This window comes from Phyllostomus discolor, chromosome 11 (assembly GCF_004126475.2).
Source record: "Phyllostomus discolor isolate MPI-MPIP mPhyDis1 chromosome 11, mPhyDis1.pri.v3, whole genome shotgun sequence".
Classification (NCBI taxonomy): Eukaryota; Metazoa; Chordata; class Mammalia; order Chiroptera; family Phyllostomidae; genus Phyllostomus; species Phyllostomus discolor.
In genome coordinates, this window is record NC_040913.2 from 79,404,449 (window position 1) to 79,475,818 (window position 71,370).

The 71,370-nt window shown below is 46.2% G+C and overlaps 1 protein-coding gene, 2 long non-coding RNA genes and 1 pseudogene across 4 annotated transcripts; 2 read left to right on the forward strand and 2 right to left on the reverse strand.

The window, feature by feature from the left end:
* Nucleotides 1–6,555: 6,555 nt before the first annotated feature.
* Nucleotides 6,556–17,468, forward strand: PPP1R3B (protein phosphatase 1 regulatory subunit 3B). Of its 2 annotated transcripts, none has more exons than XM_028527045.2 (2): nt 6,556–6,836; nt 12,794–17,468. In XM_028527045.2, exons 1-2 carry the CDS (start codon nt 6,700–6,702, stop codon nt 13,674–13,676), a joined length of 1,020 nt encoding a protein of 339 aa, XP_028382846.2. In that variant the 5' UTR covers nt 6,556–6,699; the 3' UTR covers nt 13,677–17,468. The 2 variants fall into 2 exon arrangements, with proteins under 2 accessions (XP_028382846.2, XP_028382845.1); XM_028527044.2 differs by lacking the exon at nt 6,556–6,836 and adding an exon at nt 6,858–7,566.
* Nucleotides 17,469–24,123: 6,655 nt separating this feature from the next.
* Nucleotides 24,124–42,655, reverse strand: LOC118497440. Its single transcript, XR_004899969.1, has 3 exons — nt 42,396–42,655; nt 26,817–28,888; nt 24,124–26,562 (listed from the first exon to the last, which is right to left on the reverse strand). It is a non-coding gene; the product is annotated as an uncharacterized LOC118497440 (long non-coding RNA).
* Nucleotides 42,656–42,843: 188 nt separating this feature from the next.
* On the forward strand, nt 42,844–44,885 carry LOC114508392 (annotated as a pseudogene).
* Nucleotides 44,886–53,309: 8,424 nt separating this feature from the next.
* Nucleotides 53,310–57,624, reverse strand: LOC118497441. The gene is made up of 3 exons (XR_004899970.1): nt 57,433–57,624; nt 54,178–54,183; nt 53,310–53,320 (listed from the first exon to the last, which is right to left on the reverse strand). It is a non-coding gene; the product is annotated as an uncharacterized LOC118497441 (long non-coding RNA).
* Nucleotides 57,625–71,370: the final 13,746 nt, after the last annotated feature.

Consider the following 71,370-nt stretch of genomic DNA (forward strand, 5'->3'; position numbering starts at 1 on the left):
CTTCAGTTTATATATTGTTTCCTATAGCACATGTGTTTCAGACATCTGCTCCTTTTCAGAGTCTTCAGAGATATTCTTTTCTCTCTTTTTATAAATTACATCTTAGTTGTTATTTCTGTTCATATACCCTCAAATGAGAGGGTATTTAGCACACTAGTAATACCCTTGGGATATTTACCATGTGCTCAGCAGTTTACAAATATGTCGGCCTTTAAATTTGTGCTTTTTTTCTCACACACCCCAGCACCTTACACCCGAGAGAAAGGTAGGTCTTTTTTCTAAGTACTGGCTCTTTTAGCCCGAATGAAGTACAAATAGCTCCTTCCTGTTTCAGGAGCATCTGAAGAACTTGCCCCATATAAGCTTTTGTTAGGGAATGTGGGGTCTTTCTAGTAAGAGACCAGAATGGTGCAAGATTGGGAGGGGACAGAAAATGGTGTTTCTATAGGTTTGTGGGAAGATCTACCCCAGAGAGTGGGTGAATTCCCAGAGCATGTGAGCTGCAGGATCTGCAGTTCCTACAGGTGATGGAAAAGCAGACACCCTGCTCAATGGAAGGGGCTCAGACCTGGGACTGCCTGAACTTCGCAACAGGCCTACTAAGGAGGCATCACCTTGACCCCTGCTTGAGCAGCAGCAGCGTGGTGGGGGCACCTGAGCTCCGCAGAGGATGGGCTGGAGAAGTAGCAGCATTAGAAACAGGTATCACAGAGACCCAGAACAAGGGGCCTGTCCCCAATATTGAGGGCCTGTGTGAGCCGGCTGATATTTAGCTTCTTCCTGACCTTCCAGATTTTGACTGTATTTAGAATAATCCAGAAATGTGACTTCCGTTGCACTTGGGTTTTGTAGAGTGCGTCATCCCGGCTACACATAAAATATTCCAGGAAATCTTCCGAGTACGTGCCGGGCAGGCATTAGTGTTGTCATTCCACAGACAAGAAAACAAGGCACAATGCCGGGAAGTCATTTTCCCGAGGCCCACAGCTCACAGTGGCAGTCGGTCTCCAAACCGGGCACCGCCAGATGACCGGGCCCTTCAGCGCTGCCTTTCCCTGTCTCTGGGCCTTGAGGGTCGGTTATGCCAGCCTTCACCGTTTTGTGTCTTCCCAGCAACTTTAGCAGGAAATTAAACCAGAGATCTCTTCCGTTTTGTAATGCTTCTATTTTCTCATAACCTATGACTTGGGATTGTCCCTTAAAGTTGATGATTAATGCTGATTTATAAGAAAGAGAATTGCTTATTTACTAATCTTTGGAACGACCAAAGAATTAACACAGGAAAACAGGGATGATGCCAAATATCTTTGCTAAGGCTTAATATATGGTTATGTCCACCTCCAAGGCTTAAATGAAAACAATGTCAAAGTTTGGTTTTGTGTATTTTATAGTTCTGGCTACCTACCAAATAAGACTCATACTAATAGCTAGTTACCAGGCTGTTGTTTTTGGTGAAGTGTAATTTCAGAACAAACTGGAGCAGCCTTTGTAACAAATGCACTATTGTCCTCTGCATTTTGTTATGCAGCAGATGAAATAACGACACGACACGAGGCGACGGCCCCCTCGCTGCTCCCGAGGTTTGTGCCTCCTCGGAAACGTGAGCGAGGCAAGGCACAGAGAAGGAACATTCTCAACACGCGGTGACTCCCAGCCTGACCTGCTCGGTTTCCAGCTCCAGGACAGCCCGCGGCTCTGTGTGGAGGAGCCGTTGCCATGAGTTTTGAGAAGGAAGAATGCAGGCTTTAAGTCGTAATTCTCTAGAGGATATCGAATGATCATAGGGAAAACCATGAAGTCAGTTCAGCTTCTGACTCTAAATTTCAAAGAAAACGGGGAGTGATAGGACATTAAAGCTTGCTGGAAAATACAGTGGTGCACATTTTAAAATCACGGTGCATAAATACTTATTTTTTTTTTTGCCTCATTTCTCAAGTGAGTCATTGTTTTCTTAATACGAGTTATATCATCGCCTGTTTCTAAGAGTAGGAACCAGGCAGTATTGTAAACACAGGATGGAACCGGCTGAAATACAATTGCTTACACAAACCCCCGAAGTCCTGGCTGTATCCGAGGCATCTGACTCCAGGCATGCAGCACAAACCGCCCAGAGCTCAGGTACAAGGCATGTGGCTGCCAAGTGGTCTGTCCCAATCCTAAAAGCAGCTCGACATGTTCTTTTGCACAAAAAGCCATGCCACTTGTTGTGAAATTCTGGATGCTATACATTGCATCATATGTATACAGTTACATGTTTAAATATAATTTATGACCACACCAGTCACGAATCGGGATTGAGTGAGCAGAGAAGATAAATACATACTAGGTTCTGCTTTTTAAGCCTGTGGCAGAGCGGTAGTGCCTCATTCCCAACCTCTCCATCTTCTCTCTGACCAGACACCACTTAATACCATTTAAGTCAATAATATGGTTTATGAAGTCCCCATTCATGACCCAAATTGGACATGTACTTTGAGATTCAAAGCTACAGCAAAAAAATGAAGAAATGTATTTATTTTCACCCAGTTACAGAGTATATGACTAATTTGTCAAAATTCCCATATAGCTAGGTGGGTTTTTTTTTTTTTTTGTCAGATGAGGTTTCTAATTTGCCCAAAGTCCACAAACCAAGACCCTATTAGGATTATTTAACTCTTTTCTCCAGTAGTGGGAATAAAAAGTCAATACTGATCTTTCTAAAAACAATTTGGCAATATAAATCAAGAGTCTGAGGAATGTCTGTATTCTGTGGGAAATGGGTTTTAAGAAATAATCAGGGATGTGGACACAGATACCATATAAAGATGCTTATCAAAATGTATTTACAATAGAGAAAATCTGGAAAAAAACCTAAGTGCTCCGCAATAAGAAAATAGTTAAAATATAATTTCTCTATATGAAAGAATATTACACAGCTATTAAAAAGTATGTCTGAAAAATTATAATAATGTTAATACACTAAAAAACGAGAAGTAGTCAGAAGTACATAATTATGATAATCTAACTTTTATGTGTAGAGTACTTGTAAATACTGAATGCAAAGACAGTGAATTATATTGGTAGTTATTTCTAGGTGGTGCTGATTCTATTTTCTTCTTTACGTTTTCCTGTATTTTCCACAATGTCTACAATGATCTTATATTAGTTTTATGGTAATAAAGGTAATAAACAACACAGATGAAAGATATTATACCAGGTTTGTACAAAGCACGGCACAAGGTATGAAGCTATGGAATAAAAGCTGCTCTGTACACATAGCCCTTAAAAGAGTCATCCCCACATCAGATTCACCCAGGAACCCAAAAGCCCTCAACAGTGAGGAAAATACCCTGATGGGCTCTGAGAGTTTTGACATGTAAACCAGTCAAGATCTCCCACGCCTAGGATGCATCCTCCATAGATAGAGGCTTACAGAATCCCTCGGTTAAAGTATTCATCTGCCTATCCCATAAAACATGACCTAGCAAGTCACTTGCAGTCAAATCTGCAAGAGGGGCAGAGGGCCCCGGGTAACCTGATGCGCCCAGAACATGTCTGTAGCTTTAACAGGTGCAAACAACTTCACTCGTCTAAATATAAACCGACTCAGGCAGTTTGGAACGTCTCTCCCTCTTTCTATTCTCATCAGGCACAAGAATGTTCTCTTCTTTAGTTCCGACTCTTGGTGCTGGGTATTTTTATTTAGATTTGCTCTGCCATATTTTTTTTTGTTCAAAGAGAGGCAATATTATAACTCTAAGAAGGAAAAAACTTTTCTTCTAAAATCTTGGATGAAGATAGGACCTCAGTTGGGGCTGTCTTTGAAATGCATTAAGTTGAAAAGGAGATAAGACGACAATATGTTTGAAGACCTTCTGGGTGAGCATGGAGCTAATGGTAACACATGCACAGAGAAACATTGCTTTAATCAGCACAGTGGGAATCCTTTGGGGGAACCTGGAGAGCCCTGCACCGTTGCTGATTCCTAGCACGGCCTCTCCCATGACCCCTACACTCCAACTCCCCCTTCAGGATGCTGCCCCGTGGTCACTCCTTCAGGAACATTCTCTGACCTCCCCTACTTCCCACACTTACCTCCACTGCCACACGTGCCCAGCCTTCCGGTTAGCTCCCAAAACACAGAGATTCACCTTCCATACATTCATCCCACTTCATTATTTAATCTAAAAGAATAAGATATGTTTCATTTTTCCATATCTAGCACCCAGCTTTACAGTAGTTCCTCGCTAATGTGCTGTTGAGTGAATGGGCAAGTATGTAAGCGAGGACTAAAGGAGTCATTGATGAGCCCACGTTTAAGGAATAAAAAAAGACAGCACTACCAGTAATAGACACAAAAAGAGAGTTTATGGGAATATGATAATTAGCTATGATTAGCCACTGCTAGTCTTTTTGGTTTATTTGAGGAAGGGACGGTTGGTTTACTGAATGAAATTGAAACTAAAATGCCAAATGTTATCAATGAACTTGGTATGCATTGACTAACAGGTTGAAATAGTCTGTTTTGACTTTCTTTCTGCTCTAAAATGAGAGAGTGAGGCAAGATCTCAACGTCCAAGGGCCAGTCCAGCTGTCAGGTTCTGGGGCTCTGGACTACTATGAATTCTGCTGGAACAGTCCTCCAAGGCTTGTACCCCAGCTCTATGCTGATCGCAAATAAATCTGTGCTCTTTTCAAATGCACAGATGCCACGCTCCTACCTACCAAGACTGTGGTATGCTACAGCTGGGTTTAGCTCCACTCTCTTGGTCTGAAATAGTGACCAAAACCACCAGGAAAATTATTATTCATGGTTTCCTAGATCTATGTAAGGAAGATGCTTCCCAACCCGAATGCTCTCAAGCTGTGTTCACTTGTCCCAGCTTCTTCCCAGTTCGCTTCAGATCACCCTTTGCCTGCACACATTTTGCAATACCTGTTGGCTCTTTATCTGTGCGCACTCACTCAGCATGCTCACTGAACTGGAGGAACGCAGCCAACGCTTGGCTAAATAAATCTTCAACTCACTCAGCAGCTAATAAGGGGGGGTTAGAGTTGGGAACGGGGTTATTGCACAGAAACTTTATTTGCCAACCACCTACCAATAGGTGATTTCGTAGGTGGTCTTTTTTTTTTTATCAGATTTGCCCATGGAAAGAGAAGGAAGAGGGCTAATGATCGCCCTTCAGACAGGGGAACTATGTCTGGGGAAGCGCTCTAAGTTAAAGGCCCGTGTTGGATTATTGTGGCAGACTAGTGCCTCAGTCTCAGATCCCTAGTACAGTCAGGATATGCTCTTCTATCCCTTAAAGCATAATTTCCTAAATACCATATTCAACAGAATGAAGTTTCATAAATATATTCAATGTAATGGACTGGTCTTTACTCTCAGATTATGTCCTTCTTCCATTGTGTTGTTGTGATTGCTGTTAAAGAGAACTTTTTTTTCTAAATAAAAAGATAATAACTGAAGATGTTAAGGCTATTTTTTTTAAATTCAGTGTCTTTACTTGGCACTTTAAAAAGGTGACAACCCCAGTATCAACTTCCAAAATTCATTAAAATTAGAAAACTGGGATCTTTATCCCTAAAGTGACCTTCTCAAAGCTAATCATAAAAGAGATGTTTTTATATATGACCATATAAGAATGTATTTATTGATCGCCTAGGAGAGGGAGGGCTTTTGGTCTCTTCTGATCTCATCATTTGCTACAGACCTCAAGATATGTCAGAGATCATGCCCAAGTCATTCTTGTAACAGATTCAAGGCAGGTAATTCCTTCCAAAACATCCTACTTTGCCGTGTCTAACACACATCCACGTTTTTGTGTGCATTATACACGGGATTATTATACCCATGGTATGTAATCATCATACCCATGTATAACGCACACCCTTATTTTTCCCTCAAATATGTGAGCAAAAAAAAAAGTGAATGGTACCTGTCTGAGAAACCCTCAACTATGTACATTTGGCCCCCTGTGAAATGGATTTGGTCCTTTGCCCCAATAACAACCATATAAAAAGAACTGTACTATATTCCTATCTCAGTAGCACCTGGACCACGACAGGCACCGAGCAAACGTTCAATAACTGCGAGGGCACTATCTCAGGAGCTGGGAATGACTACCCAGAGAAATGCCATCTAAATAGGAGGGGAAAACAAGGATTTTCTCAGGGCGTCTCCAGGCTCCGCAGGTGGTAGGGAGGGTTTGCTCATCTGCGAGGCCCAAGGCTAAAGTGTGCAGATGAAGGCAGGGCCAGCGGGACAGTGTAAGAAGGCTTTGCCCCGCTAGGACTTTGCCTAGAGAAGGAACTTTGCAAACAGCTTATGTGGAAGCCTCTTACTGTAATGGCATGCTCCTCTGTAGGAAAAGAGCCTCTGACCCCTGCAGCCTGTGCCCAGGCGTCTGATGAAACGGTGACCCACCGCCCTTCCCAGCCTGGGGAGTGCAGCCCTATCCCTCCCGCCGCTCCGCAGATCACGTGGAGGAGCGGTGCTCTCCTGGAGCGTGGCCTCGTGGCAATTGGTCCCGGCTCCGGTCCTGGGCACGCCCATTGGCTGCGGGGGGCGTTCACGTGAAAGGGGGTCTGGGATGGCATCCCGAGAAGGGAGAGGTGGCCAGAAAGTTAAAGGGAGCAGCAACGCGGCAGCTGGGAGCCCGAGTCCCAGGTGGCTGGGAGCCGGGAGGAGGTGAGCCTGTGCTTGTGTACAGACGTATGCGGCTGCCGGCGGAGGGCGCGGACCTGAGTCTCGGCTCCCGCAGCTTCAGTCGCTACGGCAGCTCCAGCCAATGTAGCACAGATGCGGCCGCAGGCTGGCGCCTCTGCACCTCCGGGCTTATGAGCTGTACCAGGTAAAGTCCTCCCCACGCCCTCGAGTCCGAGCGCAGGGCTGCAGACACCGCGCGGCGAGGGGTGCGCAGCGGAGACCCTGTTTGGTTCCTGCCATCTACACTTTCTCCGTCCAACTTGAGGTTATACTCCTGGGTGGAACGCTCTAGACAGGTTCCGGGAAGCTGTTGCTTCCACGTGGAGCGGGCAATACGGGGACGCGAGAGGTAGAATAGAACTCGGCCGGACCCACGTGTTACACCGAGGTGCGGTCCCCGCGGGACTGGGACTTCAGATACCCTTACCCTCTGTTGTCCCTGGATTGGGTCGCCGGAGTTGGGCGGTGGGGTCTGGAGCACAAGAAAAAGCCGATTCGTCTCTCTCCGGACTCGGTTCCCCGTAAAACGCAAAGAAACACACTTGACAGTCTCTCTGGCCACCGAAGGAGTTGAGACATAGAGCGCTGCGGTGGCCGAGGCCCGTGAAACCGAGTCCCCTCTGGCCTCAGGTTCCCAGACTGCGGCTGTTTCGGGGCGGCTGGGGAGAGGTGGCCGCGTGGGGACGCTCGCGCGGCGCGGCTCGGGCCAGGACTACCCCTCCACCCCGCCCTGGTGTAATAACTTGGGCTCCTCCTCCTCCGGGAACCGAGCGTAGTCCAGTGGCAGCCGCCCCTGCCACCTCCCTCTGAACTCTCCGATGAAGCAGATGAAGCAGCGAGCGAGCTGGGGAGGGGGCTGCCCCTTGGCCCCAAAGGTGGGTGCCCGACTGGGAGGAGGATTGTAGAAGGGCTTGGGGTGGGTCAGAGGGTCTGGCTGGAATGACCAGTAGGACCTTCCAGCCTGGGTGTTCCACTCTTTTGAACACAGAGAAAGGTGTGTAGGAGGGACTCGCTGCAAAAGAGGGGATAGAGGACCCAGAACCACATACTAGGAGATTGGGGCTCATCATGGCATCGTTTCCTAGAGAAGAGGAGGAATATTGAGGAGAGGCTTGACTTGGGAACTTGGAGAGTTTCTAGAAGGTGTTGGAGTCTGTGGTTTCTGTGGCCAGGCCTCCCTGGGAGAACCGGGGTCCAGGAGAAGAGAGCCTCAGGCCTTTGAACTGGGGTGCAGAGGAGAGAGGAAATGGTTCATTGGGCAGGGTTGTCCAGGAGCCAGACCCGGAGGAAGCCCGCTGGAGGCCTTACCACAAAAGTGAAGTTGAGGTGTTTAGGGAAAGTCAGTGGGATGAGAAGGATCATCAGGCACTTTTGGCAACCATGCGTTTCCAAGCCAGAAGGGACCTCGGAGGAGGAAGCTGGGGCCCAGAGACTTTGAGTGACTCGGGGCAAGTGGCACAGCTGGGCAGTGACATGTCTAGGCCCGCACGCTGTGTTTCATGCGTGACATTTTTAGACGGCAGGGACTGTGCTGTTTTAACTTACCCCTTTCTGAATGCACAGCCTCTTCCAGAGATATTCATCTCAGAGATGCTTTGGATGGTCTGACAAGATAGAGGAATCCAAGTGGCTTTTAAGGCTATGAATAAGGGCCCCATTGTCCGAGTACAAAGAGAAGGATGCCAACTTTATTCATACTGTGCCAACCGGACCTTTTGGGAGGGGATAAAGGTGTCCTGGAGGGGTAGATGGCCAGGGTTTTAGAAAAATTATAGACAGCTGTGACTGCTTACCTAAATGTAGTTTGGGTGTTCCTGGGGTGGGGTGGGGAAGCTTTGGTCCATCTTATTTGTCTGTCTTCACTTATCAAAGTGAAAAGCAATGGAGGGGGAAATACAGAAATATCTTGGTCTCAAGACCAAAAAAAAAAATAAGACTTCCTATAAAAGGCATGGCCAGAAAGTTAGTCGGTCAGCTGACACTCTGAAGGTCGGGTGTATTTTCTCTGCAAGCCTATAGTTTTCATTAGAAAAGTCACCATGACATCTAGCGCCGGCCAGCTGTCTTTTTCAGGTGGTGTGTTCTTTGTCATTAGTGGGACAGGGAAAACCTTTATGCAGAGCTATCTGTGCTCTCTGACTTTCCTGGGGTGTTGGGGTTCGCTCGCTTTTGACCAGGAACACTGAAATCCACCCTCCGGCATGGCCCAGGCCCTCATGGGGCCAAAGTGAGCCCGAGTACCTATTTGGAAGCAAAGTTTTTGAGCATCCACTCTGGTCTCAGTAACAGCCTCTCATGCTCTCGTGGTCCTGTCCTGCCACGAACTGGCATCCAGGTCCCGTGTCACACTGGGTCAGATGTGCGTCTTGTTCAGTTTTTGCCTCGGGCCAGCCTCGGTGACTCACATTCCCTGGTCCCGGGATGGGCAAGGGCTGGAGCAGCGGCATGTCTGTCAGAAGGGCCCTGCGGTCCAGCGGGGTGCGTCCCGCACGGGGGCTGGTCTTTCTGTGCCATGTGAGTATCACAATGCCTGTCCAGGTGCCTTCTGTCCAGGGACTCAGGAAACTAATACCGTGTTGCTGGGACTGCTTCTGGGTGACGGTCACCCCTGTCACAGTCCACGGGGGCATCCCTGAGCGGTGTGTCAGGAATGCCTACACCAGACCAGCACTTGCATGACCGAATCTTGGAGAATGTTTCAGTTAGCAAAACGGGAATCTACGTGTGAGGGTAGGCAGAGTGGGCAACGGTCAGATCCTATCTTAGATCCTATCCTATCGGCCACACGGGTGAATGTCCACACCTCCAGTTGTGGTGACGCTGAGAAAGTAAAGGGGCTCTGGGCAGAGTGGCTTGTGCAACGCCCCTGGGGCAGTAACCCTTGGGCCTACAGGTGGTTAACCTTGCTTTTGCCTTTCGTGGAAGAATGTTGCAAAACTGATGAGGCTCTAGAAAGTGCCAGTGGAATTGTTTGATTAGCTCTGGCTACAACTGGAACCTCACCTCCTGACCCCCAGTTCCACTAGTTTGTACGGCATTGTGCTAAAAGGTTTTCCAGGCAAATTTCTACCTCTGGGTCCAAGCGGTGTAACGTAACCAGTCTGCATTCTTCAACTGATTCCCTTGCTTTAGAACTGTTTCCACGCTATCTCAAGAGCTTCCCAGCCTTTTCTAATGAGCTGTTTTGATATCGTGTGGGAAAGCACATATGAGGCCTGGCAGCCTGGCCTCATTTCCCAGCCTGGCTGGCCGGGCAGAGGGAACTTGTAGCTGACCCTGTGCTGACTCAGGCAAGGAGGAAGCTGCTGAGGCCAAGGAGGAAGCCCCCTCCCTCCGTTCATACCCAGGTAGTCAAGGGTGGGAAGAGGGGGAGGGGCTGTGATACGAGGCCTTGCCCCCTGCTTGGTGTTTCATTCCTATTGAATAAAAAACAAACCAACAAAAACGACCTGTGTTGAAGTTAGGGCTGAAGAGGTAATTCCAGGACATTCTAACAAAGTTTTGCAATGGACCAGGGAAAAAAAACTAGGTTCAAATACTTCGTAAGTTTAGGGTTTTTTGGGATTTTTTTTTTCATTGAACCTGTTGGTCAACACTCTTAAAAGCTCTCTTGCACAACTCAGTGGGAACTCTCCTTTCCAGAACAGTCGCAGGAGTGTAAGAACAGATAATAGAAAGCAAATCGCCCTCATTGTTTTACTCATTTGACTTTGTTACAGAGGAAATAGTAAGACAGATACCCTTTAAAATGAATGTTTAGATAGCTACATTATGGCTATAAATTATTGTTTTATTTGTCTCTGAATGTGTATGTTTCTTTAGTTGGTCACCTCTAAGTGGTTCCTGCATCCTAGGGAAGCGCTGTAATTCTTTAGGGAAAATGGGGTCAAACTGTGATGTCTTTGTCCTTTGTCATGGTTTTCACTGTCTTTGGTTAATCAAAGTCGGAAGGTAAAAATGAGATTATATTTATTGGACCTAACCAGTGGTCCCAGCTCTGAGCAACATTTTGGACAAAGGCTGCTGTCACTTCTCCTCAAAGACCCATCACCCTGCCGCCTCCACCGTGAGGTGGGAGCTGGGGGAGGCCTGAGAGGGAACCCCCTAGTGCAGCTCCGCACACCCACCTCGTCTTGGTGAGGGAGGAACGTCTGGGAACCAGTCTGTTCCTGCGTCTGTGATTCCCAGACCAGAGATCCGAAACCTGGTTTCTTCACTGACTTCTCAGTTAGCCCATTTTAACTGTCAAATCAGAACATAAATTTACCATAATAATTAGAAAGCTAAAAAATTGCCCGGCTTTAGGGAGGGAATTGTGTTGACTGTGGTTTTGGCAAATCTTGAAATATTTGAGGGTTGTGGGGTTTTTTAGATTCATTTTATTCTGATTATGGAAGGGATATTATGTTAGAAAATGTAAGCAAGAAAACAGAAATTTCCTGAAATCACATCCACTGGATATTCTGACAGTGTTGAATGTATCTCTAGTCCTTTTTTTGTGACTATGCATAATATGCATACGATTTTTGTCCACGGGCCTCGTCTCTATGTACAGGTTTGTCCTTTCCATTTTTTACATTAACAATTTTTTTAATGCCGTTCAAATCTTTCTCCAAATAATGGTTTGATGATGATATAAAATTTCATCCCATGGATGTGGTACACTTGATTTAAGCTGATACCTGTTATTGATCATTTTATTATTTCCTCACCCTTCCCCCCATAATGTTGTCATTGAATATTTTAGTGCATTAACCTCCATGCACTAACCTCCATTTTTTAAAAGATTTTATTTATTCATTCTCAGAGAGGGAAGGGAGGGAGAAAGAGAGAGAGAGAGAGAAACATCAATGTGTGGTTGCTGGAGGTCATGGCCTGCAACCCAGGCATGTACCCTGACTGGGAATCGAACCTGCGACACTTTGGTTTGCAGCCCGCACTCAGTCCACTGAGCTACACCAGCCAGGGCCTCTCCATGCATTTTTAAGAAAATCCTTATCTTAAGAATTATTTCCTTAAGATAAGGACCTGCATGTGCTATTAGAACCAAAAATGATAAGAATATTTAGAAAAGTTGTGCTAATTTGGATTAATACAGGTTTTTGTATTGTCTTTTAAAATTCTTACCTAATTAAGTAGGTAAAAAGGGGCATTGTTTCCTAATCTAAATTTCTTAAATTACTTACAACGTTGGACATTTTGCATATTTATGAGCCACTTTTAAATTTCTTCATGAATTTTTATGCATGCCTTCTTATTTTTGTATGTGAAAAACTCGGCTTTGTTATTGTTTTATAAGACTCTTTATATATGAAGGCACTAACCCTTTGCTGTCATGATTTTTATAGTATGTTTTCCAAGTGTGTCTTTAATTCTTTGATTAAAATTTTTTTCTTAAGAAAAATACAGTGTTCATAAGTCAGATTTAACCTAATCTTTAGAATGATTCTGTTTGCTGTTATTCTTATAGAGGCTATTTTCATTGTAGAAAAAAAAACAAAAACTCACCTATATGAAAAGTTTAGAAGTACTAACTTGCTGGGTTTTTTTAAAGAAAGGTATACTGGGTTATAAAAACCTACTGTACATTTAATGAAAGTAGGGTTGTGTCTGTCTTCACTATTGAAGTCCAATGTTCTTCGAAATGGCTGGCCTATAGTAAATGCTAATCAATATTTATGGAATGAATCCATTTCTTTTCATTTGATTAAAGCAGTATTTACCAAAGTATGTTCCTCAGAACAAGTATCCTGCTTGATGCCCCACAAACAGGGTTCCCGAGTCAGATAAGTTTGGTCAGTTCTGCAAATAGTACTCTCTGTTATTAATCCTCATAGCATATCATTACAGAAAAAGTATCGTGACAGTAAAACCTATAAACTTAGCATTACAGCTCGTGGTTCCATGCTTTTTTGATCGTTTGTTTCAACTTTGGACCTCTTCCTCCCCACCCCACTTCACACCCTTGATCTCCCGTGAAACCAAGGTCGGCCGGACCACAGTGGAGTTAATGCTGAGCCGTCGCCCCGTGGACAGAGAGGAAGGAAAGCAACATCGGTCTGATCTCATTGCTGTTTCTTTCTCTGCCCCTCTCTTTGCCAGGGTTCTCACCTATCCCCGTGACCCGACGATGGCTGTGGACATCGAGTGCAGGTACGGCTGCATGGCCCCTTCCTTGCGCAGAGAGAGGTTCGCCTTCAAGATCTCGGCGAAGCCAAGCAAACCTCTGAGGCCTTGTATCCAGCTGAGCAGCAAGAATGAAGCCAGCGGAGTGGTGGCCCCCGCCATCCAGGAGAAAAAGGTGAAAAAGCGAGTGTCCTTCGCAGACAACCAGGGGCTGGCCCTGACAATGGTCAAAGTGTTCTCAGAATTTGATGACCCGTTAGATATTCCGTTCAACATCACCCAGCTCCTAGACAACATTGTGAGTCTGACGACAGCAGAGAGCGAGAGCTTTGTTTTGGATTTCCCTCAGCCTTCGGCAGATTACCTAGACTTCAGAAACCGGCTTCAGACCGACCACGTCTGCCTGGAGAACTGTGTCCTGAAGGACAAAGCCATCGCCGGCACAGTGAAGGTGCAGAACCTTGCGTTTGAGAAGACGGTGAAAATAAGGATGACCTTCGACACTTGGAAAAGCTTCACAGACTTTCCCTGCTGGTACGTGAAGGACACGTACTCCAGTTCAGACAGGGACACGTTCTCCTTCGACATCCGCTTGCCCGAGAAAATCCAGTCTTACGAAAGGATGGAGTTCGCCGTGTGTTACGAGTGCAACGGGCAGACGTACTGGGACAGCAACAAGGGCAAAAACTACCGGATCACACGGGCGGAATTAAAATCCACGCAGGGGACAGCTGAGTTGCACAGTGGGCCAGATTTTGGAATATCCTTCGACCAGTTCGGAAGCCCTCGCTGTTCCTATGGCCTGTTTCCGGAGTGGCCCAGTTACCTAGGGTACGAAAAGCTAGGGCCCTACTATTAGTGACTGCGAGTGCCAGAGGCTGGCCCAGCAGGTGCAGACAAGCCTAGCCGCCCTCACGGTGGGAGGAGATGGAAGCCAAGAGAACAGCCGAACTGCCGTTAGGCACAGTTTTTGAAAAGAAAGGATCCTATGCAGTTTTTCCTTCAACCAGCAAGTCCAGCCCGGCCTAGATCATAGAACTGGCTTCATGCTCAGAGGGGCTGCAGTGTGCTGGTCTGTTTGGCACTCGTGGCAGCTGCAGCATCTGGGCAGGATGCTGCCAGGAAGGGTCTGGATAGGAACCAGGCCTGCAGGCAGTGCTAGCGAGGCTGGAGCATGGTGGCTTCATAAGGACGCAACTCGGAGGGTGCCCGGGCTGGGTGGAGGAGCCACTGGGGAAAGTCAGTCACTTGAATGTCACTGCCCCCAGCCACCTTGTGGATCCTGGCTGTTCGTCTTTAGGTGTTCTCCACCCAGCCAGGCCCTTCCTGCCTGTTGCTGCTGTCCTGTGTCCATGGGCTCTGCATACTTTGCGCACATTTGTGTGTGTGTGTGTGTTTTTCTTCACCAGTTCGTCTGATGTGCAGGAGAAGATAAGAAAGGCAAATCAGCCTGTGAGACCGGCACTTCCCCTTTCTGACCCAGCGTGACTGGCTCCTGGTCAGTGGCGTAGACTGTGTCGGTGACAGCAGGACAGTCATGAGTGGGACACTTTCAGCTTCTCCTCTTGGCTTTTGGGGGAGCTTCCTAAGTACTCAGCCTTATCCTGAGTCGCCAGACGGCTCAATGACAGGGGTGCTTTAACTCGCTCGGTGGCTCTGCAGGCGTCTCGTCGTTCACACGAGGACTTTCAATCTCCTTTCCTGGAGAGTCGTCCTTTGCGCTGTGTTCAGGACACTTGGACTTGCAGATCCACTAGTTCCCCAGAGCCTTCCGAAAATGTCTGCTTTTATTTTGACTGTGATTTACAATGTCCAGGACACTTTACGCGCACCCAGGGGCTCTGACTTGGGTGTTCTTATTTATGGCATGTGAGTATGGTTATGTGAAGCGGGGAGGGGAGAAAAACCTCACTAAGTTCTCCTCCGTCTTGCAAGTGTGAAATGTCGGACGTCGATTGTTCTTCAGTGCGTTGGACTAAGGGGTTAAACACCCGTCGGCTCTTACCGTTGTGAGACCCCGAGACTTGGACTGTCAGAGGGCTCCCCAGACCCCGGGACTTTCCTTGGGCGGGACTGGCTTGTACTTGGGGTGGTTTACAATATTTTTACATGTGTATTTGTAGAAGGTGGAGGGAGGGTTCTGTTTTGTTTTTGTTTTTGGAGATTAAACAACACTCTCAGATTCCTTTTGCCTGATTTACTCAAGCGAGGTCTCCCTAAGGGAGGCCGGAGGCAGGCACACAGCTCCTGGACTCTGGAAGCCAAGAGTCTCCTTCCGCTGGTATCCTCCAGGTCCTGTAGGAAGGACGTCCTGCTTCTGCGTGGGTGAGTGTCAGGCAGGGACGGAGTGTCTGGCTGGGCTCCTGGAGTTTGGTGGTGGTTGTTTTTGTTTGTTTCTTTTATGAACTTTAAAATGTTATAACTTTTTAAGTGCTCTTTAAGTGGTGTTCAATGTAATGCTTCTTCCTAAAAACGGCTGTTACTAGTCTGCAATCTAGTGCTTTATTCTTCATGCCTCTGCCAGGTGGGCAGCCCTGAGGGATTCCACGATAATATAATTTATGGGAAAATCACATTCACCTTGTGCTGAAGTTGGGCAGAACTGTGATTTATCTCAGCATATCTCACATCAAGCACACAGAGAGTACTTTGTGTTACAAATCTTGTTGATCAGAGCCATTAAGAGCGTAAATCTAAACTGAATAGAAGCAAACCTGATTTCATATAGGTCGTGAATTGATTTTGTCTTGAGAAGTCCCCTCCCTCCCCCTCCCTCCCCTGCCCTGCCTGGACAGGTGTGAGTCGCACTTGCATGTTACCAGACTACAAGGGAATGAGATCATTCTGTGTGCCTGAGGAACATGCCTCGAGTGACTTCTCTACGGTTTTCAATAATATAGTGATCCTAAGACATTCCTGTGTCAAAATTTGAAATAGGGTGATTCAGCGATAAGCATCTCTTTTAAAACAGCTGTAAACCCTCCCTTCCCCTTCTTGAGTCCCAGGCCTCCCCTGGTTTTTGTTTTTTGGGGTTTTTTTTTGTTTTGTTTTGTTTTTGCTGGCGGCTCTGGCTGCAAGCCCCCAACCAGCGCACCTGGGACCCTCACCCACCAGGCAAGTCCTCGCCTGCTTGCAGAGACCCTGCTCTGACTCAAGAGTCTGGTGCCCGGCTCCCCGTCCGTGTCGCCATTCAGTGAGCTTGGAGCCTCTGAAGGATACCAGCTCCTGTTTGCTAAGCAGGCTTTCTCCTTCTGTCCCTGTCACCAGATGGCCTCAAGAGCCGCCTGAATGGAACCTCTCATTCCGTAGGCCTCCGTGAGCTCGCAGGTCTCCACGCTGCAGAGAGGGATGGGTTTCCAGGCTGTAGGCTTCCCTGCACCTGGCCTGTAGCCTTGGGTCTCAGACAGCTCTTGGCTGTGATGACAAATGGCCCCCAATCCTGGGGTCCTTCCTGAGTTGCCCCAGAGGGCCCAGCCTCCTGCAAGGGGGCTGGTGGTCCGGGAATGGGAAAGCAGCTCCATTTTTGTTTCTTATTTATTCCCCAAAATGCCTTGGGTTAGCGTTTGCAAATTAGGTGCAATAAATAAGCTGGACTATATAAAGATGTAATAAATAAGCTTTCAGTGTTTCTTGGAAGAGATGAAGCATTTGAGTGGGTTTCTTCCTCTCGCTCTTTTTTAGGATTCTTGTTATAGTGTAGCTGGTGAGAAATAACAGAGTTACATAGTTCTCCACAAATTAAAACAATTTCAGAATCAACGTAGAATTTCTTTTTTCTCTACGATTTAATTTTAATGGTGGCAAAACAAGACTTGATGTTTTTTTAAAGCTGTAAATTTCGAACTGCTCAACGAATTTGTGGTTTTGATCTTTGCTTATAATTTGCTTTTGAAAAACAAGCGTCACTTGTAGTCACTTGGATGTTAAATGGGTTATATATGTGTTTTTAAGCCCAAAAAGGGATTGTTTGCTCACTTTTTAGAAATGCCCATTTTCTGGCTCTCAGTGGATGGGGAATGAAAGCCTTGGTTGTTTTTTTCATTTGTTCCCTCTTTTAAATGCCCCCCCCCCCTCCACGACTGGATGTGGTTTGCCGGAGCAGGCCTCGCGGCTCTTTGCTCCGGGAGGTCCCAATCTACTTGTCTCTTCGGATGTGATCACTGACATTGTGGAGAAGTGAAACAAAGAATGGCATCTTACAGAGTCATCAGAAGACACTTAGGCAGCCACCTTCCCTCCCTGAAGTGTGGGACACAGCCGGGGTGGGACAGGGGGCTGTGGCTCTGGGTGGCTCCTCCTCCTTGGGGTCGGAAAGCACAGCAGCCCAGGCTGTGAAGCCAGAAACGTTTTTACAGTTCTGTTATCAGTGCCCGGAGATTGCTGGGCCCGGGAGGACTCCCAGATGCCGCCATGACCACAGTCACTACGTGGTTTCACTTTGACTTCGATGTGAATGTAGAACTGAAAGCCCAGCTTCGGTGCACGCCTGCAAGTGCCTTGTCAAGGAATTTCCACGTTTTGAAAAAATAAATATTTTTGTACACAACGCGGAAGAGGAAATGCACTTTAAAATCACAAGAATGGATGTATTTTGTGTGGAATAAGAGAGTGGTTTGTAACAAATGCAAAAACGTAATAAAGGTAGTAAAAACCAAAACTGAGATTGTCCTATTTTAAACTGCTGCTCTGCTGGGAGTCAGGTGCGGGGAGGTTGATTCTCGGTGCGTTTCCGCAGACAGGACACAGGTTTGCAGAGGGACGGGGCTCAGTCAACGGCCGAGCTGATGAAGCTGGAAGACCCAGAGGAAGGGCTGGGGAATGGCTTTGCAACTTGTCACAGTGGCTGATTATAACTCAGAAAATACGTGCTGGGGCTGAAGCACAGGGGCCAGTGTTGCTCTGAATCCACTCTTTTAAAGGTATATTTTATTTTATTTTTACACTTGTTGGGGTGGCACTGGTTAATAAGATGATACAGGTTTCAAGTGTACGTTTCCACGATACACCGTCTGCATATTGCACTGTGTGCCTACCACCCAAAGTCAGATCTTCTCCCACCCCCATGCCCTGACCCCCTTTACCCTTTACCGCCCTCCATTGCCCCCTCCCTCTGGTCACCACCCTATGTTGTCTGTGCCCGAGTTTTCCTTTGTTCTTTTGGTTGGTTCATTCACTGCTTTCAGTTGTATATCCCCTGTACGATTGACATTGTACGGTTCTTCACTTTTCTGTCCCGCCTGTTTCACTTAGCGTGGTGTTCCGAATCCATGCTTCATGGTCTGAACACTTGTTCTTGAAGTGTATTTTCGGTTTGGTGTATTCAAAGGTGGGAACCCTGTAAATGCCACTGAGAGCTTTTAACCACTTAGTCACCCTGCCACCAGCAAAACCAGCCCGCTCCCTAGAGGACTCCCTTCCCATCGGTCCTCCGACACGCCCCCGGAAGAAGCTTTCCAGGGATGTTTTACTTCCCAGTTCAGAAGGGGGAGTGGAGGCAGAGGGGCGCTGCAGCCAGATGGCTCCCCTCGGGCAGGCTCCACCCCGAGAAAGGTGGCAGTGGCTCTGCCCCGGGGAGGGGAGTGCGTGAAAGTTGCGTCCCCAGCAAGCAGAGGCAAAAAGCGAGCTACATACATAACTGCCTTTCCCGAGAATATCAAACTTCGTAGAAATGGGAAGGGGGAAAGATTACACTTTTTAAAAATGAATGTCTGTGCTGAGATTCGGAATGGTTTTTATACTCCTGTAATTCTGACTTGTGAGACAGACACCTCAGAGATGTCTAGAGTGAAAAAAAAAAAAAGAAAGAAAGAAAAAGAACACTTTCCAGAGCCATGTGCCCAGAATCACAAACATCCAGCTCTCTGAGCAATCCAGCTGAGCGTTTACTGGAGATCTGCCGTGTGCTAGGCAGTGCTAGGTCCTTTCCTACCCCGACCTGTACCAGACACTCGTGTTTTAGGTGATCCCTCTGGTGGCCATGAAAGCAGTGCGTTCTGCTGCCCAGTGGCATCTCGAGTCCGAAAGCTGGGGTTCTAGCCTCGACCCTGCCGTCCCCCGTCAACGGCTGTACTGAAGGGGCTCATAGTGTTTCCAGCGGGAATGAGAAACCAGGGTCTCTAGCTGGGCCCTGAGCACTTGGGAGAGTTGGCCAGCATATTCATCTTTAAAAGGTTTCTAAATATAAACTTGGAGAAAGCACCACGTACACTATTTGCATTCTTCATAAACTCACAGGAATGAAGAGCATTCCAGACAACGGTGTGGACACGCTGAAACCGTCAGGGGTCGGGCTGGAAGGCATGTCAGGGCCCGTTCGGTGGGCGAAGATGTGTAGGGCCTGAGTGTGTCTCCTAAAGTCACACAGGCAGTGACAAAGCTGGAGAGGACCATGAGGGTCTTTCCTGCTTCTTCCAACAACTGCACCCCCAAACTGGCATGCATCTCAGAGAACGGAGACTTGAGGGTTGATTCTGGAAAGAAGACCCTCGTGATGGAGAAGCAACCCCAGGGGTGGGTGAACATATCCTTATAAACGGCAGGCATGCCCCTCCCAAAGGCTTCCTCAGCACAGACACGGACCACCCACCCAAGGAAGCGGGGGGCCGGACACCCAGAGGTTTAAACACGTAAATCTCTGAAACAGCTGACCGCTGATTCAAACAAATATTTTAAAAACATAGCATTGGATACACACACACACACACACACACACACCTGCACACTGGCGTAAAAGTGGACATTAAGTAATTGGGGTATCTGAGGGCCTGAGGGGCAGCAGGCTGTCGTTGATGGCAGGAAGCCACCGAAGGGGCCTGTGGCTGCAGGGACCGCCTGGGAGACGGGCAGGGGCGAGGCCTCAGGGTTGCCTGGCACGGGGACAGAAGCCCCGCTGGAGCGCAGGGGACTCTGGCCTTTACCCCTCGCTGACCCTTGGTGAGGAAACAGGGCGGCTCCACTGATGCCTTTTGTGGCCACACGGGAGTCTCTGGTAGGTGACGTGTCTCTGCAAACACTGACGTGCCTGCCAGCAACAGGTCCTCCGCGGGGCTTGAACTGCCAAAGGTAGGGTGAAGGTACACAACACACTTTCCGAGCCAAAGACGTTCGTAGTGACCCAGCATCTGGACCTTCTACCCAAAAATGCAGCACCAGGTGGCTAGGTCAAGAGTCAGCAACCTTCATCTGTAAAGGGCCAGACGGTAACTATTCCAGGCTTTTCAGGCCCGCATAGGGTCCCCTTCACAGATTCTTCTTTAGAAACGCAAAGGCCATTCTTAGCTGTGGGCCACACAAAGCAGGCCAAGGGCTAGACTGGATCTGCCGCCTGGAGTTTGCTGACTCTGGCTGAAAAGTCTCATGGGAAGAGTCAGACTTCAGGGCCAACTTGCAGGCCCTCAGCAGAGGCCTGGAGTCAACTCTGCAGTTTGTTTGTTTGTTTGTTCAAAGACCGTATAATTGATGGTCCTAACTGGGACGCTCTGAGAATCAATGGGGCGCTGTGAAGTGCTCTGGAGTGCTCCGCGTAAACGGGGAGCCTCCTGGGCAGACGAAACTGTGGGAGCCCCAGCTGCGCTCACCTCCTCCGGGCCTGGGGATCTTTCTCTGGGGAGCTCAGAGAGCCAGAGCAGTCATGGGCCGGGATCAGTTCTGGCTTGGATGGCGCCTTTTTTTGGATGGGTTAGAACGGAGTGGTAATTTTGTCTGAGGTTTGGATGTTTTTGTTGGTTAGCTTTTCTGGTTCCTAATTGTAGTGCTGATGGCCAAAAGCCCTCTGGGGACTCCAGTCAATTCACTCTTAAGGGTAGAAAGTTTAGAAGGAAAGGGGTTATTACTGGTCTGGGCTTATGTCCTACTACCTCTGCCCCTTCCCCTACTCCGCCACCCCTGTCCCCAACAACGAGGGCATGGCAAGGTGCCCCGAGGAGCTGGTCACTGTAGGCACAGGCACAGGCTGACTTGAGCACGAGTCCAAACCCCAGCCCCCAGAAAGAGCACTGAAGTGCGCCCAGGAATTTTGCCAAGTGCAGGGTCTCAGCCCATCCTTCCCTGGCCCAGCCAGTTCAAGACGCCTGACGCTTCCTGAGGGCTGTCCCTGTGATGTGGGCCCACGTGTTCTTCCTTTTCAGTTTGTCACCCCCTCCTGCTGGCATCCGCCCTTGCCCAGCGCTGGAGCAGGGCCTGTCGTGTGAGTGCTGCGGGCACTCGGAAAGGGTTTGATGACACCCCCATATATCCAAGGGGAACTCTCAGACTCCAGAGGGTGGTTAAGCTTTCCAGGGTGCACCCCTCTTTTAGAGAGAGGGGAACAGCACACATCACTACCCGCACTGCTGCAGCTGGGGAGAAAGAGACACTAGTCACCGTTCTCCTGGGCTCACTCCCGGGACCGCCCGGTTAACTCCCCCTTGGCGGACATCTGGGACCCATCTGAAGGTGGACTAGCCAGGTGACATTCCACTTCCCTTATTACCATATCATTTTATTAAAAATTGTTTCATTATTAAGTATTCACCATCGATCAATTATCTACTGAAACAACACTGAAATAGCCCCCACATATTTTCATAAGTTCTTCTCGCACACTGCTTTGCACATCTGTCCAGGCAACCAAGCATTTGCTAATTTGGATTCTCCAGTCTCCAGTTGCTCTCCTCATCCACTGGTCAATCACCTTCCACCTTGGATCCCCATGCCTTATATTATTCGTGTGTTATTATTGCACACACACACAGAGACTTTGCAAAGAAAAATTATTTCCTCTGCAAAAATCCCTCTCATGCTGGTTCCTTTCTCTGCTTTGAGATGGGACGTTCCAGGCCCAGGGTTCCTGCAGGTGAGGCCCTCTCTGTCTTCCTGGGGCAAAGGGCAGTGTTGAAAGGCTACAGACTCCAACAGTCTGCAGCCATGGCTGGAGCAGCCCAGAGACACAAGGCGCTGGTTCTTCTACCCTGCATAGCAAGGCGCACTCCTTGTGTGCTCAGCCTCTCCACTGTCTTCCCCAGATGGGGACCCAGGGCTACCGTGTCTCCAACTGCAACCTCAGCTTCTTGCGCCAGCAAACACAGGCAGGAGCAGCTGGTGGCTTTCAAATGGTACATGAAGCATTGGAATCTGTTTTTAAACCAAATCTGACATAAAGTCAATTTTCATAATTAACAGAACAGGAGCTGCCCAAGGTGGACACTTCGAGCGGTAGGGAAGCACACCCCTCCTCCCTCCGCAGACGCCTGGGGCACTTCCTGAGAACCCTGGGCTCCACACATCTGGGCGAGAACCTTTTCCTTACAGCTCAGAAGCCCACGGCTCCTGCTTCCCATACTAGTGAATGTAGTTCAAGGAAATCCTGTAAATAAAACAAAAGCCAGCTAACAATCAAAACCTCTCCGAGAGCAAAACACAACCACTGAACCGCATATTATGCCAAAGGACTTCGGTTATGTTTGGGCTATGCTATCAAGAATAATTTTCATCTCCTCTCACAAACAAATCATCAGCTCATTCACACAGAGCTACATTTGAATTGCTTGTTACTGTACATATGTATCTTACATTTTCATGCAAAAATTAAACTCCTGGACAAGGCAACTTCTATTCCGTACTAACAATATATTAAGTAAAATTGCTGAGAACTTTTCAGGGCAAGGTTATAATTGGGGCCAAGTACTCTGGGGAGCAGAGAAAGAAAAAGACATGCCATTGTGACCAAGATATTTATACTTTCTCCAGTGGTTATTTTAGTCTTTCTTCTCCCAAACTGTGCATTTTTTACTCCGTTTACTTGCATCAAACTAAGCCCAGAGAGCCCTAATTTTTTTAAAATTAAACTTATTTTGAGACAAATGTAGATTCACATGCAATTTTAAGAAATAGAGAGAGTCCGTGAACTGTTTACCAAGATTCTCCAATGGTAACATCTGGCAAAACTGTCCTACAGTGTCACACTTGGGTCACCAACACTGATGCAGGCAAGACACAGGTCATTTCTACCACCACAGAGGTCCCTCGTATAGTCCTTCTACAGACACTCTGACTCCCCACCCCTCCCCCTCCCCCTCCCCCCACCACATTGCCCCCCCAGCCCCAGTCCCTGGCCTCTGGCCATGACTAATCTGTTCTCCATCTCTATGATTTTGTCACTTGGAGTATGTTATATAAACGGAATCATAAGGTATGTAATCTTTGGGGGGTGGCTCTTTCCACTCAGCATAATTTCCTGGAGATTCATCCAAACTGTTCTGTGTATCGGATGCGTACTTTTTATTGCTGAGGTCATTCCAGTGAGTAGATGTTCTGCAGTTTCTTCAACAGTACCTATACTGAAGAGGACTTGAGTTGTTTCTAGTTCGGGGTTACTGCAGATAAAGCTGTCATAAACATTCACGGATCAGTGTTCATGTGAAAATACTTTTTCATTTTCTGGAGCAAGTGCCCATGAGCGTGACTGTGGTCACATGGCACTCCCATCCACGTGCAGTTTTGTAAGAAACTGCCACGCTGTTTTCCGGGGTGGCTGCCCCACTTACACCTCCGGTGAGGAACCCGATTTCTCCACGGCCTTGTCAGGCTTGGGTGGTGTCGCTACTGTTTATTGTAGCAATGCTGGTAGGTGTGCAGTGGTATCTCACCGTGGTTTTAATGTGCATGGCCCTACAGCTGATTAGGTTGAGTACCTTTTCTCATGCTTTTTGCCCTCTCTGTATATTCTATGGGGAAGCATCTTTATGTCTTTTGCCATTTTCTAATTGAATTGTCTGGGAAGTTTTTTTTTTCCTGTTGATTTTTATAAGTTCTTTATACAGGGTCAGGTACAAATAATGCCCCTTTTGTATTACCAAATCTTTTATTACAAAATCATAGGTATGTAATACTGTAACATAACAACACCACACTCAAGACACCATATGACATTTTAGGTGAAATGTTCGAATTAAAAGTATAAATTATGACACCCGTATTACTACCCCACCAACCACACTCACACAGGCCTTACTTCCGCCAGACCCTGTGTATTCTAGATGCAAGTCGTTTGTCAGAGGCGTAGTTTGAAAATAAGTTTCTTTTAATCTATAGCTTTGCTTTTTTTGTTTTTGTCACATGGACTTTCTCAGAGCAAAAGTTTTAACTTTTTATTAGTTTTTCTTTTTATGGGATGGTGTTTGTGGGGTCAAGTCCACGAATTCTTTGCCTAGCCCTAGATCTCAAAGACTTGGCCCTACGTTGTCCTCTAAAAGTTTTATATACTTTCATATTTTAAATTTGAATATATGATTCATTTTGAATTAATTTTTTATAGAAAGTAAGAGGTTTAGGTCAAGTTTCCTTCCTCTTCCCTTGTGGGTACCCACTGTTGCAGCGCCATTTGCTGCGGAGTCTGACCTCCCTCCATCGAATTGCTTTCACATCTTTGGCAAAGTGCAGCCGGCATGTTTGCGTGGTTTGATTTTGGGTTCCCTATTCTGCCCCATTGATGTGTGCATCTCTCCCTCTGCCGATACCACGCAGTCTGGGTTGCAGTGGCCACACAGTCAGACCTTGGCAGATAGAGTGTTACTTCCTACTTCATTCTTCTTTTTCACAATTGCTGTAGCTATTCTAGGGATGGTCTTTTCCTCTAACTCTTAGAGGAACCTTCAGCACTGACTGTAAGTGGCGTTCTGCTGTGCTTCCTTCCTGTAATTGCAAACACACACATCCACACACACAGAAAGGGCGTTTTGGATGTTAGTGTCCAGAGCATGGTCTTTCTAGGGTTGTCATTGGCTACACTTTCACTCTCAATTTTCCTTGTCACTCTACCTTCCTTGTGCCACGTGGCCACGAAGCTCTGCATTTCATTAGACCCAGGTGAAACAACTGTAGAGCCACAGACCATGAAGAGACCAGGAAGTCCACACTCCAACTTCACAGATGCGGACAACCAGGCCCAGAGAGGTTACGAGACTTGCTGAAAGTTGAACAGAGAGTTTGTGCCAGTAGCTGGCCCATAATGAGGGCCCTGACTACGGTCTGGTGCTGGGGGTCTTGCCACTCAGCCTTGAACTTGAAGTAGCACAGCTCAGCAGTAGGGTCATTTGCCCACCTAGATCAAGGTCATTCTTGCATCAGCTTCTGCCAGGTTTTAAATCAGAGGCAAGGGGAGAGGCCAGGAGGAATGGAGGGAGAGGAGGTAAAATAGAAAAGGACTTTACTTCTGCTGCTGCCCCTTTAACCACTTCAGAAGGTTATAGCTTTCAGTCCTGTCAAAAGCGTGAACAAAGGAGGTGACTAGAACACAGTGGGGAAAGAGACACGAGTCCTCACCGGGTGTTAGGGTTAATGGTCTAGCAGGACAGGGGAATCAACTACTAATCAGCCACTAATTGCAAGTCACCGTGGGTGATTACCTAAGGCCCCTACCCTGCCCCTTGCCCTCAAGGAGTTTACCATCAACCTGGCAGAGCTGGCAAATGCTTGTTGCCCAAGTGACAGGAAATATGAGCTCATAATTCGGTAACAGTCATCTCTGACTGTGGAAACGCTGTACTTTTTCTGATGCTCATTTCAACAGAGAGCGAAGAGTATAGCCTTCTGGTGAGAACCAATGAAAAATCGTTTGTTTTTGCTCCGTCTTTCATTAGGCGTGCTGCATGTCTAGACCAGCTGAAGAGCATTCTGCTGAGTCCACAATGGTGCAAGCGGCGCTGACAGCCGTGTCCCTGCTCGTGTAGCCTGGCCCAGGTGCGCTGCAGGACGCACAAGTGCCTCCCTCCTCCCACCCTCCTGGCCATAATTACGGTCCTGGGGGAGACTCGGGGACACAGAAGACCCTTTAGTGTCAATATCCAAACCACACTGGTGGGTGGGCTGTCTTATTGGTTAAATCCCAAAGGTGTATCAGCGAGCAAAGGAGCAACCATTGCCGATAATCCTGATTTAGCCTTTGCTTACTGTTTCTTCTAATTAAGAAACAAAAGTTTGGCATCCTCTCGCAACTTCCTGGTTCGGGCTGACAGTCATCGGGAAGGCACAAGAGGGGGTGAGAGGGCCGGAGCAAGGGTGACTCTGGAGCAAGGTGGCAGGGGCAGCTGGTGACAGCTAGCAGTGACGGCCTGTGCAAGGATAAGGTCAGGGCAGAGCAAAGAGGCAGCCTCATGCAGTTGGGAGGATGGCTGCCTACAGGGCGCTGAGCAAATAGGCATCCCAAGGATAAGGGGACCCAGAGAAATCGAGACAGGAGATAGATATAAAAGTATCCATGCACCCATACATATGTGTATGTATGTGAATATGCAGGGGTGAAAACAAACACACTTCCTAGCTCTGAGAAGCCCCGGGGGAGGTAACATCCCAGGAGCAAAGGGCACACACACTGAACATGCAGATCTGGGCTTTGAACTTTCACTTTCCATGAAAAGGAGACAAGGCTTCCTAGGGAGCCGGCCGGCTCAGGGCTGGGCAGGGGACGCACACGATGAGCCGTGGGAACAGCTCATTGCGGAGGAAATGCCCCTAGAACGGCGGGCACGCATCAGAAGTTCGCAGAAGCCACTTTCACAGGGATCCTACTGTCAAAATCTGGGTCAAATTGAGCATCAAAATAATTAATGACAACGATGGATTGTAACCCACTGAGTACTAGATTACAATGAGTAATAACTCATTTGTTTACGAACAAATGAATTTAAAAATGGGAAATGAGACATTTTCTCTTTGCTATAGAATGCCAACTACTAAATGTGTAAGGAATGAGCCGATTAGAAAATTACCTTCAGCCCTGGCTGGCGTAGCTCAGTGGATTGAGTTCAGGCTGCGAACCAAAGCATCGCAGGTTCGATTTGCAGTCAGGGCACATGCCTGGGTTGCAGGCCGCAGGCCACAGCCCCCAGCAACTGCACATTGATGTTTCCCTCTTTCTCTCTCTCTTTCTCCCTCCCTTCCCTCTCTAAAAATAAATAAATAAAATCTTTTAAAAAACTTGCTAATGAAACATTTTTAAAAAATAAAAAGAAAAGAAAATTACCTTCAGGCAAACATACATCATCGTAATAAATTCAGGCAAGAACATCAATGGGCGCTAAAACCAGCTGGTGAAAGTGGAATGAGTAATGGGAAATCCGTGATACATATTAATTACAAAAGAAAAAAGTAACTTTATAGTAGAGAAATGGGCCAGACACTATCCTAATCAAGTGATCGAAGTTGCTATTGGGACAAAGGGACATCAGGGGCCACCCAATATGTTGCAGTGAGAACACAAAATCACTTTGGTGGCGTTCCGCTCGAAGTGCGGAACGTGCTGTAGCCTGGGGCTCGCCACGAGGAGGCACAGGACAAACTCAAGTTGAGGGTCATTCTACAAAACGTAGTCTTTATAAAGTCAAGGGCACAAAACTCATTCTAGAGAGACTGGAACATGGGACAGAACTGAAGTCTTTGCTAGCAAGCCCATCCGAGCTGACACTTAAAAAGGGTATGGCCGAAAACTGTACAGTTCTATATACTTGGTTCTATTCTTGCAACTTTTCTGTAAGTCTGTACTTGCTTCAGCATGTATTTGGTTCAAAATTAAGATAGATTAATAATTGGAGATCGGAAGGGTGGCATGGGTGACAGTCATGTGCATGTTGATGCTTCTCCAAGTGCCTCCTGGGGACAGACGTCAGTCTGCGGACAGACGTCGGGCTGCATACCTAACATTCTGCACCAGGAGAAGGAGCTTGTGCCATACTCTCTGTCCACCACCTCCCTAAGTACACTGTGCTTCCGCTGACTGGTTTTTTTTAAAGCCCAACTTTCTTCATGAAGGAAGTAGTATATTGATTACTTTCTGGACCAAGCCTCTCATGTCCTCAGAGAGTGACTCTTAGGAGTGGCACTGGTGTAAATCACAATGAAACCTGGATTGAAACTTCATAAAGGAGACTATTAAACTGGAGCTCTCTCCTGGGAGCATCGCAGTTAAAAATAGTCACCGTCCTATGGTGTCAGATGTCTAGTTCAGAACATACTCCTCGATGCATTTTGGGTGGAAGCAATCAGCACCAGTTGGACCTCACACAGGTGCAGGCCCAGGAATCTCATGGACTTTTTCCAACCAGGATGTTTTCCATCTCTTAGCATCTCTAAGTCCTCGAAGGAGGGAACATCCCTTCACACTCCTTTAGTCCATCATTGACTCGCCACCGAATGAACAATGGTCAAACTCTTGCAGTGGAGAGGAAAAAATACTAAGTAAAGAAACATGTTTAAGCAAATTAGTGAAGGCGAAAAGTTTCATGCAACTTTAAGACCTCCCCCGTACCTAAAAAAGCTGTTCCTGACAGATGCTACACTTAGTATTTATGTCTAGAAAACTGGAAAATAAACATCTGTACTTGATTTCTTTTTAAATCCTCAGCTAAGGATATGTTTATTGATTTTAGAGAGACAGGAAGGGAGACATTGATCATACACACCCAGACTAGGGATGAAACCCGCAGCCTAGGTATGTGCCCTGACCGGGGATCGAACTCGCAACCTTCTGGTGCATGGGACAGCACTCCAACCAACTGAGCCACAGCCCTAGCCAAGGTTGCACTGGATTTTAAAAGTCTTTGGTCATCTATTAATAATTCTCTCGTATAAACAGAAATCTTTGTTGGCATGTTCCTCTCATGTGATTGCAGACATTCTTCCTGCTGGTTTTACATTTTCCCCTTTTGGTTAATTCTTCTTGCTAATTCTGACCTGGTATAAACCTTTTTTTTTTCCTTTTTAAACTTCTTGTGTTTATGCATCAACCCATACTGCTCTGCTTCTGTGGCCAAGAACATGTGTTGCCAAGGTAAACAAGATCACTTGATTGGAACATCGTGGTTCAGAGTGGCAGGGACTTCAGGATCCAGGAGCTTGGCGGTTGTGCAACAAACTGGGTCACACGGCCTTTTGGGCCATTCAAGTACAGCCAGTGGGAGGAACAGTCAAAGAATCAGCAGGATCCTTGGTGCCAGCCCAGCATTGTCAGCAATTGCCGCATATCCAGGAAGAACATAAACACCACCACCTTGACCCAGGGAATCGATTGTCCTTGCTACACCAACCCTTCTGTAGCACCTGTGGGCGACACAAAATGGGGCTATCTGCCCAGGTCTGGCTGTTTCCTTCTAGCTAGCGGTGTTTGTCCCAGGTCTCCAGAAACCATCTCATCAACACTGCTGTGCTTGAAAATGTGAGCAGCACGCACGGGAACAGAGCCCTGGAGGGGGCAGGGACAGTTTTCAGAGGTCAGCAGGAACCCTGAAAAACAGATCATGTTGCCACAAACATGGTGGCTGCCAGGCCAGTCAGAGCCCTGGGGATGGAGCTCTACTGAGGTACCATTTCACTTCCAAACTTGAACATCAGTATGGTGTTCATCAGTATGATGTTCGATGGGAAGGCAGTCCCCTGCCTTCCCCCACAGCCACATTGCCCGCCGCCCACTGACTCTCCTTCCTTCCACCAACGCCACGTCGCGTGGTGGTCCCCACGTAGCCCACACCATTTCCCACCTCTGGGCTCAGCTCTGCAGTTCCTCCTGCCCTTTTGACTAAAGGCCCAGTACTTGTCTTGGAAGAGGCACTCGGGCATGGTTGTTGAACTGAGCCACTGAGACCTCAGGCCCCTTTTCTTTATGTGGACCAGACCAGCGGCTGGTGTTGACTGGTTGGCTGTTCTTGAAGGCTTGCTCTCGGTTCATTTCCCATAAATGTCAGATCTGGCATATCTCAGAAACATGTTATGCCCATCTCAGAGATACAGATGCTGATCAGAATTTTAACCTGAAGAAGACAACTTCTGCATTAGCTTAACCAACAGCCCACACAATATAACCTCTACAGATACCTTGGGTCATAAGGGGAATTGCCTCATCCAGACTGAAACATACCCGAGGTGTGACTCTGTCTGTCCCTGTGTTAACAAAGCACTCATTCTCAAGGCTCTTTGTTGCTATGGTAATTTTCTCTGTTGACTTCACCATGAGTGAGGATTCTAAGGCCCTGTCATTCCCCATCATTAAGACACCCCTATAATTCTCCATCCAGATGAGAATACTTCTGAAGGTCAGAAGGATTAATACGAATAATGACTCCAATGCGTCATGTATAAATAAGACAATTCTTGGGGAATTAGAACATATTGTTCCATATGGGGCTTCCCACATCAACAGGCCCTCAACAACCGTTTCCTGACTGAGTGTACCTCAGTTTTCTTCTCCCCAGTTTCAGTGTAATATCCTTAAAAGCAAAGATGATGTTTAATGCTTCATCTAGGTTATTCATAACATTGGATATATAATAGCTACTCACAATGACCTGTTAATTGACTCATGGTAAGAGGTTCTTCCCCAGTGAAAATTCCCTATGGGTAGCTAGGGACATAAGAATAGAACTTTGTGGGGAAGTTAAGGCTAGAACATTTGGGTGGGTCACCAGCATAGAGGAGATAGTGTTAGCTAGGAGTAAAAGCTCTCCCAAAATAGTATAGATACCAAAGAAAACTCGACTCAGTGAGGAGACATCAAATGCTTCTATAGGGGGGTAAAATCCTCCTGTCTACATGATAGAGGTCATGGGCGTTTACTAATCCTAGAACGGCACTTAATAAAGTGTGAGAGGGAGAAGGGGAGGAACTTGGAGGTTATTTTATTTAAGGAAAAAAGTGAGAAAATGAATAACTTTAGGCAATGCCAACTTTGATAATGATGATTGAACACGAAAATAGTAAAAAGAGACTCACTCTGTCGACACAAGAAAAAGCCTTGGACCGCCTACGACTCCTGTGGCTTCCTTTTACAGAGAGGAGACGAAGGCACGGAGAAGCTAGATGGCATCAGTGCCCCGCTGCCCTCCTGGGAAATTCTTGCAGGGGGAGTTTGACGGCATTGAACTGCCCATCGGCCGTTACTTCAACAGTCCTGGGGAAACTTAAATCTTCGTTCATAAAGCATGAATATTCGCCATGTGAGACAAGCAAGTGAAAACTTTTCAAAAGTTTTGCCAAGATAAGGGACTTCCCTTCAGGTTTGGTGACTCTAACCCCCGCCAGGTCTAGGGTAGCAAATGTGCATCTGTCCCTGGAGGCAGCAGAAGCATGAAGAGGGAGGGGGCACCCGGAAGTCCGGCGTAGCAGCGCTGCATCTGGCCCCCGCGAGGGCAATCCTGGCCCTCGCTCCCTTCGGCCCTCGGACTGTGAAGTGTCAGCATCTGATGCAGGTACTCCCCACAAAACTGGAAAGTCTAGTCTCAGAGTACACTGAGGACACAAACTGATGACAGAGCAGAAAGCTCGGTTTCAATCCTGTTACAGTTTTAGCAGTGACAGAAATGTCACCCTTGTAAGGTCACTTTATGTTATACCAAGACTCTCCTAGTATTTCAAGGGTCGTCAGAGTCACAACATTGCGAGAGTCAACACCCTGGCATCTATCATCACACCTGCATCACCCACTTCCCGCAGTTCCACAGTGTATCCGGAGTACAGGACAGTGCATGCTGACTGCCCACCCAAGCCACTTCTGGCACGGTCAGAGCCCCAGGCCTCCGCCGGCGGCAGCCCAAGTTGCTGTTCTCAAAAAGAATGTTCTAGCACACTGAGCTTGCACCTTACCTCCTTCTACTCCTCTCTTTTCTTTTGCAAACAGCATGGTTTTTCTGGCATGATGATGATGATTATTTTTTAAAGGAAGATTATGTAAGGGAGGGGAGAGGTGGACCTTAGAGGCTCCAAGAACTAACAAGACTCTGGTGCCAGGAAGGCATTTTAATCAGGACTTTAATGCCTTCATTTACTTAATGAAAACTTGTAGATTGATGAATTCCTCAGGGAACAGGTCCCTCGCCCAGCCTGCCGTGCCGCGAGCCTGGGGCTGCGCGTGGTGATGAAAGTGCAGCTGCGGAGTCTGAGCTCCACAGAGAAGTGAGAGCCGTAAACACGCCTCCCTCCAACCCTGCACTGGGGAATCCCTCGACCCCGCACTGGGGAAGCAGGGAAGTTCTTCCTGTAGGTGAAGAGGGCTCATCGGCTGGCACAAGACAGATGACCGTGGCATCCTGAAGTCTGCTCCCTTTGTAGGAATTAGAGTCCTAGAGGCAAAAACGGACCCACCCAGGATTAAGGCACTCCTGAGGAATGAATAGTCAACGGCGCTGACCGGAACTGGCCGGGCCCAGGGAGGACAGTCCTTAGATGGTGTCCAAGATTGAAGAACACCGAGTTAAGGAGGAAAGATCCTGGTTTTATCACTTGAATTAGCTTAGAGGAAGCTGTCTGGGGATTAAAGACATCAATGCCGGTGCTGTTAAATTCACGGTATGCAACCAAAACTGGGCCAGGAGACTTCTTTTTAGTTTCTGGGCCCTGAAGATAAGCCTTAGGAAGTAGGCTGTTAAGTAGTGTTGGAAAAGATCTGTGTCCATCCAGGCTTACTGATGAGCACGGAGGGGTAAAGAAAGGCACAGCGGCGTGCCCAGCACCGCGCCGGGAGCTGGCCACAGCGAGGGCTGCAATCAGATCCCTGGATCCTTAGATGAAAGCCAGCTTCCTCCAGCTGCGGGGATTCCCGCCCCAGGCACTTGCAGGGCCTGGATAGATACTCTCCCGATCTAGGAAGCAGACAAGGGAATCAGAAAGGTAGATATTCTCGGCATGTGTTTACGTGACCATGAACTTTGCTGCCATGTTTTGTTGACCGAGAAGGAGAGGTTAAACCTGATCGACCCTATGCTTATATGACAAGAGGCCTTACAGTCAGACAGACTCAGATTTCAGTCCTTCTTGCACACATACTCAGCTGTGCGACTGAGGGACGAATCCCTGGGTCTCACTAATTCGGTAGCGTGGTGAGGATAATGACTATACCTAATTTAAAGGTTTGGGGAAGGGCTAAACGAGATCATGTGTAGGGAACATTTAGCACTGTGCCTTGTAAAGAATATATGAGCTGTCATTATTACTTTGGCTTCTGTTATATGTGAGTTGGCCGTGGCCAGTCAGCTCCCTTCAAAGTCACCTTGAAGGCTGCCCCATACCCAGGAGCACCCTTGTCTGTGCACCAGGGGCCAGTGTCCTGAGACGTGGTTTCCATGGGCCTTATAAACATTTAGCAGAATAAACCTTAGCCTGGGTCTATCTCTCTCATTTAACACAAGCATAAGTACCCCTGTCTGCCTTCAAAAAGCTGAAAATACAGTTGGAAAAATAAGTCAGAAAGATTAAAAAAAAAACCCTTCTAACAATATAAGGCGCAACTGAAGTTTCAAATAACCAGCGCAGATACAAAGCCGCTGGGTAAGAGGGCATTTAAGAATGGGTAGCCCTTCAGAGCAGAATGGGCTAAGGGATTCCAGGGACGTGTGTGCTGTGAGACAAGTTCAAAGATAATGGTCTTGGCTCCCCAGGAAACAGGGAGGGTAGCAAGCGGACTGGCTGAAGGGGGGCTGCACATAACAATCCTGGCCCCCAGAGGAGCCGGGCAGACGTGACCTAGGGTTACTGTTGGCTCCTCTCTCGCCATTCAGACCACAACACACACGTTCGGATCAAAGCCGTGCAAACGGTGATCAGAGACTGCGGGCCACGTGTGTCCTCCAGGAGGCGGGAGGAAGGAAGCAGAAATCCCCCCTCACCTCATTCAGGGAAGTTACGGGGGGTTTTTTTAATGCCAAGCAAAGCCCCCCAAGTGAGTAAAAAGGCAAGGTTTCTGTGCTTGGTGTGACTGATTTCCCAGGCAGGGGAGGGCAGAGGAGCTTCTTCCTTCTGTAGGAAACAGGAGAATGGGCAAGGATTTAGTGCCAATTTAAGGAAATGAAAGAATGATGTGACCCTGCCCACCCTAGGGGGGAGCCTTCTCTTTATGGCCCCTCAGCATTTTTGTACAGTCTCCGCCCCTCTACAAGGCACTTGCTTATCTAACCGCTTGGGGTTTTTGTTCTCATACTTTTGGAAAGGGTGCCTGGTTACCACTTGATTAGAAGCTCCCCAAGTCAGGGGCTGCTTCCTCTCCCCTTTTGGGTTCCCCTGCAGGGCAGGATTGGTAGAACCGTGAATAGGTGCACGGTTAATGCCTATGAGTGCATCTGGAGAGAGCTGTGTCCCCTGCAGCTTTTACTGCCCAGGCCTCCAGGTGTCAGCCCCCTGGGCGCCAGCTTCGATCCCCAGCTGTTCAACAAGGGCTCTGAAAGGGGTGTCCTGATAAACTGGCCCCTGCTGTGCTGTTTGCTGTCTAACTTGGAGGGTACAACTGATTTCTCCTATCTCACTACAGAAATTCCACGGTGCAAGGGAGGAGGCCTCACTTTGAGCCAGGCTCAGCTTTGTGAGAAAAGTACACAGCAGGTCCAGAGCACGTTATGGGCCAAAGCATTGGTATGTAAAAAAGAAAGAGGGAGAGAGAGAGAGGAAGAAAAGAAGAAAGGAAAGAAGGAAGGAAGGAAGGAAAGAAGAGGAAGGAAGGAAGGAAGGAAGGAAGGAAGGAAGGAAGGAAGGGAGGGAGGAAGGAAGGAAGGGAAAGGAAGAAAGAGACAGAAGGAAAGAAAGAAAGAAAGAAAGAAAGGAAGGAAGGAAGGAAGGAAGGAAGGAAGGAAGGAAGGAAGGAAGGGAGAAACCACCATGCTAAGAAAGAACTAAGCAAAAAATATTCATTTAACTGTGCAACTTTCAAAAGAACATCTCTAATCCGTCACTGGAACACAGAAGCTACAAATAGTGTGTCTGCAGACACAAAACACTAAGCTAGGAGCTGGCCTAGGAAGCTGCTAAACTCTTAAAGCTGGGCTTGGAGGAATAAGTAGGATTGGCCTTCCTGGCCTGGTGAAGCAGGATACTATGAAGGCTTTTTTTTTTTAGTTAAAAATGCTACCTTTATTACTTAAGAGCAATACAGCTACTTTTAAGTGCAACTGTTTGTGTGTCTCCATATTGGTCAAGGTGTCATGCCTGTGATGTTCAAGACAATCACTTCCAAGTATCACCAGATTGCGGCTTTCTGTGGGTGTCGTCATTTGTGTCACACCTACTTCCCATTTCATAAACAGTTGACAAACTGCTCTAGGACATTAAGAAGTTCCCCCAGGCCCCAGAGTAAACCTATACCTAATGCTCTTCCACACCTTATCGTGCCAGAAACAACGAAGTTCTGAAGGGGACGCACTGAAAGCTATCATCAGTGGCCCCGCTTATAGTTTTATCATGTTCACTAACAAGATATATTACAATGGAGCCCTAATTTGCATTACAACTGATCATTACAAGATACTGCACATTCGCCTGAGGACACGTGTGATTCTCATGATGCAAGGTCGCTCTCAGAACAGTCTCCCGACTAGGAGACTAGCAAGTGGAGCGCTCACCACTGGGGCGGGGAGCTGCTTCCCACACTCCAGCCCCATGCTGGAGACAGCGCTTTGCAAGGCCAGCACTGATGGTGAGTGCACACAGTTCTGAGACAGTCTTCATGACGCCTCTGGCAGAATTAAAGACTGCCTGACTTAGTCTCACTGTGGTCAGTATATTAGTGTTATTATGTGCTGTGAGAATTATCTTCCATTATTCGCTTTAGCTCAAGAGAGAGTAAAGAATTTGGGCAAAAATTATGACCAGATTATGACCAGTTCCCTAAGATAAAGAAACAAAGCGATTGCTGAGGTGAACAAAGATGCAACAGCTCTTTTCGTATGTACTCTGAGGTCTTAACAAAAATGTTTTTAAATGCATCGATGAGCTCCCAAGAAAGAGAATGAAATTCTCATGTCCCAAAAACGAAAAGTTCAAAACAACACAACCCCCACCCCGACACGGTCGCCCAACAACCCAGGTGCTGACCTTGCACTTGCTGTGAGGGAGAGGGTGGAAGAATGAGAGTTCTGTAACATGGCCATTTAGAGCGGAGTCGCACCAATTCTCCTGTGCACGTGAATCGCCTGGGTTCTTGTTAAGAGGAAGGCTTGAATTCTGTAGGTCTGAGTGGGCCTGAACTTCTGCATGTCTAAGAGCCTCCAAAATGCTGTTGATGCTGCTGGCCAGGGACCACACCTGGGATCTCGGCAGCATTTAGCCTGCGTGTTGGGCCTCACAAAGGCTTTGCACCTAATGGAGACAGGGAGCTGGACACTGAAATTCCTCCATTCAGCTGGGCCCCTCGTGTGGCTGACTCCTCTGTGAAAAGACAACTAGAAAAATATCTACCAGTTAGGACCGAGATATTACAAGAAAGGTGTTCAGTTTTGGGGTGAACCCTGGGTGAGGAAATAAAGTCTCCCCTGAAAAACAGGAACTCGGGCCTCCACCTTGCATAAATGAGGGATACAAATTTACCTGTGTGGTCTAGAAAGCTCTATGTTCAAGAATAACATAAAAACCTGGCACTAGCTCAGTAGTACCCATGAATCCCTTGGCGAAAATAGAAGCAGCCCACATTTGAAGGATGCTCTCAAAATCCACGCCACGTGAGACTTTCATACACACACAGTCTCCACTACAGTACGAATCAAAAATTACAAAATACACAAGGAAACAACCCACCGTTTGCTAGAATAAGCAGACAAAATAAAATGGAGGGCTAGGCTTGACAGAATAGGCAATCTGAAAGAAAATACAAAAGAAATATTTGAAATGATTAAATAGATACTCAGAAAAAGCGCAACTTCCAACAAAAGACAAGGCATTGTGAAAAATACGTATATTTGAAAAAAAACTTTCTGGGACAAATAAATAACATTAAGTTTAAAGTGCAATGTACAGTTTAACTGCAGATTAGCAAAATCGAAGGGAGAATGTGTGGATTGTAAAATAGGTCACTGTGATTTATCATGGTGAACTAGGAATGCCCAGTTTGCCCATTATGAAGCCAGACAGATAAAGAGATAGAAAATATTAAAGGATGTTAAGAAAAATAGAAAATAGAAAAGAAGGACCAACATTTAACTGAGTTTAAGTTTGGGGAGAGTGAGTGAGAATTTACATTTGAAGATATGGAGGCATAACCCAGACAGAACAGAGAAAAATAAATCTATACTGACATACCCGTGTGGAAGCTGCAAAACACCCCCCCCCACACACACACACCCCTTAAAAGCAGCCAAAGGAAAAAGTAACAAAAAGAAAAAACAGAGAAGGGAGGAGAGAAAGTAAAGAGAAGGGGAAGGAGGGGAGGGGAGAGCCAGGGAAGGGAGGGGAGGGAGAAAAAGACAAATCACGGGCAGGAACACAGCCTGACAAAAGGCTTCTCCGCAGCCGTGACAGACACTGGGAGGCACTGGAATGATGTTTCCAAGTGTTGCAGGAAAACCCGCAGAGTCTGCTGACCTGCATCACAGAGTCTGTGCAGGGCCAAACTGTCAAACAAAAGTTGAGATGAAATAAAGATATGTATTTCAGCCTTGGCTGGCGTAGCTCAGTGGATTGAGCGCGGGCTTCGAACCAAAGTATCGCAGGTTCAATTCCCAGTCAGGTCACATGCCTGGGTTGCAGGCCACGGCCCCCAGCAACTGCACATTGATGTTTCTCTCTCTCTCTCTTTCTCCCTCCCTTCCCTCTCTAAAAACAAATAAATAAATCTTTAAGAATAAAGACATGTGTTTCATCAAAGGCTGAGCGGATGCACTGCTCAGACACACTCCCGAGAAGGGTGTGCCTGAAGAAGGAAACTGGACCCGAATGGGAGAAGCACCGAGAGCCGAACCAGCAAGAACAGAACACGGGGTGGGCAGGAGCAGGGTGAGGGGAGCTGAGGGCGTTTCCGGCGAAAGAGATGGTGGAAACGCCCCACACTCTCCTTCCAGGAGCGCTGCACCTGGCTATCGCCACTGGTTTTGAAGGCTAAATGCGAAATAAAGATACACAGGTAGGTGTTCTCTCCCCTCACTCCGTGCGGTATTTTTTGTCATGCATTTTACTACCTGACATTACACACTTTGTTTTATTTGTTTCTTGACTCTTTCCTTAGAACCTAAGTTCCACGAGGGCAGGGACTTTGCCGTGTTGCCCGGCCTGGCACATACTTGGCGCTCTTGTATTACGGAACACAGAAAAGGGAGCCGGGTCAAGGAGGAGGACTTCCAGTGTGTGGGGTTTAGACTTTCTTCTCCGGGGAACCGGCGGGATGTGGTGGGGGCGTACCCAGCGTCTTTGACCATCTCCCAGGTCCTGGGCTACCACGACCCACGTTATTTTAGCGGAGCTGTGGACAACAAAAACCATAAGCTAGTGAGGAGAATGCACTGGCCTTTCGATCTGACATAAAGTGCCAGTGGGGCATTCTCATCTCGATTTATTGTTTACACACGTTACGGCCTGTTTCTCAGGGAGATGCAGGCTGTGATCCTACGTCCAGTGCAATATCCTAACTGGTCAGTGGAAATCAAATCGGGCTCTGTGCCCTTGGGTCAGGCTTTCCCACTCTGGACAGGTCCACGCTCAATACCAATGAATGATCTAGCAATTCCGGTTTTCTAACACCTGTCCACACAGACCCCCCCCCCCCACCATAGGAACCCTGAAATTCTGGTCCTAACGGTGAGTCACTAGAAATGAGAAGGGCCCAACTTGACCCGAGGCCAGTCCCACCTCCCTGTCAAAAGGCTTCCCCCTCCTCTGTGTTCTCAGCTGCACCCGCCCGAGGCCCTAGGCCCCACTGTCCCAGCCAGACAGACTCCCCAGTCCTGGTGAGCAGCACTCGCCCTGCCGCCAACAGCAAGCCTGTGTTTATAGATGCACGATGACCAGAATAGTTTTCCTAATGAACAGTGTCGGACACTGTGTCCTCATTCAAAGTCCTAATAGCATGAGGGTAAACTTGTAAACACAGATCCCGGGGCAAAGAGCAAGAATGACTTCCCTCCCCCACTTCCAGCCAACGCGAAAGTGGAGAAGACCTTCGGGAGGACGGGCTGAGTAGTTGTCCAGCCACACAGAAAATCCTCTGGTTGTACATCTGAAGGGCGATAAGACAGAGAAATATCCCGAGTGAGAAGAACACAAAGCGTGGCCTCCTGCCCCTGCCCACACCCTGGTGCACACGCATGTGCACACACACACACACACACACCCCTTCTCCTTTTCTGATGGGTCACGTTTGCTGTCCCCTGCGTGCCTTCTCCAGTGCCTTCTCTGCTTGCTCCTTCCTGGGGTTCACACAAGCTCAAAACAATACAAACCCTTCCTTTCATCTTCTCTTTACCATCTTTCGCTGCATTCCTACCCTCCCTTAACCCCTGCGAAAATGACCTCCGCTTCTAAACATCTGGATTATTTTCCTGGTAGCCCCCAATTGCAGCCCATTAGTTAATAAACACCTATCTAACGGTCTTTAGATAATAAACATCTTATCTACTGGTCTCTCCATAGTCCTTTTAACAGAGCCCTGGCTATGTTCACAGAGCTGTGGTCTTCCTTGTTAACCCAGAGCTTGGTGCATAGTAGGTGCTCAATAATCGCAAGAAAGAAGGGAGGAGGAGAAAGTGCTTTGGGAAATGGCGTCCGTGCACACAGTATTCTTCCAAAGGAGTGCATCTCTGACTTCGTGGACCTTGGAGAAATTTTCAAGGACCTGACTACAGACGCACTTGGAGGATGTGAAATCAGGTTCCGTGATCTCGTTGTTCCTAGGCTGATTCAGCTGGCTGAGTCAGTGCCCGCTTGCCTCTCACTCAGTATGTTTGTGTAAGAGGTCCTGCTGTCACTCGAGGTCACCTCTTCCTTTCTGCAATTCCCCAGCCCTGTGATGCAGGTCAGCAGACTCTACCGTATTCCGAGAAGAAGGGGAATGTTAACTTGAATGTAATTCCATGTCCTCAGAAGGGTGAGCCATTGGCAGGAAAACAGCCAATGTTTTCTCAGCCTGGAGGAGAGTGGATGGGAAAAGTAAATAGAAGAGAGACTCAGATTCTGGTGAACTTTCCCCCTTGTTTTGACAGCATTAAACCACAAAATAATTGATGAACCCTCCAGACAATTTTAATCAGCACAATAACTACTACAGAAGGCAATGGCATGGCTGAAGGATTGTTAGGGAGAGGTGCGTGGAGCGGGTGGGGCTGGGAGCTTATCCTTGTGAGTGTGGATGGTGACAGCAAGTTCAGGAAGACCTCGGGTCCCAGGCCTGTGGCACCACGTAAGCCACTAGCAGGACCCTCCCAGGGTCCCGAAGGCCCCTAAGGAGGGAAGGTTGGAGCAATGCCGCAGACACTTTTCATTTCCCCTCAAAGGGCCCAGGATGAAGACGAGGTCGGGGGGGGGGCACCTGCCGTGCTGTTAAATGGACCAGAGGGGCCCCAAGTGTGCTCCCCCCTGGCTCTCCCACCTACGGTTTGGAGATCAAGGCTTTCTGCGCGCAGAGATAAAGCGGGAGTGCAGCCTGTGATAAGAACTGATTCCGTCCTGTACTTGGCCATCCCTGTGTCAGCGCGAGTTTCCATTTAGAAGTGACCTCTCGTGAAAGCAGACGTGGTGCCTGCAGCCCGGGGTGGAGTTTACAAACACACTGAAAAGGGGCTGACATGGATGGACGCCTCTGGTGATAGCAGTGGCTATATTTAGTCCCGGGTCAAGTTAAACACGGGGCCGCTTGCAATACGCATGAAGCGAGCACCGAGAACAAACAGGGGCATGGGGCCAGTCAAAATAAAAGAGCAAAGTGCAGACTCCAAAGAATAAATATGCACAAGCCCTGACCAGAGATAGGATGGGTTAGGTGGAGCTGGTCGCCAGGGTGAGGTCAAGGTCAGCAGAAATGGGTCAATGGCCGAGGGGCTTTTCCCATCGTTCCCATGGCTCAAAGCAAGGAAAATGAATCCTCAAAAAAAAAAAAAAAGCCTTCATTAACCACCTGCTCTCCAGCTGCATTCCACACGACACCCAAATATCCCTCAGGTTTAAAATTTTTCCGACTCACCTTGCTCACTTCCTGGGGAGATCTGAGGCTGAAAGACACCTCCTTTATTCCCCAAACGCTGTTGACACAGTGACCCAACTGTTTGTCATGTCTTCTAAGAGATCAGTTGAGCAAAGACCACACTTTTTTTTCTACAGAACTAGAGTTGATCCACTTTAAAGTTTAACAGCTACAATCTCCTAAAACACTGAGCACCTACAAGCTGATTAGAAAAAAGGGCCCCCTGTGGGAAGGCAGAGCTCTGAGGGCCCTCAGCCGGGAGGGGAGTGGGAGGGTCAGCTGCACTTGCTCACCCTGCATCGCACCTCTGAATCGCCAGCTGCCCCTTCTGTCCAGGGCAGAGCCTGCACGCCTCCCCCACCCCCCCAGCAATGGAGCAGCTGCGCCGTCAGGAAGGTTTATGTTCTTGATTCCTGAGCCTTTTCAACCTGCGGCTGCGCTGTCATTCTCCACCCTAGAGCTCGTCTGGTTTTCTTCTTCATGCACCAAGCTTTCTCTCTAATGTACGTAATGAGTGCGGTAACACACAAATTCACAAAACACTGCAGTTTTTCATTCACTCCTCCAAGCTGTGACCGCCTTACAGGCAGCGAGGGGTGGAGTTTATCTGCAACATGCGTGACCCATAGTGGGTATTCACTAAGTTTTGCTGAATGAATGAAGGAAAAACAGCCTCACAGCGCTTCTGAGCTGGTTTTGAATCACGGATCTCTTTGAAGCCTGATGGAAGCCAGGGACATTTTCCTACCAAAATGCTCATGTACAAACATACAAAATTGTGCATACGGTCTGGGAAGGATCACTAACCTCCAGTGGGAAGGGCTTTAGATTATAAGCCAGGATGAAAAAGCGTGAGTCCTTTAAAAAAACAAAACAGGTAAAGTGGGAAAAGGAACTAGGAACTGACATGTACCAAGAACCTAAGGCTTTGACTTGTAATCTTCCTTAATCCTCAAGACAACCATTTAAAATAGACGTTACTGTCTCCATTCCACAGGTGAGAAACATAAAATTTAAATAGCTTTTCAACTGCAAAATACCAGACCAAGCGTTCAATCCAAATCTGTTTTACTCCCAAACTCGTGTTCTTTCTGCTCTGTCATTCTGCCTCTGGGTATCACAGATTCTCAGTATTCCTCGCACAGTCAATTCCTATTTACTGTGTTTTCATGGAGAGGCTCTCTCAAGAGCTATGATCTAAACCCAGCAAGAAAAGAAATATATTTTAAACATAGTCATCTATTTGGATGAGACAACTTAAGTAATTTCTATAGAGTTCTAGAGAAATCTATAAATTGATTTCTAAATGTATTGGCACATTATATTTTGCTTAGATTCTTAGACCAACAGATTTAATGAAATGAAACTGACTGCAGCTTGAACCTGAGTCTCAGCTTCTCACCTTTCTCCCTGAACAACACAAGCTTCAGCGCCTGCTCCAGCTTCTCTACAAACTACTAGACGGTGGGCTCCAAGCCATCACCCAGCCATGGGGTCTGGCGGCCAGCAGTGCGGCCAGCATCCATGCAGGTGCCAGTGGCTCGGGCTCCCGTGTCCCTTTCCACCAGCGTACGGGGCAGCTGGGGATCAGGGGGCCTGGCTGCAGGGATGGCCGGGAGTGTGCCAGGCGTAGGGGGCACTCAAAGTGAGAAGGAGATTAGGCAATGCCTGAGTGACCGAATGGCCTCCTACCTGGAGAGGATGAAGAGCCTCGAGGCTGATGATCAGGGCCTGGAGTGCAAAGTCCAAGAACACCTGGAGAAGAAGGGACCCTGGTCAGAGACTGGGGGCATTATTTCAAGACCATGGAGGATCTGAGGGCTCACACCTTCGCAAATTCTGTGGACAGTGCCTACATCATTCTGCAGATTGACAATGTCCATCTTGCTGCTGATGACTTCAGGTCAAGTATGGCTGTGTGCTAGTCTGTGGAGAGTGACATCAGTGAGCTCTGAAAGGTCACTGATGTCTCCAATATCATCGGGCTGCAGCTGGAGACAGAGATTGAGGCTCACAAGGAGGAGCTGCTCTTCACGAAGAAGAACCATGAAGAGGAAGTAAATGGTCCACAAAACCAGGCCTCCAACTCTGGGTTGACCATGGATTTGGATGCCCCGAATCTCAGGATCTTGGCAACAGCATGGCAGACATCTGAGCCCAGAGTGACAAGCTGGCTCGGAAGAACCAAGAGGAGCTAGACAAGTACTGGTCCCAGCAGACTGAAGAGAGCACCAGAGTGGGCACCTCGCAGACCGCTGAGATGACACTCACAGAGCTGAGACATATGGTCTTGTCCTTGGAGATCGACCTGGACCCATGAGAAACCTGAAGGCCAGCTTGGAGAACAGCCCGAGGGAGGTGGAGACACAGTGCCATGCAGACGGAACAGCTCAGCGGGATCTGGAGTCAGAGCTGGCCCAGACCCTGGCAGAGGGGCAGGGCCAGACCCAGGAGTACCAGGTCCTGCTGGACATCAAGGTCAAGCTGGAGGCTGAGATTACAGACTTCAATCTTGGTGTCACACTTGGCAACAGCCACCCCATACACTCCATCCAAAGACCTCCACCAAAGTTCTGGGGCTTTAAAGGCAGCAGAAGTGGGGCACCCCTTGGGGAGCAGGAGGCCAATAAAAAGTTCAGAGATTTTTGTAATGAAACCAGTAATATCTCAACTAAACAGAGCCCCTTCCATGGGTGCAGAATGTTGTGCTCCCTCCCCACCCCATCTGAGGAGAAAGCAAAACACAAGATTTTAGTGTCCACGGGCTCATTCCCATTTACATGGTGGTTATCAATGAGAACTTGGGGGCCAGAGAGGCTCGAGGTCTCTCTTTGTTGCTGGTAGATAAGAAACCTTGGGCAAATTATTTAATTTCAAAAGTCTCAGAGGCCCGGTCTGTAAATGAGAATAATCCTAATGCCTCCTTCAGAGGGTTTATTGGTGGTAGTAAAGACTGATGCATTTAAAATCCTTAGCAAAAATGCCCGGCATGTGAAAAACATCCATAAATTCTCCGCTATTATTTTTGTTCTTCGCCACCATTGTCTATGCCTCCATAATTCCACAGTGAGTCGACATGGACAAATGACCTGGAGGTCAAATAGACCTGGAAGTTTCTTACAAAATTAAACATAAATTTACCGTATGACCAGGCATTTCCACTCCTAGCTGTCTACCTCCCAAACAATGAAAGCATATGCCCACATAAATGCTTATATGCAAAGGTTCACGGCAATGTTATTTGGAACAGCCAAAAAACTGAAAACAACCCAAAGGTCCATCAACAGATCAATGGATATACAAACTGGTATATCACACAATAGAATGTTATTCCCCAGTAAAAAGCATGAACTATGAACACACAGCACAACTTGGATGAATCTCAAAATAAATACGCTGAGTGAAGGAAGCCATACAAAAACATGAACATGGACTGTATGATTATTTATATAAAATTCTAGGAAATTCAAACTATTCAGTGGTGCTACAGATCAGTTGCTGCTTGGATCAGACCTCAGGGAAAGGAGGGAGCACAGGAAAACTTTGGGGGCTGAGGAATATGCTCACAATACTGTGGTGATGAATTTCTGGGTGTACGCACACGCCAGACTTCTCAAATTGTGGGTTTTCAATATGTATGTGCAGCTTATTGCATGCCACATATCTGAATCAGGCTGTTCAAAGACTTTCCAGTGGCTTTCATGGCTTTCAGAATGGAAGCCACATTCTTTATGGTGTAGTATGTATTGCTTTTCCTTTTTTGTGAAATCTCCCTTCTTACTAAACGGTAAATTCCTTCGGAGAAAAGACCGTGTTTGTTTGGTTCACTATCGGATCCCCAGTACCCAACACGGTGCCTGGTGCAAAGGCAAATGTTAATGAATAAATAAGGAACATAAGATCTTAAGGCCAAGGAGCAGTGTGGAACATGCCTCCTCCGCGGGGGACCTCGGCAGGGAGGAGGCACAGCGCGATTTCACTGCCACAGAGCCTTCCTGGGGCGGTGCAGCGCAGGGCCTGGTGGGGAAAGGGAAGAGTATAGACGGTAAGAGAGACAGAAGGGGGCCTCCCTCCTCCTCATTTCCAGAGTACCACGTTACAGTATCCAGCAGTGGGATTGTCCAAGTGCTTTTGTGTGTACTTCTCCTGGGATTACCCGCCCCCCGCCTCCCCCCAGGGTAGAGGAAGGCACCTGCCTTGGGTGTACTTGGCCCTAGTTTGGGGCTTGAAAAAAACTCAATCCCTTAATTAAGAGCCAAATGTAACCACTTTTAGACACCCTAGTTCTGGTGCCTCACTTGTTCCCCTCCCTCCAAGGCCCTGTGGGAGAAGCGGGGCTGACCTGTAATCCAGCATCTCTTTCTGAACTCAGCAGGAAGCACTTCAAGGGCCGGGCTTTGTTTTCAAGGGAGAAGAGAGGAAGCAAAGCATCTGAAAGGGTCCTGTTTACTTTTCGTTCAATGCTGAAGTCAAATAGAATGTGTTTGCTCTCTGCTGAATACCCAGGAATGAAAGGTTTGTATTTGAACCTCATGAATGGGACAGAGCAAACGCGCTCTCTGCCTCACGTCCACAACAGTGCATTTAGATAGTGCTTGAAGTTTACCAAGTACTTTCCCAGACATTATCTCCCTCGACCCCCAGGGCAACCATAAGATGAAAGTGGGGATTATTATGATTTCCATATCACAGGTGACCCAGTGCCCTGGAGCTAGAGGCAGGGGCTCAATAGATGTTTCTTTAATAAGGTTACTAAGGTTAAGTGACTTGCCTAGTGTAGTCAGAGTTGGGTTAATCAGTGTTTTTTCCCTGCCCCCTACCAACGATCCTTAAACACAGAGCAAAGCTCTGCTACTCTGAACCTCTGCTCCATGGATTTGGGGAGCCCTGGGGTCACCGGCCCTGTTTTCGCGATGCTGTCCCTCCTCACCATTACACAGGAAGATAACAGTAAGAGCAGGAAGAGGCATTGATTATTGAGCCCTCACAATGTGCCAGGTGATTTCATTAGCATCTCATTTAATCTTCACAACAATCCCAAGGAGCAGGTTACAGCACCTCCCTGCAGATGATGAAAGGAAGGCTCAGCAAGATAAATTAACTTGCTCCAAGTCACAAGCTGTTCCAACAGCCAGCAAAAAAGATCTGAGATTCAAACCAGACCTTCTGGCTCCAAGGCCTGTTCTCTTTCCATTGTTCCACGATGGCTTTGAACCTGAGAATTACCTTGGGGTCTGTCCTACCACCCGCAACCCATTCCAGGCACCCACCCCCCCATACATATATATACACACAAGCCCTAAGGGAATTACACATTTTTTTAAACATAGACAGACATCTCCCGAAGCTTCATATTTGGTTGAGCCTTTCACTTTAGCAAAGCACTTCAGAGTCTCCTGTCTTCGGACAGACTGCCATTGTTAAACATTAGGGAAGGGCCAGTGTGGTATGAGATGAAATACCTAGTAATCCCCAAAGCAATGAACCCCAGCAGGCTCTCACATTGTAAAACAGGCCAAATAATGAGAAACACATTTATGTTGGCCAACCAGCACAGAGAGAAAGGGGAAAGAGAAAAGGAGATGTGGTCTTTTGTTCTGAGCAGCTGGGTTGCTGGAAATACCAGACAGAAAGGGTGAACAGAGGCGAGCTCTCCCCCACGGTCAGAGAACACAGGTAGGACGGATGGTTGGAGGGTTTGGCCTCATTAGAAAGATTTCACGAATTGAAAAAGTTGAGAGCTGGTCCTTACAGAGACTGCAGTGGGAGGGTTCTCTAGGCAAAAGATCCAGCCTTAACTCTCACAGAGTGGCCTCTGGGATGTTGCCCAAGTCAACAGTGGGTAGGGGGTGAGGTCCTCCACCCTCGGAGACTCTGCTAGCTGCCTGGACTCGTAGTGAGAGTCTGCAATAGTCCTCACTGTCCATGTACAATAGGCTATTATTTTAGGAATCGGAGCTTGTCAAGAAATACCCCAGCTAATTTTTCCATTCTCCTCAATGCTTTATCTGCTATTTGTAATATTTTCCAGCAAAGCTTCTAAATTGCTAATAATTGCTATTGTCATTATTAAACAATGCATTTATAACAATTATTAATTGTTGAAGCTAGCTGATGCATATCTGGGGTCTCATAATTTTTAGAAGCGTTTTTGTCTGCATTTCAATGCTAAATCACATTTAAAATGCATTAGCATTCTACCTGAAAACTCAGAACTATCTCTCTCTTTGAAAAAATAATTACTGTTAAAGTTTTAACTGTTTTACAAACAGTGTTTATTGGAGGCTGTACCTTTTCTTTTTTTCAATTATAATTTATTGTTTATGCTATTACAGTTGTCCTGAGTTTTCCTCCTTTGGCCCCTCTCCCCAGTCCCCCCCGCCCCCGCTCCCTCAGGCAACCCCACACCACTGTCCGTGTCCACGGGCCTTGCACATATGTTCTCTAGCTGCTCTATCCCCTGTGCTGTACTGTACATCCCCATGGCTATTCCGTTACTACCAACTTGTACTTCGTAACACTTCCACCTCTTCCACCCATCCTTCCAACCCCCCTTCCCATCTGGCAACCATCAAAACGGTCTTTGTGTCTGTGATTCCGTTTCTGTTCTGCTTGTCTGTTTATGTTGTTTTTTAGAATCTATTGTTGATAGATTTGTATTTAATTGCCATTTTATTGTTCATCTTTTCTTTTCTCCTTTTTAAAGAAGACCCTTTAACATTTCATATAATACCGGTTTGGTGATGATGAACTCTTTTAGCTTTTTCTTTTCTGGGAAGCTCGTTATCTGTCCTTTAATTCTAAATGATAACTTTTTTGGTTAGAGTAATCTTGGTTGTAGGTCCTTGATTTTCATCACGTTGAATTTTTTTTTTTTTTTTTTTTTTTTTTTTTGCCAATCTCTTCTATCCTGGAAAGTTTCTTCTGAGAAATCAGCTGATAGTTTTATGGGAGCACCCTTGTACTTAACTGCTTTTCTCTTGCTGCTTTTAAGATTCTCTCTTTGTTTTTAACCTTTGGCATTTTAATTATGATGTGTCTTGGTGTGGGCCTCTTTAAGTATATCTTGCTTGGGACCTTTTGAGCTTCCTGGACTTGTATGTCTATTTCCTTCACCAAGTTAGGGAAGTTTTTTCAAATAGATTTCCAATTTCTTTCTGTCTCTCTTCTCCTTCTGGCACCCCCATGATGCAAATGGTAGTACACTTGAAGTTGTCCCAGATGCTCCGTATACTATCCTTTTTTGGATTATTTTTTCTTCTTGATGTTTTTCTTAGTTGTTTCTTCTTGGTTGTTTTTCACTTCCTTGTATTCCAAATTGCTGGTTTGATTCTTGGATTTATTCACTCTACTGTTTATTCCCTGTAAATTGTTCTGTATTTCAATTAGAGTAGCCTTCATTTCTGACTGGATTTTTTTAATGCTGTCGAGGTCCTCACTGGGTTCCTTGAGCATTCTTATAACCAGTGATTTGAACTGGTAGATTGCTTGTCTCCATTTTGTTCAGTTCTTTTCCTGGAGTTTTGTTCTGTTCTTTCATTTGGACCATGTTTCTTTGTTTCCTCATTTTGGTGTTCTCCCTGTGTTTGTTCTTTATGCATTGGGTAGAGTTGCTATGTCTCCCAAGCTTAGTGAAGTAGCCTAATGTAGTAAGTGTCCTATAGGGTCCAGTGGCACAGCCTCCCCTATCACCCAAGCTGGGCACTCAAGGTGCACCCACCGCGTGGGCTGTGTACACCCTCCTGGTGTAGTTGAGCCTTGATTAGTTGGCACACCCAAGGTCAGCCACTGCCTGTGTTCGATCTGGTGTCACAGAGCACAAGCTACAGAGCAATCTACAGGTGGCTGCTACTTGTGCTGGGCTTGGCAGTGCCCAAGTGAGGCCAAGCAGTAAACCAGGGCTGGCTGCTGTTAGTGCCTGGCCTGGGGCAACTTAGTGAGAGGTATAAGGCTCACTGAAGCCACATGCTGCTTATTTGAGACATTTTAGGAAAATCTGAAGCAAGAGCCAAGACAAGCCTTTCATATGGAAAAACCGCTAGAAATAGCTTGGGTGGGCCTGAAATTTGGGTGGGGCAGGGCCTCGGGGAATCACCAGAGTGGAGCAAACAGTGTGAGCTAGGCTGATGCAATCTCAGATATGCAGCTTGCTTGCCAGCTCTGTGGCTCTGCTGAGGGAGGGCTCACAAAGGGAACAATGGCCTCTGCCAGCACTTCTGTCTGGGAGAAAGCTGCCCCTCCCAGCTCTCCTTGACGTTGAACCATTTGGTTCCTCCCTGTATGTCTCTGATGCCTTTCAATCTGCTGCCTTGGTGCTGGAGCTCAGAGAGTGTGAGTCAGTGTAAGTCTGTCCATGGGCCCTTTAAGAGAAACTTCCTGAGACTCCAGCAGTTTCTGTCTTCTACAGCTTCAATCCCCACTGGTTTTTACTACCAGAAGTTATGGGGAATTCTCTTTCTAGTACTGGAGCCCTGATCAGGGAGGGGGCTGGTGTGGGGCTGTGACCCCCCCCTCCTCAGATACCCTTCCTGATTTTTATTCATCATATGTGGCCGTGGGTCACATCTCTGCCTCTCCTACCCATCTTGATGTGGTTTCTCCTTTAATTCTTTACTTGTAGGACTTCCATTCAGCTTGATTTCTGACGGTTCTGAATAATGGTTGTTCTATAGCTTAATTGTAATTTGGATGCCTGGTGTCTTTTCATTTTGTAGTCCCTTGGTGTCCTCACCTGCATCCAGCAGATGGCTTCTTCTGGTAGATCAATCTATCTAGAACATTCAGGGACTTAGGTTCTGTTCCCTGAAATTTGCGCTTTGCTCTCTTGGACATATGTGAAATTTTCCTCACCTCTGGTCGGAGGTTAACCTAGATCTGTTCTCTGAGGACTGGTACCAGGAAACTTGTAATAGCTACTCAGTACCCACCGGTTTCTTCATGAAGGAGTTCACAGAGCAGATGAGATCAGGTATCCTCAGTGGAAACATCGCAGAACTTCTGTTGTTATACATGTGCATCACTTACTTCACCAATTAACTGCTTGTTCCATGGTCCACTGTACTCATTGCTACAATGTCCCTTTCTCCATCACCACGAGGCTGCAGAAGTTTTCAAGTTCTAGGTGATCTAGTCCTATAATGCACCAGACCCAGGTCCTGAAGGTCTGCTCTGACAATGCACAACAACCTAAATTGAAGCTAAACTATTGTGAGTAAGTTTCTAACCCAAAATGAAGAAGTGAATCATGCTATTGACCTTGGAAACTGGAACAAATTCTGTGAAATCATAAACCACATCTTACATCTCAATGTAGTTTATGCTAGTTTCCTGTATGCTAGTCGTATGCATATGTAGCTATTATTATTACTGACCCCTAGAACACTGATATATGAAGCATCATTCTACCATCAAATTCAAAGGCAATGCCACAAATGTATGGAACATATAACTGCTGTAATCAGCAACATACACACATTTTTCAAAGTAATGCTGCAGAATTCAAGTGAAACTCCATCCCATGCAATCAGTGTGCAGAGCAGGCCACATTGACTTTCACTGTGCTAATCTCTCCTCAAAACATATTATACATACATGCATGTATGCACTTACCTGTTTATATGTTTGTTATGGGTTGAATTGTGTCCCTTAAAAATTCATATGTTGAAGTCCTAAACCCCAGTATCTCAGAAGGCAGTTTTATTTGGAAATAAGATCAACGCAGATGTAACTGGTTAAGATGAGGTCATATTGGCATGAGGTGGAATCCTAAGTCAAACATGACTGGTGTCCTCATCAAAAGGAGACATTTGAAGACAGACGCCCACAGAGAAAACACCACATGAACACGAAATAAGGGATTGGAGTGATGTGTCTACCAGCGAAAAGACGTTGAAGATTGCCAGCAAACCACAGAATCTAGGAAAGAGGCATGGGACAGGCTCTCCCTCCTAGCACTCTGAAGAAACCAATCCTGCTGATGCCTTTAACTTGAACTTCTAACATCCAGAACAGTGAGAAAATAAATTTCTGTTATTTAAGCCACCCAGTTTGTGTTATTTTGTTACAGCAACCCTAGCAAACTAATGCAAAATACTATAAATACATGAAACACCAGGTCTCAAGAACTCAAAATATGAGGAAGTAAAAATCTGAATCCAGCTCTAGTGGCAGACCCTTAGCCCACAGCCCTGGTTTCTTACTGTGCTCGCCACTGCCCCTGCACCACTGTCACGGTTACCCTGACAGCTTGGCAAGTGTGGGAAGGACTCCAGGAAAAGAATTGCTCGTTTGGTGCCAAGTATTCTTCAGGTAAGTCCATGTCTGTTTATCCAAGACAAAAACAAGTCTTAATGTAAGTAACTACTACCATCATCACTTACTTCGCCAATTAACTAGTTTGTGGATGCAAATGGGATATTTGCTTGTTCTACTTGCCACAGGTACAATGCTGAACCTGACCAGTGGCCATAGATAATGTGGTGTAGACAAGATAATCCTGAGCAGAATGAGAAGCTGATACCCTTCCAATTTCTCTCAAGTAAGGGAATCTCATCACCCGAACACATACATACATTTCAATTTAAGTGCAGAAAGCTCTTTCCGACATCAAAAGTTAACACTTTTCTTACTGGATCCTTTTGGGGATATGTAGGAACGTTGTCTCTGTAAAACACAATTGTGTATGGATTTGGAAATAGCACTGTAAATCCAGAAACCTGCACTAGACTATCAGATGTACAGTTAACATTTTTGGAATTTGGACAGTTTGTTCCTGAGTGCTGCTACATATAAACCAAACAAATATTTTCCCTTGGGATTCTTTTGCAAAATCTCAGAACATTTGACCTTGACCTAAGAACCAGTGTCAAATTTATTTTCCCTGATGGATTCATTTATAGAAAGTCAAAAGTCAAACTTCAGCAAGTGGCACTCAAATGCAAAATAAGAGGAATATTTTTGTTTGAGCACAAGACCACCAATTAATACTAATTAAGAACTCGGAGAGAAAAGTATGCAAACTTTCTAGTGGTATTTTCTAACTTTCATGTGGATTTAGTGGGATGATGGAGAACGCTGGTGGGAACACAGGACTCATTTTCTCGGCTTTCTAGAACAAAAGTATATTGGTCTGGAGCGTTATTTTAAACTTATACCTGAGAATAGGGAAACACGTGTGTGTAAATATAAAAGGCCTTGATTTTTTAAAAACTTTATTTTTTAAAGAAATCACCTGTGTGCTTTGCTGTATTCTGAACTTGAACACGGTCTAGCTCCCTAAATGCTGAGTTTTAGAAAGTAATATTACACATTATAAAAAATAAAAACAGAAAATAAAAATTACCTTTAATTTCACCACTCAGAAACAGTTGTGAATATTTCCTTTCTATGTTACTCTTATCCCGCCTCTCTTAAATTGTAATTATTCTGAAAAGTTTGGGTCTTTTTTTATGTGTGTCTTTCTTCCACTTACCATTGCTTTAAAGTCATTTTGTTATTCCACTTCTTTCTTTTCTACAGCACGATCTGTCACTGGTGAGAGCAGCCATGATTGATGGGGAAGGACTCGGGTCTGAGACAAGAGGGGACCTCCTCATTTCTTCCCTTTCATGCTGTTTCAGCTTTTAAACAATATGCATGCACTACTTTTCAGGTCAGGAAATGAATGCATCGAAAACATAATTTTCATTGGCTGTGTAATTCCAGCCCACAGATGTACTTAAACATATCTTGATAGTTCCCATGCTTGGCCACACCAATCTCTTCCCCAGTATTTTGCTCTAATATGCAATGCTGCCATGAGAAGTCTTAGCATACATGCTCATCAGCATCGCTGCTTGTTTCCTTTGGCTGGATTCCTAGAATTAGAATTATTGGCTCAGTGAAAGGGAATTTTTAAAGGTTTTTACGTATTTGTGTAAATTGTTTTTCTAAATGAGGGTGCCTTCCCATCAGCAAATACACCTGAGCTCACCTCACCTGACCTCTCTTTGCTCCGGGACCCACTTTTTCTCTCCCAAAATAGAAGGAGAAGGACAAAGTAGTGGTGTTCCTGGATAATTGGGTCAGGCAAGTGTCCTGGGTCCTTAGATTAGGGTTCCTTACAAGGGGTGGGGTTTTCATGACCACTGTAGTGTATGGGATACTTCTGTGTTGCACATACACACATGTACAGATAGGAAGTGTGATCTTACCTTAGGGTCAGTCATCTTTCAGTAGCACACCCTCTTTTCGTCAGTTACGTCAGAGGTTCTCATAGGCAATTTCAGGGAACTCTCTCATTGCTCACAATCACATCACCCTCCTCTGGATCTTATTTGCATTCCTACCAGCAAATGCACCTGGACCCCTCTCACCACGCTTCTTATTTCTTCACCAAAAAGCTAGGTGGTCTCTCCCACCTAATCTCACTCTTCTTCCTAATGGTGCAAAATAAGCAACAAAAATCCAGGGGATTTCTTGCTACCCAGACCTTGTAAGTTTGTGCTGTTGGTGAAGACAAGGTGGGGAGAACAATAAAGGACTCAGTGGTGTGGGTTCTTGGTGGGACTTACGTAGTGACTAGGAGAAGACCACGAGTCCTCCCACCCAGAGTAAGTGGGGGCTCCCCTACATTTCTTCTTCACAGAGACACGTGAGCCCTTTCTCACCCTGAATTTTACAGCAGCTGGAGAACCTCAGTGACCGGCCAGTGGTTCCCCTGCACTGTGCCTTACAAACACCCCTGCATCCAAGCCTTTCTCAGAAAATGAAAATGACTCTAGAGCCCCCTGTGGAATAAGATCCAGGCTCCATGCCTGTAGCCACTGTGTGGCAGAAGATGAGAATAATCTGGAATACCCCCTGGAGCAACTTGACCCTCTTTCTGTATGTTTTACAGGCAACAAAGGAGCATAGCTCAGAGAAACTCAGCGGAGGAGAAGAATGAGAATGAGGTAGGAAGTATGTTATTCCCATTGCACATTTGAGGAAACAGTAATGTTAAACAAGTTGCAAAGCCCTGGCCAGGCAGCTCAGTTGGTTAGAGTGTTGTCCCAGTACACCAAGGTTGTGGTTGAATCCCTGGTCGAGGCACATACAAGGAACCACCAATGAGTGTGTGGGTGGGTGGAACGACAAAACCAATTCCTCCCCACCTTTCTCTCTTTCTTAAAAGAATTCAATAAATTAAAAAAATTTTTTGCAAACCAAAGCATCGCAGGTTCGATTCCCAGTCAGGGCACATGTTTGGGTTGCAGGCCATGGCCCCCAGCAACTGCACATTGATGTTTCTCTATCTCTCTCTTTCTCACTCCCTTCCCTCTTTAAAAATAAATAAATAAAATCTTTAAAAAATTTTTTAATACCTTGCCAAATGTTATTGGCAAGTACCTGAGCTGCAGTTCAGTCCTAAGGTCTGGTTAATTCTAAAGTCTGGGCCTCTCTACTCCACTCCACACGCTGACCCTGTGGACTTGGAAATAATGTAATTTTACACCACAGGCTAGAAGACAGAAGGAATGCCTGCTAACGCACCCACATCCCCCGGCCTGGGAATGTGCCCCGTCTGCTTGTGGAGACACTCACCCTCACTTCCCTGACAGAGCACGCCAGCACACTACACCCAGACAGAGTAATGTGAAAGTGAGCAATGCACTTCAGGTTCCCTGAAATTGCCCGTGGGAATGTCCCCTGACTCAGCTGGTAAAAAAGAAACTGTGCTACTTCCAAATAAAGGGAGACAGGCAGCAAGACAAGATCACGGCTTCCATTTTTTTGGAATGGGCACTGGTCCTACTCTGCACCATCTCACCCAGCACCTACACATACGTGCATGTGCAACCAGAGAGAGAGAGAGAGAGAGAGAGAGAGAGGTAGCGTGAGGCTCCCAGCAGTTTGCGCAGACTTCCGCTGTCATCACTGCCCATACTTCCTGTCCACACCAGCTGCGGTTTGCTGGGCTCCCCTCCTCTGACCCCTTTCCTTCCTCTCTCACTTTCAGAAAAAGGGTTGTCGAGAGTTTTGGCAGAATGGGCACAACTGGGCTAATGGGAGCAAATAAGTGCAACTTCAGCAACATTAATTAGTTCAATGTTTAATAATAATTGAAGTGAGAAATTAAGTCATTGAATGGCTAATTGAGCCTGAATTATTCAGATAACACTTTGTTTCGTCTTACAGAGGCTCAGACACAGAACAGATACACGCACTGGGATAAATGCAAAGACGAGGTGTCACCTGAAATGGGCTGTGCTTTCTTCAGGGTCAGACAGCCTCTTCTGAGTCCTGACCCCGCCCTGCTGAGCTCACAGCCTCTCCAGGCCGGGAGAGCCGGGGTCAGAAACACCTCTGTGAGTGATCGCTCAAGAGACCACGTACCACAGAGTGAGTCAGACGTGCACCTCTGAGTACCCGCATAAGCGCTACATGTTCTTCCCAAGTCTGCCCGGCATAAGTTGACTAACCTGCCCCAGTTCGCCTGGGGACTTTCCCAGCATAGCTCTGAACGTCTCCCATCCTAGGAAATCTTTCAGTCCCTGACAAACTGGGATAGTCGGTCACCCTAGCCAGGATATAAAGAAGGAGCAAAAGGTCCTCCAATGTCATATTTGCCAGTGTCTGCCTCTTTCCTTCTCTATGAAACCAGAGCAGCCTGTTACCTTGTGGGTCCTGCTGCCCCATCTAGCTGCATGGGGAGGGCATTATGTCCTCTGGGCAGAGGGCGAGGTATCCAGTTTTATCTGTTTAAATTTTGTGTTACTTCTCTGAACTATGGTGTGTGTATGCATGTGTGTGTGCATATGTGTGCATTAACATACATATGCAAGTAATATGTCATCACTGTAGAAAAACTTAAAATAAAGGCAAGACAATGTGATCAAAGTTATTCATGATCCCACCACCCAGCAGTAAACAGTTCGACAATTTTCATGTGTACCCTTATAGATTACAACGTAGGCATATCGATAGTATAAATAATGGTAAGTCCATCCAGAAAAATATAGTAACGAAAAATGATGCTTTGAAGCTGCTGTTCACTCAACAATAGGTTTACTTATCCATGGCAATAATTTTATTTTTACAACATCATTTTCGATGATCATGTAATATTCCATAATATGTTTATACCACAGATTACTTAACCACATTGATAAGATAAGACATGTAGGCTGTTTTCAATTTGTCATGGTTATAAACAGTGCTGAAACCAAAATGCTCCTTGCTATATCACTGAGCACATTCTTTCTCACTTTATTAAAATGAGTTCTTAAAAGTAGAATTGCTAGAGCAAAGAGATTTCATTGTGTTTAAGTCTGCTGACATACATATAAATAGATCTTCCAGAAAAGTTATCACACCAGCACTGTATAAGAATCACTGTTTCCTTCTGTGGAGAGCTTAGGTTTGAGAACTGCATGGTCTCTAAGAGGTGTCTCAGAAACTATAATCAGGGTCAGAAGAAGCATTAGACCATTTGCAAAGCAAATACTGCATTTCAGAACTTGAAAGAATCTTAGCGATCATCTGGCCCCACCCCATCATTTCCCAGCTGAGGAAACCCGGGAGAACAGGGAGGGAAAACATGTGGCCAGGGTCCAGGTGGCCAGCAAACGGGCTCTAGAAAGTAGGCGGGGCCCTCCCTGTGTGGCTGCCTCTTCTTCAAGTAGAAGGATCCAAGCAGAATGGAACGGGTCATGACCAAGTAACAGGCATCTATACGTGGTTCTGAGGAGTTCCATGGCCTTATATCCATCTCAGATAATTCACCACAGTTACTCTGCACCCTCTGAACTCATGTTGTAAATCCACTTTCCCTGTTTTCTAGCATTTGTGAAAAATGCCCCAACAACACAGACAACCGCATTTGGTTTGCAAGAGGACTGGAGTTACTTGCCTAATATTCAGATAGAATTAGGCCTTGTTCTGCTTTTCCTATGATTGCTGCACCTGGTTGTTTGAGAGATTGTCTTCTGGATGTACACACGCATGCACAAATACACATATGCACATACAGACTTTTTATTTTTCAGTCAACATCATTAATATGCAAGTATCATTTGCCACAAGATATTCAACTTTTTCTAGTCTTTCAGTTCAATATTTTAACTTACAGTTACTGTGGATCTAACACAAAAAGTAACCTACTAAAATCAGCCGAAGCTAAACTTGATTCTAGCTATCACTTTAACCTTTAAGATCATTATCTAAGTTTATAATTGGCATTGTTTGTCACCAAGTAGTGGAACATAATTCTTGTACTTCGTAATCATCTATACTAAAATATGTGCTAGTATGTCTTAAGAAGTTACTAAAATACATGCAATTAACACATATATTCAACTGCTTTCAATAAGCTGGAAAGTACAATGTTAAATCTTCTAACAGGAAAATCATTTATAGAACTTGGTTGTTTATGGTTTTTGCAGTTTCCAGAAAAACTGGTTCACATTAAACCAGTCTTAAAGAATTAAGCTGACGACTTAAATTTATAGACCCTAATGACAGCTTCGCTTTACTAAGATAGAAGCAATAATATACCAAACTACAGCACTCTTTTCCCATGCCTAAGCATGGGAGATGCTGTCATGGGTTTTGAATATTTTTTGTCTGCTTAGTACAAAAGCTGAACGACCTCTTTCTAAGTCAGACTCCAGTAGAAGACCCGCCGATGCTGGGCATATTTATTGGGACATGTTTTAATTAATAGAATGTAGTTAATGTACTATATCAAAATGCATTATAAGATTTGTACTTTGTTATATTTTAAAACATTTTGGTTGGATGCAGGAAGACTGGAATAGTTTTTAAGATCTGGGTAACGTTCCTAGTCTTTGACAACATTTAAATAACCAGAAGTATAATCGCAACAGGGGACTAGGTAAGAAGGATGAATATTGCAAAGGAAGCTCTATACTCACAATGAAGGTGCAGCCCTTCAGACTGGCCGAAATGCACAGAACACGTGGAATCCAGGCCACGTGGTTTACTTACTGGCCCGTACAGCTGCAGCTCAAAAAAATCACTGCTCCAAAAGCCGTACCTGGTAATCTTCCAAAATTGCTTTTAAATAAAGTTCTTAAACTGTAGCAAAAAAAAAATAAACAAAAAAGGTACACTTAAACAATACTGTAGTTTATCAAAAGACACATACGAAATTTCAACTCTCACATCTTTGACAGTTATAAAAATCATTATTTGGCTAAGTTAAAAAACTTGTTTATAATGCATTTATTTTCATAATTCTAGTAATGCTAATGATGGCTAGAAGGTCAGAATAGGTTTAAAAAAACACTGAAAACATAAAAATACATAGCCCCAATATTTACCTGTAGACGACGTTCATTTATGACTAAACTTCAGCATTTATTATATCACCATCGCTCTAATTTTAAAAATCACACCCAAAAGGATAAGGCAAAACTACCTACAAACTGGCATATTTGTTTATTTCTCAATCTGTGAAAATGTCCTTCACTTGGTGTAGCAAAGGAATTTCACCTCTGCTGTGCGAAAGAGGAGACAATTATCTGCTTTGCAATGAACTTTAAAGTTCATTTGCACACAGGCAACATGCGATATATGAAAAAAAATTTAAATGGGCTACAGGGGTTAAGTACTGAAGAAGTTAACAGTTACTGTCATTTACTTTATTTCTAGGTTGTTAATCTAGGCAGCCCGCAGCCTCCAGCAGCCCCAGCACCGTTTCCGGTGCAGCGGGAATCCGGGAAGACGTGGAGCTGTCAGCGCAGCGAACCTTGTAAGTAAAACACGTGCATATTGTGATAGCCCCTATGAGGGTGTCTCTCTAAAACCGACTTCTCTGTCACTTCATTCTCAACAACTGACCTGGGCCGTGCAACGTGGCTTTTATTGTTCCTATGGTAATGCACGTTCTCTCTTCGCAATGAATTCGTGACCGTGTGAAGACTCATTTTGACCGGCAGGGCATCAAGGCCTCCACGTCCACCCTAGGTTTTTCTCTCCTCCATCCATTATGTCCTTATGAAACCTATTTCGCTTCCACAGGAAGTTTAGCAGTTTCTCGTTAGCGCCACAGCCACCGCACCGGGTCCCCGCACCCCGTCCCAGCCCCCGCTCCAGGGCCTCCCCCACCACCCCCAGAAGCCTGCTGGCCGACATTTTTAAAGAACTTTTTATCAAATCAGATTCTGCTCAGTGTACGTCCTCAGCTGCAGACAGTGCCATTGATAGAAGTTAGCAATAGCCAGTAATTCTCAGCTACGTGGTGAAAGGCAGCTTTCACGCACACAAATCTCAACTGCTCCGTTTTGCTGCGAGTTAGCGGCCCACGTCCCTGTTCACGTCTTACTGCCTCATACTCTGACTTCTACCGACTTATCATTTCGTGTGAATCTAAACCAAAGGTCAGCAACCTTTTCCTCTGAAGGGCCAGGTTGTAAATATTTTAGGCTTTGTGGGCTGTATGGTCTATATTACAAGCACTCAACACGTAAATGCTTGTGACTGTGTTCCAGTAAAACTTTATCCACAAAACAGGTGGTGGGCAGGGTATTGGTCTCAGACTGTTTGTTGTTGCCGACCCCAGATTTACCCAGAGCTGGTTAAAGCACAGATTGCGGGGCTCCCCCTCCCCCAAGGTTTCTGACTCACTAGGTCTTGGGAGTGGACCCAAGAATCTGAATGTGAAGCATCTAGGTGATTGATGGATGTGGCTGGCTGAAGGCCGTGCTTTGAGAAGTTCTGCTCCAGGACAGTCCCATCAGCCTAAGTGTGGAATAAACTATGAAACTCACATGAAACATCACATTTCCCCCAAGTTACCTAAATGCTTGTGTGGGCCTCTCCTCTCTTGTCTCTTTGGAAGGTGAGAATAATTCGCTTGAGTATCAGTCAGGCTACCAAGTTAAAGTCAACGGACTCTTCTCCAGCAGATGTAAGAAGGAAGGACGTGTGAAGGTGCGTTGGCGCTCACAGACTCGTTGGAGGAACCGGAGGGGTGTATCCTGGGGTCAGTTCTCAGGAACAGCTCTCAGAGCACTGCAGATCCGGCCTGATGGTATGTGCACCGCCCCCCGCCCGGTTCCTCCGCACCAACCCCCACCCCGGTTCCTCCCACAGTGCAAGTCCCGGCCGGCTCTTACCAGGTGGGTCTGGCTTTCAAACTGAAGTCTCGCGTATGGGCCCTGGAGGCAATGGAGGCTAGATAGTGCAGTTTTGGGGGTTTTATATTTGGGAAGGTGGGTGACTAGACAACTACGAAAACATAGAACAGTGTCCAGAAGGTTTAGGGTAGCCCTTGTGCATAGAGTTCCATTACTGGGCAAGAAAAGGTACAGTGAGAAACAAGAAATTATAAAGTGATAAAGCTCCAGCTATCCAGGATTTGTTTCAAAACGAAGCAGTTAGAATGGACAGAACAGGGGGCTGCAGGTGAGGCAGTACCGATGATGAGTAGGTGGTTGCTGAGGCTGGTGACGGGCATGTGGAGGTCCATCGTTCTGTTCTTTCCTCTTCGGTGTGTGCTTGACATTTTTCATTAAAAAGTAAAATTTAAAAAGCTATCAAAAGCACAGAAAGAGTGGAACCGAGCAATGCTTTCTGAGCTCTTGCTGGTGTGCTCTGTCCAAGAAGCACATATGATGTAAAAGGAGACCTTTGGATGGGAGTTACTTCATAGCACAATCATTGTTTAAACAACATTCCCAAAGGAAAAACACAGATCACTTTTGCTTTGACAATAGGTCAAGATAAGGTGCTATTACCACAGTCCTTGTGTCTGCCTCAGCCTGACAAGTACACCGTGACCACTAGCTACCTTCAATGGAGTGAAAAAGTCAGGATGACTGGGCTGCTCTCTAGGCTCATCAGCAAATCCCATGGCAGGGACCCAGTTAAACCTGAACTCCAGGGAGACAGTAAATAGAATCCTTACTATGTGTGTGCCCATGCAGTATTTAAGACACACTTACACTAAAAATGTAGTTGTTATTTATTTGAAATTCAAATGTAACTGGGTATCCAGTGAAAATGGGGGCCACCTGGGAGGTAACCACACATGAAATTCAGATCTAAGCAGGCACCCCATACTGTATTGGTGATACCATTCCAGTGGTTTTTAGAGCATAGGAGGTTCCCTCCTCCCACCATTCCCCAACTCCTTCCACACCTTATCTCACTCCACACGGACCAGACACCTATAAAATGACTCTCCAAGTATTTCACCATCAACTTTGCTTTTGTTCCTGGAAAGGCATTTTTTCTGACCCAGGACAAGTTCAAGCTGGACTGTCAGTCAGCCTGACCTCCTGACCCTTGAATGGAAGTGGGAAGGGAAAAAGCCAACTGCCAGAATGTTCCCAAGCACATGCTCTCTCTCTCTCTCTCTCCAAGGTGAGGAAGCCAGACTTAGCTGTCCCCCAAGTCCGGTCCCCAATCCTGCCAACAGGGCTGCAGTGAAGGCCCCTGAGATGCACGGGTCGTTCCTGCTGCCGCACCCTCTGTGCACCCAGACGGGAGCCGTAGAGTCTGGACTTCCGAGGAAACAAGGGTGGCTTCCTGCTGGAAGGCAGGAGCTCTCTCCTCATGGAAACGAACTCTGTCTCCGTTTGTCATCATCGCCAGACCCAGGCTGCTCGAAGTCTTTGTGACAGGGAAGGCCCTCTCGGCTTCACTTGACAGCTCATTAGCATCTCCCCTGGAAGGGAGCCAGAGGAAGGAAGTGATAAAACGTCGTGAGTCAACATGTTACTTGCCAGAAGTTCTGGTAAAAGGAGCAAGAGGAGTTTAGAGGAAAAGGAAAATGTAGAAAACAAGCGTTTGAGGAGATGGCGGGGATTTCTGTTCTCCTGTTCCTCTAAACTGGAGGTAAATCAAGAGTCAAGTCTCCTGGCTGGACCTCTCCCGATGGAAGTTTCTGGACAGAGACTAAATTCCCTTTCCTGGAGTCCTAGAAAAGATCTGCCCTCCATGACTTCCACTTTGAGGTTAAACAAATTTTAGAGTTCCAGTGGGGGAAATACAGTGATTTTAAAAGCTGGCCGCAGGATCCAGATGGGCTAAGAGGAAGGCAGGATTCTTCATGCGGTTAGAATGGCTTTAGTTCAGAAAAAGAGTTTATATTAGGGGTATGCTCGGTTATAAAACAGTAGGCACTTCCAGTGAAGGCTGATGAGAAGTCTCAACAAAGAAGGATTAAATTGTTTGCTTTTCATAGAACAGGATTTTATTTATTTATTTATTTATTTAGCACTCCCCTTAAGTTAGGAAGGCAGGGAGGATCACAGAAAGGAAGAGAGAGATGAAGAAATGGGTGGCAGAGGGGAAGAAGGATGCAAGCACTGGGAGACGGCAGGGCCGTAGAGGGCAGGACGGCTGGCGAAGACCCACCCGTGCCAGGGATGGCCAGGGGATTCTAGGACAGTGATGTCCAGCGTCCACTTAAAAAAAGTTATTTATTTTGGAAATTTTCAAACATACACAAAAGCAAATGGACTAGTATAACGAACCTCCATGTACCATGCCCAACTTTAGCAGTTAACTCACAGACAATCTTGTTTCATCTGGAATGCACCACCCCTCCCCCGATAAATTATTTTGAAGGAAATTCCAGACATCGTCTTTCGTTGGTAAACATTTTAGTATAGCATTCAGTTTTAAGGAGTAGCCTATTCTGGGCTGTGCTATTGTTGGACGGTAAATGAAAATTCACACCAAGAGGCTCCTGGAGACATGTAGGGTGCATCCATTCAGATGGCAGACTGTTCGGGTTATACCGTTGTTTGAACTTTAGCAAGTTGCTCTGTTTTGCTAGCTAATTCTGTACACACTTCAAATGCAAGTAACAGCCAACATTGTGCATTATTCACACTAACGAGCTTAAAGAAAGCAGGAAACTTTTACAGTTTTTTTCTCTGTAGAACAATGCATTGTTTACGGAAAATGAAAACAGTCTATTGCTGAACTCACATAGGTATTTCCAAAATAAAGTCACAGGAACTCAAATCTCCAAGTCCATTTCCTAGACTAAGGGGTTAACCTTGCCTTTGGTGTTTCATCGTGCTCCCTATACTTGGTGTATACCCCTCCTGGGTGGTTCCACCCTTTTCCAAAAGCCTGTTGTCAGCGGTTTCCAAAACAAGTTGGTTTTTTTTAATGTGATTTTTTTCCCAAAGTGAAAATCCATAATAAATCTTCTTTTCCCCTCCCCGTGAGTTTTTCTGACACCCATGAAGAATTTTCCTTTCAAAGTCCTGTCTTCTTACCTCCTCCCCATAAAGCTTCCTTTGACATCTGCCTTCCAGGTAAGGCAACACCCAGCAGAGCTCATAATCTTGCCAGTTTAAGTCTTTTAAATGTTTTTTTATTTAAATCACTGATAAAATCTTTGCTCACTCAGCACTGTAAGCCGTCCTCTGCTCTGAGAATTGAGGTTTGTGTACTTGTGAATGATCCAATAATGCCTCTCCAGCCTCTGAAGTTCAAGGGCCCCACACAAAAAAAAAAAAAAAAAAAAAAAAAAGAAAGAAAAGATAATCCTCTCGTACAGTCCTGTTTCTCAGACTTGCGCACGTATCAGAATACCTGGAGGGCTTGTCTGGACAAACTGCTGGAGTCATACTGATTCAGACAGTCAGGGGTGCGCCTGAGAATGTGCATTTATAGGTAATGATGACAATGACCTCGTCGCTGGCTTCTAGAAGATTGCAGTCTGGTGGATAAACCCCTCCTTTCACTGGGTAGTAGCACTTCAGAATTTGAAGATTGCTCTCATATTTAATAGATTTTTCAAAAAAACTAAACCTCACCACAATCCTTGGAGAGAAGTAAGTTCCAGATTTAGGATCAGGAAACCTGCATTTGAATTCCAACTCTGCCAAATGTTATTAGCTCTGTGATCCTGGACATATTGCTTAAACTCTCAGAGCTTGAGTTATCTGCAAGAAGAATAAAAGACTCCCAGGTAGATAATGGCCCCTTGTGAAAATGCTGTCTGAGCTGCAAAGTGCTACATGAATCAATAACATTAGGAAAAAAGACAGCCGGTGGTCAGTGTCAAAAAGGGCGCTGGAGCATTATGGGTACACCAAAGCAGTGCATTGTGCTGGCCTGGGGAAGAGTTGGATGGGGTAGGCTTTGTGAAAAATGGTTTCATATGCTTAAAATGCATGGAAAGCTTTGTCAAATAAAGAAATTACACAAACATCTCCAAGAGTCTACACAATTCTAATATAATTTAGTTTAATTTAATTTAATTTAATAGTTATCTTAGAATAAGATAACTACTGTGTCTGCACCCTAAATGTTTTCAAAAGACGGAATTGAGCGGAGGAGGAAGGTATTAGAATAGAAGGTGAATGGCACACGGGTGGGAAGATGCATGACATAGTAGGAGCTGGAGGGTAGAGGAAACTGATTCATCTAATGACACGGCTGGACAAGGAGTTCAAAGCCATGTCACAGAAAGCTTTGAATCGCAGGGAAAGGAGTTGAGCGTGATTCAGGAGGTAATGGGTCACCAACTAAAAGTTCGAAGCAGCAATCAAGGTGCTCAGAAGCTCGCTAACACTGGTCTGCGAATCAGGGATTATAAGACACACTTTCCCTCCTTGTCCTGGCATTGCTGGCAGCCCCGTGGTCCTCATTTGGCTTCTGCTCTTATTGCTAAACATGCCTGAGAGTTTCAGCCCTTTCTCATTTAACAGGCACTTCGGCCATTCTAGTTACCCTTCTCTGGATATAATTTCCTTTCTCCCGTAGAAAGGGAAGCACATGGCATTGCCAAAGACATTTCAATAAGTTAAACAAACAAGCTCTTGATGGATGGATACATTTAATTCCCCACTCTGACCCCCTTTCCTTACTGGGTAGCTTTATTGCGAGTGCCTGAGAGAAAGTCAAGTTCAAGATCTAAGTGGGTTCTCACTTGTCTATGGTGTCCCAACTTGGAGCCTTGGTTATGTGCAAATCCTTCATCTCATTCTGACTTGGGTTTGCTCTGGTTTATAGTTGAACCTGGTATGTTGTGTATTTCCCCCCTTAGGGCATTTTATGGATGCCAACCTGAGATGTACGCCCTCTCCGCTGAACCTTAAAATGTGTCACGTGATTGCTTGCATTTTCTCAATTTTTTTCTTCCTTTTCACAGTAATGCTAGTTAACCTCTTGATGATCATTACATTGGTGTTCCTTCACTTCCATTTTCCCTAGCTCAAAGGGTTCACCTGTCCATGGCTGATGTGCGTGCACACCTTGGATATCATCCGTGGGTTCACTGAGCCCCTATTGTAAGCCTCTTTAGCAGCAACACGGCAGAAAAGCACTAGTAAAGTCCCACTTCTCCTAAATAAGGGTCGGTGCTATGGCAAGTTAAAACCGTGTTCCACCATGCTGTACGCACAAATGCCACGACCTCATGTTCACATGGAAGCGCTCAGGAGTTCAAGAGACCTGTGGACGTTTCATTACTCTCATCCACAAAAGCCCTCAGCAGCTTCTCAAGCCCCACACCCTAAAAACCCTTCCCAGTGTGTGCCTTCCTCATTCCCTCGTAATATAGGACATGCGCACCTGAGGAAAAATGAGAACAGATTGGATTTTCGCTTTGGGTAGAAACGTGTTTCGTGTTGCTTCCAGAAGTGGAAGGCCCTGTGGAGCTCGGCTGACGAAACGAGATGCTTTGATTTGATAAAGGTCCTGCTTTCACGTCGTCGGTGTGGGGGCAGAGGCAGACTCATCTGCAAACAATTTTTATTGACTGTGACTCACGAGAAAGAATGTCGCGTGCTGGCGTTTCATCACCAAGCAGGGAGTCTTTCCCTTATAGGGCCGTGGGCTCAGAGATGATTCAGGAGGGGAAGACATGGACTTCCGTGGGAAATCTATTAGCTCAGCCGCGACTGGAGGAGTGCAAGGAACTGACATTGTTGTGTGTTACGGCCCACGGTGTCGGGGGAGAGAACTTGGCTGGATGGCTCTGACAATTCGGAACATGAGAAGATGCTGGTTGTTCCCTTCGAAGGACTGAAATAAACCAAGAGAACTATGCACCTTATTTAATTAAACTTCAGGAATTAAAAAGGGGGGAGGAATATACGGAAAGTACTCATGTCTCGGTAGGCATCATTAAAATAAAGTACGGTGTTCACTGAATCATGTATCATGGTATTTTATAAAAGACCGAACACTTCAATATTCTTCATAAAGTGAATTAATAAGGGAAAGACCCTAAAACAGAAAGTCTTACCGGACTAGATATACGAGTAGTTTTGTCCCAGTCTTTACAGTCCAGAGGGAGAACGGTTGAGCATGTTTACATGTCTTTAAGAAATAAGAGGCTTTTTATACCACAGACTTTACACACCAGAAGACAATTACTCAATGATGCTTTAAAAACTCTGACAGTACGTGTCTTCAAAACAAAAATTGAATATGGAATGGTTACAAACCCTATTATTTTTAAATAAAAAAATGAACCGAAAAACCAAAAGAAAATCATGGACACTCTGCTACTTGTTATTGACCAGTGCCGGCCATCTCCACCGTCCTGTTTTCTAAGGTGCCCACCAGTGGTGAGGGGAGCCCCCTCCCCTCCCAAGCAATCTCACCCACCCCTTCTCTGCTGCTGAGCCTCCTTGGAAGTGTTCAGGATGTAAGTGGAGACATTTCAATAAAAGGGTGGACAAGACCCTGCAGTAGACAAGAAGTCTCTGTTTAGATAATACTTAATGCCTTGCATTTTGGGGATGATCTGACAGATTAATGGTACGATAAGGTGATTAAGATACAGCCTTCAGCGAAGACAAATAATGTTGATTCACTGTTCTCCCCAAACCAAGGACAAAGCTGTGATACAGTTTATGGCTGAGCAGATAAGCAATACTCAAACTGACTGCCAGCCAGAAGAAGGATCATGCATGTGTCCCCTGAGGAACATGGTGGCCGTGGATGAAACAGCTGGAACGCGAGCAAGGCAGACAGTGGACGCAATCCTGTAGTTCCATCTCCATGAAAAGACTTCAGGCTGAGCAGGTTCTTCAAATGCTGGGGCAAGGTTTTCCGTTCACCTGAGAACACTGCCCGGCTTCGCTCGGGGGGGCTGTCACAGGCAGGTCATTCTGTCCCCGATCGCAGTGGGTCCAGCAGAAGGAGAGGGCACACAGCAAGGTCTGCTGCAGAACCAATCCAGGACAGTGGCGATTGTCGAAGTGCTGATTCCTGAGGGCGTCTGAGATTCAAATGGGGGTGGGGGGGGGTGAGGAGGTGATAGCTGGAGGATATCAGGTTTCTTCTGTTCTAACACCCGCTGTGGTGATGGCTGCCCGTGTCTGTGAATATGCACTTCACATAAGTGATTGTGTAGTATGTAAATTACATATCAGTAAGGGTTTTTTTTTAAGCCTAGAAGAAATTAGAGAAAAGGGTCAGTGTGGTGTGAGAATAAGCTTCAATACAGCAAGGAGGCAAATAAAGACGGGGCGGCACTGCATCTAAAAAAGAGAGGTATTATCAGACGCTAAGCACAGAGCCACAGGGAAAGTTAAAATTGTTACAGTCCACATCTCATGCCTCCTGGGGGAGCTGTGTCTCTCTCTCATTCTCTGGACACCACTGCTCCCAAAGCTGAGTGACCCTGTCCTGTTGGAGCTCACAAACGATGGGTGTGATGAGTGTGTTACAGTCTGAACCCTCGGAAGGAAGGTATAAGCTATAGAATATATCACGTGGGAACGGTTCCAGGTCTCCCTGCGGAATGGGGGACCACCTCAAAGATTCAATTACCCTGTTCTATCTGGAGAAAGCATCTCTCAGACTAACGAATTGGGAACTGAAAGCTAGAAAAGGTTTTTTTATTTGTTTGTTAGTATGTTTGTTTGTTTTGTTTTACAGAAACTTTTTTTTTATTCCTTTACATAACTCAGACATCGCCTACAGGACCTGGACTGCTTGGGTGTTCCCCACAACTCCTCACATGGGGATGGCATCACGGGAAATTCAACACATACTTTCTGCTTTTAATTATATTGAATTCCAAAGAGGGAGTTTAAAGGTTAGGCATTTTATGATGGGTGTGCATTCTACTTCCAAATGTAACAGCTAGAATATAAACCATAGGAAAGGAAAAGTATTTATTAAATACCAATGCTCCTTTGAGGAATGACGGAGTCAAGCTTACTGGTTATCATTAGTTTTATTAAAATAGTTAGGGAAAAAACCTGACCTACCAGATGTCTATAGCCACGCAATCTTTGGTATAGAATAATGCCCAGTGTTATACACGTAAACAAGAGAACTTTCCCTTGTGAGCCCAATCATCTTAGCAACGGCTCCCTTTCCAAGCATGCCAGGAAAGATACATTGCTTTGGGTTACGGATGCTGGAAAATCAACAGACCAAAACATCCAGGAGAACTGCACAGAGAGAGGACTGAGGCCGGTCAGCCTGCAGTCTCTGAAGAGCTGCAGAGTGACAGAGCTGACCGCAATGCCCTTGAAATGTCCTCTGCACTCTCCCCCAACCACCACCACATCCTTGCCGGGTGCTTTGCACACCACGGTCTGCCCAAATGCTGAGGTAAAGACGTTCAAATGACGTCAGCCCCAAGTTCGAAACAGAGTTTAAGAGAAAAAAAATCTAACTTTGACCTACTCGACCTATGCACACGAGGCTGGAGCCAGATCCTTTCGGATACCAATTGCTCTCCTTCCGCGCACACCTGCAAGGACGAAGTGCGCTGGTTAGGTGGGTTAACTGGTCCTTACAAGCAGTGAGTTCTTGTGGGCGTTCATTACGGATGCTCTGTGGGTAAATAAGTGGTCGGAGGGAAGCCAATCAACTTCTTCCTTTCTGTTCGTACCAGTAGTTCTGAACACCCCACTGCCTCCCCAAACATAACTGGGTCTCTCTTTTTAAAAAACTTTTATTTATTTACTTTTAGAGAGAAGGGAAGGGAGGGAGAAAGAGAGAGAGGAACATCAATTGGCTGCCTCTCATACGCCCCCAATCTGGGTCCTGGCCTGCAACTCAGGCATGTGCCCTGACTGGGAATTGAACCAGCAACATTTCAGTTCACAGGTTGGCACTCAATCCACTGAGCCACACAAGCTAGGGCACAGCTAGGTCCCTTCATACTGCTTCACATGTGGTATTTGAGTTAAACCATCACTGTCCTCTGCACTCCCATCCTCAGGATGACGCATCATTAGACTTGTTTATACTTCTTAAAGGGCTTTCATACTGTTTGATCTCCATAACTTGGGAGGCATTCTCAGGGAAAATAAACTGAGTTTTCTTGATCACTAACGTGTATCTCTTTATGTTATCACAATTAAACAAAGCTAGTCTTATTTAAAATCTTTCTAAAATACATTGCAACAAAGAAATGCAAATTAAAATAAGAAAAATAAGAACTTTTAAAAGTTTTGCCTATCATATTAACAAGCACTTTTTATTAAGCTATCATACCCAGGTTCAGAGAGGATGCGAGGGAAAGCATCCTCACAGACATGGCCAAGGATATGGTGAATTTTCACATTGTGGGAAGGTGATTTGATGATATGGATCCAAAGCCAAATGTTCAACTCCTTGATCCCACGATTCTTTTACTTTTTCAATAATATTTGAATGCCTATCAGGTGCCGCACACTCCAGGTAGACTGAAGGACAGCATGGGCCCCAGCTCACTGCTCTCAAGAGGCTTACATCTTCATAAAGAGAGAGAAAGACAAAGAAAAACTACACAGGTAAGCAGAGAAGACAAATTCAGGCAGTGACAGTCCTGGGAACAGAAGTAAACCAGAGACACGATGGAGTCAGAGGTGAGGGAGGAGGTTGCTTCTCTTGGTGTCAACAGAGACCCCTGTTGGCCGAGCGGACGATGCTCTCAAAATACCCAGCCTCCCTGCCCCCTTAACAAGAGAGCCCCAACAAGAAAACAGAAAACCAAGGCTGCCTTCCCTGGCCTTCCTGAAGAGCAGGACAGCGGGGGAGATACAGAGGAAGCTGTTGGGTCGAACTTCCGGAAGTGGTTCTTAGAGGGTGATACAGAGTCAGGTCAACCACATACAATGACACTTCAGAGATAACCAGAAAATCGTGAATTGCAAAAGAGGTAAATGAATGGTGAGGAAAAGAGCGATTCTGGCTCACCTGTGGCTCTGAAAAGAAAGGTCCACTGCTTCCTCTACTTTTTAAGTTAGAAAGCTTTAAGTCAAATTGTTCAAGAATTGGTAGGAACTTCTTGCTTAGGGAAGGGACTGTAGGGAGAGACTGTTACAGAGTACGGGGGTGTGACACCCTGTGCTAATACGTATAGGAAACTGTACAAAGATAGAGACAAAGTGGGGTAGGCGGACCTGGCTTCCAGTGCTGGCTCTGCTCTAACAAGCTCTGTCATCTTCCCAGTCAGTCACACAGCCCCAACCTAACACACGCACTTGAAGTGCGGACATTGGCCTGGCTCATCTGGAAGGCCTCATCCACCTTCTATAAACCTGTTTCTTCTCCTTTTCCTCCCTCTGCTATTAACATCACACACACACACAAATACATACAGGTTGAAGATGAAATTCTACTATGACTTTATAATGAACTGGTCCATAGAGAGGGAAAAGTACAATAATGAAATAGGGGGCTTTTTATGCCCAGAAAACTTACTACAGATCTTACAATGAGGAAAGAACGTGTCTATAATCTTTGCATGTACCATATTTTCTTTTTTTTAACTTTTTAATCTTTTAAAGATTTTATTTATTTATTTTTAGAGAGGGAAGGGAGGGAGATAGAGAGAAAGAGAGAGAAACATCAATGTGCAGTTGCTGGGGGTTATGGCCTGCAACCCAGGCATGTACCCTGTCTGGGAATCGAACCTGGGACACTTTGGTTCCCAGCCCGTGCTCAATCCAATGAGCTACGCCAGCCAGGGCTTGTACCATATTTTCTATGCGCCTTGTAGCTCAATCAATAATAAAGGCTTATATTTGTATAATGCTTTAGTGTTTCCAAAGCAACTTCATGTCATATTGCTTTCACTTTGGAACCTCCCTCAACTATGAAATAGGTAGGACAATCAAAAATTACTTCTTTTTTTTAATTTACAAATAAACAGATGGAGACTTAAATGACTTGCCTCAGTTTCCATAGCAACAGGGACCTTATCCCAGCTCACCCACCTGTGCTCCCACCTGCCCCCTTGCGGGGCTGCTGGGGTGACCGTAGCCCAGGGTGCTTCCCTTACCTCTCGATTCACCTTTCTGCTCCGCCCATTCCCGTGGCTCGGCCGAGATCCCCGAGAACACAGGGCAGCAGTGGGCTGCCAAACTCTCACAGAACAGAAGCTGTCACAGAGATGCTCTACCCGGGGTTTCATGGGGCAGCGTGGTCACGTCTTAGTCGGAGTGGTCACGTCTTTCCTCCTTTAATTTTAGATGGGGAAATAGAGTGCATGAAATATGTTAAACCCCTTCATTTAAAAACAGTGACTAGCATTATGTATCCATCATTCACAGCTCAACTCATCTGGAATGACGAAATGGCCTCCATCTGCACAAAACAATGCACTGGATCTCCTTCTGCCCGGACTCTGCCATCCACCTGCAGGAGCCCAGCAACCGAAACACAGCGTGAGCTCTAAACCAAATCTTCGAAAATGCTGGGGAGTTCGAAAGACACCAGGATCAGCCCTGCATAAGAACCACAATTGTTTGCCTAGGCG

What these genes read in the sequence shown, in the direction of transcription:
- PPP1R3B (XM_028527045.2), top strand. Translation starts at nt 6,700, where the DNA reads ATGCGGCTGCCGGCGGAGGGCGCGGACCTGAGTCTCGGCTCCCGCAGC. An exon ending in GGGCTTATGAGCTGTACCAG is followed by an intron (nt 6,837 to 12,793) that starts GTAAAGTCCTCC and finishes TCTCTTTGCCAG; the next exon opens with GGTTCTCACCTATCCCCGTG.